General features: G+C 38.7%; 2 protein-coding genes across 4 annotated transcripts in view; one reads left to right on the forward strand and one right to left on the reverse strand.

The window, feature by feature from the left end:
• Positions 1-5448: 5448 nt before the first annotated feature.
• On the reverse strand, positions 5449-51837 carry Hepacam2 (HEPACAM family member 2). 3 transcript variants are annotated; one of them, XM_045160856.1, is made up of 10 exons: positions 51746-51837; positions 43991-44341; positions 39263-39547; positions 28538-28834; positions 15542-15667; positions 15412-15436; positions 15285-15322; positions 13699-13772; positions 10142-10251; positions 5449-5839 (listed from the first exon to the last, which is right to left on the reverse strand). In XM_045160856.1, exons 1-10 carry the CDS (start codon positions 51822-51824, stop codon positions 5836-5838), a joined length of 1389 nt encoding a protein of 462 aa, XP_045016791.1. In that variant the 5' UTR covers positions 51825-51837; the 3' UTR covers positions 5449-5835. The 3 variants fall into 3 exon arrangements, 2 of the variants coding, with proteins under 2 accessions (XP_045016791.1, XP_045016793.1); XR_006639351.1 differs by lacking the exon at positions 13699-13772; XM_045160858.1 differs by lacking the exon at positions 5449-5839 and having other exon boundaries at positions 10138-10251.
• Positions 51838-63627: 11790 nt separating this feature from the next.
• The window catches only part of Vps50 (VPS50 subunit of EARP/GARPII complex), a 159690-nt gene continuing 151228 nt past the window's right edge, over positions 63628-72089 (forward strand). The window contains exons 1-2 of the mRNA XM_004656224.3: positions 63628-63762; positions 70293-70361. Of these exons, the coding sequence (XP_004656281.1) occupies positions 63730-63762; positions 70293-70361 (102 nt within the window). The 5' untranslated portion in view covers positions 63628-63729. The remainder of the gene's footprint in view (positions 63763-70292; positions 70362-72089) is intronic.

Consider the following 72089-nt stretch of genomic DNA (forward strand, 5'->3'; position numbering starts at 1 on the left):
AATAGATTATTAACATAAATGAGCTTAAAGTTCTCTCCAGACTTATTTTCCAAGTACTATATATATTTGCATAATTTTACTAAGCATCCCCTCCACATGAGCGTTGCTTTGTATATTTACCTCTATACTAGCTTGACTTAGATTACAAGTTTTACTTCATGTTACCTGCTTGAACACCCTGTCCTGTAGAAGACATGAACTCTTCTTCACTTCCATTTATGCTGTAGGCAATACTGGCTTTTGCATTAACATTTTCGCATGCATCTACTTCAGTGTTTATAGTACAGGATTATAATTATCTCTTTATGTGGTTGGCCCACAGCATAATTAGAGCAGTTGGACAAGAGCTGTGATAAAGGTATAATGAGAGCACTGACCTGCCTGAAGCACTCTGTTTGTAGGAGTCACACGGAGCTAAAATTAAATGTGTATGTGTGTGTTACTAGGAATAGAACCTTGGGTTTTGCATATACTAGGCAAGTACTCTGACATTGAGCCATATCACAGTTGGCCCATGTGGTGTGAATTAAAACAGGGTGGATATAACCTCCTCTAGTATCTTCATTTTTTAAAAAAAGAAATTTTATTTTTATTTTTTAGAGAGAGAGAGAGAGGGAGAGAGAGAGAGAGAGAGAGAATTGGTGTGCCAGGCCCTCAGCCACTGCAATCAACTCTAGATGCTTGCACCACCTAGTGGGCATGTGTGTCTTCAAGCTTACCTCACCTATGTGCATCTGGCTTATGTGGAATCTGGAGAGTTGAACATGGGTCCTTATGCTTCACAAGCAACTGCCTTAACCACTAAGCCATCTCTCCACCCCATCTTCATGTTTTTTAAAAAATATTTTTATTTTTATTTATTTATTTATTTGATAGAGAAAGAGGGATAGAGATAGAATGGGCACGCCAGGGCTTCCACTGCAAACTCCAGATGTGTGTGCCCCCTTCTGCATCTGGCTAACGTGGTTCCTGGGGAATTGTACCTGGGTCTTTTGGCTTTGCAGGCAACTGCCTTAACCACTAAGCAATCCCTCCAGCCCATCTTCATGTTTTGAAAGGGAAATTGGGAACTCTTACATCTGAGTCAGTTTTTCTGTTTATGAAATGCTTGGTGACAGTAATAAAGTATAAATTATTTTATAAATAATCAGTATAAAATTTTATAGATACAATCACATTCTTCGGACTATATGCTTGTTGAAGAACAAAACACTTTGACAGGATCTTAGTGAACTGCAAAGAAAAATAGCTTCCAAAATTATTAAGTGACCCTGAGAGTCACAGTCAAATAAACTTGGTTATTGGAAACATGCTAATTTATTTGCATTTTTATTAAATATACCAAAGGCGTCAATTCAACTCAGTGCAATTTTAGAAGACAATTATTGTCTGGGTTCTAAGGTGCCTATACTAGGCTAGAGATGGCCTTCTTTGGGGTCTCTGACGTCCTAGCACCTGTCACAACTGTTTACCTTGGGGTTAAGGTGCTTCTTGAAAGCTTCAGAGCTGTCACAAACCTAAGGTACAATGCTGGGAATTTTCATAGGTATGAAAACAATCTATCAGTTTATAACTTATTGAATCCAAGTCATTGAGCTGCCATCTTTCTCATGATCATATACAAATGTAAAGGCACTTAGACATAAAAAAGTAAGTAAACTATTGCTGGAAGCCCAATAGCATTTTAAACTAGTAAAGTTGCCAAGGAAGACTGACAGAAGACATTACTGCAGGTTCTTCTCTTGGGTACCATGTCCAGAGAACTCACGTTGTGACTTGGGGTGGACCCTTAAGCTTGGAACCAAAGGGGTTGTTTAAAGGTCAGCTTGAACACATCCACTTGCCATCTTTACTAAATTCATTTAAGTTCCAGAGTCTTGCTTTCTCTATTTGTAAAGTGAGCACACTTGTTCCAGCCCACAGGACTTCTGTGATCTCTGTGAAGATCAAAGGAGGTCATGTACGTGAAAGTGTTTATGAAATTCAAGGTTAAGGGGTTGGGGATGTAGCCTCGTGGCACAGTATTTGCCTGGAGTGTCAAAGATCCTAGGTTTGATTCCTAGCACTGAAAAGAAAATTTCATGGTGAATATGGCAATCATCATATAGTGTGCTTATAAGACAAGAAGAAAGAAAAATAACAGAACAAAATCCAAGTATGTGTCTATGGGAAAAACTTTGCTTTCTATTGTCTCATAAAGATAAAACATATATTTATGCATATTTGAACATAGATTTTAGATGAATAAAAAAGAATGGTATATGAATACACATGGCTATATACAGCAATGTGAATGCAGACAACAGCTTTCTGAAAACAAAACTTTCATAAAACATAGTAAAATAGCTACCAATGTAGCAAGTACATCCTGTGTTATCATACAATTTTTATTATTGTAGAAAAGCTTTTGAGGGGGTATCATCTAGCAGAAATGAAGGATAATGTGACCCTGTTCTCTGAGTCTATGTGTCAATTTAACTTAGATTTTCTTATTTACATGGATACACAAATATCAGGAAAACTGAATTTTATTCATAAATGCTCTAAGTTTTTGCTTAAAATCTATCCATAGGACATGCTGTTTGAAAATAGCACTGACTATGATTCTCTTCGAAGTGAGAAACAACCATGTAAAGTTGAAATCCAGTAAGAGCTGGGACTGTGCTTAGTAAAGGGGAGTGAACTTGAGGCTGGTTTTTAAAGATTAATTTGTTAATTAGGTGAACATCTGGGCTTTGGTTCATCACTTCCCTTGGAAACCTTGATTAATTTATGAGATTTTCATCCCCATTTACTAAAAAAGCAGCGAGTCATCCAGCGTTACACATCAATGACGGCAAAAGTTAATTGGATTCTAGATCTTTTCACATTTCTCCCTTCAGCAATTCTTTGCTGCTGTGAGTGGAACCAAGTGTTAAGGGACTCTGTCTATTTTTGTGTGTGGGAGAGAGATACAGAAATGAGAAGAATTACAAGTAACTGAAAAGTAGTTTGAAAAAATAAGAGTATTATTCTTGCCCTTCCTTCAGTTTGTGGTGAGAATCTCTGAGGTTGCATAAAAACAGCTAAACCAGAACTAATAAAAACATTGTTTTAGTGCATACTTCTAAAAATAGGATTCTAATTTGGGAAACATATGAATGCATTATTACCTTTCAAGAAAGGGCTTCCTTTTGGGGTTGGGTTTGGGAAGAGGACGTCAGAGATGAGGCTGTTGCTCATTGCAGTTCAGCTCTACCATTCGGTGAGAGGTGCACAGCTGAGAACAGCCCCAGACAGATGAGCCACGAGACTGAGAAGGAGGGTAGAGGCACAAGGGGCTGGGGTGACTGCATGAAGGCCAATATTGCCTTGTTCTCCCTGGCCTTGCAGTGGAATTACAATTGCTTCTGACATTCCTAAATGACATTCAGCTTAGATGGTCCTCCTCAGACACACACCTGAATATGTCTCTTGGTGTTAATGGTGGGTATAAAATAATACTCACAGATGAAGAGGAATTCATCACATTAACTGTATTTCTGCTTTTATGTTGCCTCTCATTGTTTCTTCATCTGTTTTTGTTAACACATTTATTTTTTATTTATTTATCTTTTGGCTTTTTGCGATAGGGTCTCACTCTGGCCCAGGCTGACCTGGAATTCACTGTGTAGTCTCAGGATGACCTCGAACTCATGGCGATCCTCCTACCTCTGCCTCCTGAGTGAAGGAATTAAAGGTGTGTGCCACCACGTCCAGTGAATTTATTTTTTAAAAATTAATGTTTTAAGTTTTTAAAAACATTTTATTGATTTATTTATTTGACAGAGAGAAAGAGGGAGAGAGAGACAGAGAGAGAGGGAGATAGGGAAGGAGGGAGGGAGAGAATGGGTGTGCTAGGGCCTCCAGCTGCTGCAAATGAACTCCAGACACATGTGCCACCTTGTGCATCTGGCTTATGTGGGTCCTGGGGAATCAAACCAGGGTCCTTTGGCTTTGCAGGTAAGTACCTTAACCACTAAGCCATCCCTCCAGCCTAATGTTTTAATTTTAATTTATTTGAGAGAGATCAAGACACAGAGAGATAGAGGAGACAGAGTATTGGAGAGGGAGAATGAAAGAGAAAGAGAGGAAAAGAGAGAATGAGAGAGATTGAGTGAAAGTGAGTATGGGTGCATCAGGGCCTCCTTCCACTGCAAGTGAACTCCAAATGCTTGTACCACTTTGTGCATTTGGCTTTACATGGTATGGTAATTTGAATGGATGTCCCCCAATAGATTTAGGAGTTTTATTCAAGCTTGCAATTGATGTCACTGTGGATAGATCCTAGGGTCCACACCTAAGGTGTGGGGGTGGATCTGGAATTCCATATTAAAGATATGCAGAGTGCTTGAGCTTTGCCTGGGGGCCCTGGTGTGTGCTTACTTATGGTGCACAAATATATCTATATGGAGAGAGAGAGAAAGAGAGAGAGAAAGCGAGAGTGAGCGAATATGCCAGGGCCTCCAGCCAGTGCAAATGAACTCCAGACGCATGCACCCCCTTGTGCATCTGGCTTACATGGGTCTTGTGGAATAAAACTGAAATCCTTTGGCTTTGCAGGCAAATGGCTTAACCACTAAGCCATCTTTCCAGCCCTTCAGGTTATATTTTATCTTGTTTAATTTTCCATTTATATTTGTGACTAGAAACCCTTTCTGGAACTGGAAAGAGTATGAATACATGCATAAATAATTTAGGATTTCTGAGAGATAAGATTATTTCTTTTTAAAATGTATTTACACTGTCTTTCTTTCATAGAGGCATATGGTAAAAAGAAAATTAAGACTGTCTTACAACTTCTTTCTGGTTTTCAATTTTTACCATAATTATGTATCTTTCTGTTGAAAAAATTATCAATTCTTGCAACCACAAATATTTTGTTCTATATTTAGTAAAATCATAAACTACTTCATCTGGTTAGAAAAAAAATAATTCATGGTCATCTTAAACATATACAAAAGACTGGTTCTAACACAATAAAATCATTTTGCTGCACAATGGAAAATAAGAATAAAAGCAAAACAGTAATATATTTTTTCCTTGCTTTTTTTTGAGGTAGGGTCTCACTCTAGCCCAGGCTGACCTGGAATTCATTCTGTATTCTCAGGGTGGCCTTGAACTCACAGTGACCCTCCTACCTCTGCCTCCTGAGTGTTGGGATTAAAGGCATGCGCCACCATGACTGGCTTGAATTTATTTTTTCTTTGAACAAGAATAAAAAAGACTTTAACAAGTCATTTCTTCAAGCATTTGCAATATTTTTCAAATACATCACTGAAAGCTATGTTTACTGACAACCAGGGAGATGGCACCCTCTTACTTTTGTGACAACCATCCTTAATATTTTGGGAAACAAATAAAAGAAATAAACAAATTTATTTAGCCATCTTAGTAGTAATTAAAATTTAATAAAACAACAAGCCTATTGAAAAAATTTACAAATTTCCATATTTTCAGGAAAAACAGGACAGTGGCAATATAATGAAAATGAAAGTACAGGTCAGCATAAGTTTAGCCTTGGGGAAGTTTTTCATATACAGAGTGAATGGGAAACTTCACTGTTTTTTTCCTGCTGGGGCACATGATAAACAGTATCCACTGAGGAATATTTCCCCATCACTCTCCTCTGTCACACAACACCTTGTGCATATGCCAAAAAACCCTGTTCAATTTATATAAATTCCTCTATTGTGCACATAAAAGAAGTAACGAGTAAGTGGTGTTGGGTCTTGTCTTCTTCACTGGTCTCAGATGTTTTTCCTCAAAATGTTTCTTCATTATTTCACTTCAGTGCACTACTTTGCCCATAAGATTTCACCTAGTGAAAAAGATACAAGAAATATATAAACCGTTATGAAGATTTCCAGCTCTACAGGTAACTTATTTTATATCTCTCCATTGCTTCAAACAGCTGAAATGTTTTGAGCTGCTTCAAGAAATAACTATATTATTAATTAGTAATATGAAGAGTAAACAATCATTAAGTTCAAGATGTGCTCATAAAAATTCCCTGTTTGCAAGATACTAACAACCAACGTTGGGTTTAGAACAACCTGTGCCAAACACATTCATTCAGTGGTGCCAACAGACAGCAATAACACAACTCAGCATTCAAAAAGCAAATACTTGGGTTGAATGGTAGACTATAAACAGGCCAATTTTCTGATTTGTTAAGTATGAGTTCAATGAGCTAACAGTCACATGTACTCAAGAAGACCATCAAAGAATTAAACACAAAAATGAAGTTGCTTAACCACCCCTCTTGCTTTGAAAGTAACCCGACAGAGGTAAGAGAAAGAAGGAAAAATTCTTTGTCCAAAGCTAGCTCATTCACATTGGAAACGGGGGGTGGGGAGAGTCACTAACCACCTGTAATAGTCCATTACTCATGAAATTGATCTTCAAATTTAATTGGACCTAGAAAAAACATGGGCAATCGGGAGAGAAAAATCGTCTCTGCACCTATAGGTGACATTTATTTTATGGAGGAATATTTATTTTATGAAGGATCATTAGTCTTTTTAAACTAAAAAGGAGCCTACAAAATTAAGAAATCTTTAAAAGACTGAGTTTTACTTAATCCTTGTCCCTGGCACATAGTAAATGTTCTGGAAATGTTTGTGAATTTATTGTAAATAAGTATAAAACAATTTCTGATAAACACCGAAACATCCTTTTTTGTGGCTTTTAGAGTTTAGAGTAGATATCATAAATCTGTGTAGAAAGAAAATAATACTTTCTGAAGTGTTAGCTCCCCAATAGCATTATTTGAAAAACAGAAAGAATTTTTTTTTTGTTTTTGTTTTTTCGAGGTAGGGACTCACTCTAGCCCAGGCTGACCTGGAATTCACTATGTAGTCTCAGGTGGCCTCGAACTCATGGCAATCCTTCTACCTCTGCCTCCCAAGTGCTGGGATTAAAGGTATGCGCCACCACACCTGGCTCAAAAAGAAAATTTTAAAAGGGATTATTTATTTAGTCCAGAAGAGATGCTATTTATTCATCTATTTATATGTGTGTGAGAGGCTGTGGGGTGGGGGAGGCATGGGCATGCCAGGGCCTCTTGCCACTACAAATGAACTACAGACACATGAGTTACTTTGTGCATCTGGCTTTAAATGAATGCTAGGGAATTGAACCCAGGCCATTACATGCTTTGTAAGCAAGAGCCTTTAACCATTGAACTATCTCTTTAGCTCATATTTTATTTATTTTTATGAAGGATTTTAGAGAGACAGTTATAAATTCTTACAGTGAAAGAGAGAGGAAAAGAGAAGGGTTAAATTAAGGAAGGTCAAAGAATGGAGGCCAGGGAGAAAGAAAGCCATCCTGTAAGGTACACACAGAAAAACAAAACAACAAACTGAAACAAAACAAAACAAAAAGCAAGTCTTGGAGGACAGAGGAAAGGGTGAGAAAAGAGCCAAAGGAGTCTGGGAAGGGGGTCCAGAGGGAGATCGTCACTAGAGTTGGGAATGACTGCCTTTTCAAGGAGTATATCCTCAATAGCAATTGTTAAAAGTAGTTTATTTTATTTTTGCTTGTAAAGCATTTCTTCTTCCCTTTTTTTTTTTTTTTTTTTTTTGAGGCAAGCCCAATAGACTGCCCTTTTTTCTTTAGTGAGAGAGAGAGAGGGAGTGAGAATTGGTCTGCCAGGACATCCAGCCAGGACATCCAGCCTCTGCAATCGAGCTCCAGATGTGTGTGCCCTTTGTCCCCATGTGCAACCTTATGCGCTTGCATCACTGTGCGTCTGGCTTACATGGGACTTGGAGAGTGGAATATGAGTCCTTAGACTTCGTGGGCAAGGACCTTAACTGCTAAACCATCTCTCCAGCCCTTCTTCATTTTTAATCTTCAAAATTTATTTTTGGAATCAAATTTTGTATTATCAAGAAATTATGAAGATTTTGTGCTTGTCTGGTAGGTATCTAGTTGTGGAGAATCATTTTTTTAAAATATGTTTTCAGAGTCCATTTTTTTCTTCATATTTGATATTCATTATAACAATTCTGCGACTGGGATTCAGTGACTTTTCCATTCATAAATAAGTCATACATTGATCATGTTAACCCACCCTTATAACCTCTCTCTGCTCCTCCAGCTCTTTTGTACTTCCTAATAGTGCTTCTACTTTGAAATCATCCTTTGTTTCCATTTATGAAAAATACCCACTTATAATTATTTCCCTTAATGCTGCATCCTCTACCTTCCTGCAAATGGCAGAACTTCAGTCATAATAGCTGGAAACTCTGGCTTATGTACCATATTCTCTATTCACTCATTTATTGACTGACACCTAGGCTGATTCCACATCTTGTGATGTGCCATAGTAAACAGATGTGTACATATCTCTCTTGTATGCTGAATTCATTCCTGATATTCTCAGGAATGGGAGAAATGGATCACATAGTTGGTTCTTGAGATTGCATATAATCGGTTTTTTGACACACAAAACCAAATCAATCACGTCATTTGTATTCTGAACTTGTAGCTGCCATAGTAACAATTTCACATTTATTTCATTCTTAGGAGCCTTAAAATATAAACTTTAAGTTTTCATTTGGTTTGACTCAATTGTAGTGGGAAAAGCAGATATTCAGAGCACAGGATATATGGAAAGTAAATTTAAATAGATTAATTAAAAAAATTGCAAGTGTGTGTATATATATGTACACACCAGGATCTTTTACACTGCCAACAAATGCCCATCTGGCTTTATGTTAGTGGCCAGGGAATTGAACCTGGTCTGGCTGATGTTGCAAGAAAGCACCTTTAACCACTGAGACATCTCCCTAGGTCATAAGTAGGATAATTTTTTTTTTTGCTGAATTTAATCTTAGAAAGCAGTCTTAAGAATTCTCATGATGAATATGCTAATGAACATGATTTAAACTTTACACAGTATTTACATATACCAAAATATTTACATGGTGCCACATAAATTTGTACTATTATGTGTCAGTCAAAAAAGTAAAACATTCTCTGACTTTCTACTCCAGAATGTAAAGAGAAATAGGTGTCCTTCTAGAGTTTTTATTTTCAAACTATCGTGGGATAGTATCTCATTCTTGTAGTGTTTTATTAGGTTAATCATATATTGCTTCATACCAAGTCTTTTCAAATCAGAAGTTCCTCAGTCCATGAAGAGATTTTTAGAGTTTGCCTGACCACAGATAAATTTTCCCTGATGGGATACTGGGAAGTGTCTTGTCACGTATTTAGCTCCTGATTGACTGCATATTCCCCAGTGGGTAGTTCTTCCCCATCCCACGATTTCTTGAGTATTCTTACTCCTAGCTATTGTTTTTGGTGTCACCCAGAGGCATGCATGATTTACTTTGTTCGAACTGTTCCTTTGGCTAGAGGGAAAGTTCCTGTGTGTGGTTGTTGTTGTTCTTTTCAAAGTCAATAAATGACAAAGAAAAGATGGGAGATGATCTGTGGCGGTTGGGCCTACAGGTAGCTGGAGTCCATCCATATGCACCAACAGAAGTTGATTTTATTATTTCAGAAGTCTGTGGGCTTAGTTTATTCATGGCAAAGAGGGGACAATTCTTTTAGGGACAGCCTTGAGCTTAACTGGGTAAGTGGCTTCAACACAGGTTTTGTCCTGTGAGAGGCCAATCCCAGAGGAGGTTCTTTTCCCCTGGAAATAGTCAGCTCTGAATCATAAGATGTGCGGTATACCCTCTCTGTCCTCCTTTTGCTGGTTAAAATGACCACGACCACTGGGAAATCATAAAGAGAACCAGGATGGCTTGAGAAGGTGAGAACTGGTCTGAACATGTCTTTCATATGCAGATGTGAGTTCCTCAGTGAAACACTGACAGAGAGATGGGTATGCAATAGAAGATTTAGGTCTTCCATCTATCTGCTCAAATGCATGGCTCGAGACAATATTTCCATGTTTGCCTGTTTTATTTTGCAAAATTATTTTCAGATAGTGAAGTATTTCTAACATTTTTTCAAGAGTATCCAAGTTATATACAGTTAATATTTTATTATATATATTATAATATATATATATATATTTTATGTGTTAATATTTTCTTCTGAGGCTAATGAATTTTGAAGAAAGCACAAGCAAAATGCATCACAAATGCAGATTCATACTTACTCTGGGTCATCTTGCTGTTGGGCTGGGATGTGCTGTATAACTTCATAGATTGTACAGTGCAAATCTTGCCCTGATACCCCATCAGAAGCCGGAGCAGTCCTACTTGACATCTAGAAAGGGTAGTACATTAAAAAAAATCAAGCCCAGATTAGTTAATATCATATGCATTGTGTGGCACAGCTGAAAACAACCAGCAGAGTGATGATTAAAGACTTTAACTCAGAAAGCCTCGTTTCCACTTACTACACATTCCTGCACTTGTTCTGTGTTGGCTATAAGGTTAGATGAAGAATAGCTTGACAAACATCACATTTTTCATCATTTAGAATAAAGCTAATAATAAAATAATAATAACAAAATAAAATAATAATAAAATGAAATATAATAGGAATACATATGGGGTGGTATTAAGACAGCTTAGAGCCAGATAGTATATATAACTTTTAGTTTATATCATATCCACCCTTTTGACAATATTTTCCAATTACATGTGCAACAGTGAAACAGTGGCCTAACAGAAAGAGTAATGAACAGCCCAATGTACTTATCACATTGCTTGTGAGCAGAGATAGTAACATGACATATAGGACAGACAAAAATGATGGTGTGGTTTTAATATAGTAATGGGCTCTAAAAACTAAAGCCTTGGAAGAACATGGAAAGAATGTAAAACATTTGTCTGATATATACCATCATATATTTAACTGAAACTGATATTTATGTTTTTTAAACTTTATTTATTTATTGAGAGAGAAAGAGGCAAATATATATCAAATATATATCATGAAAGAGAGAGAATATGGGTGTTCCGGGGCCTCCAACCACGACAAATGAACTCCCGATGCATGCTCTACTTCAAGCATCTGGCTTATGTCGGTCCTGGGGAATTGAATCTGGGTCCTTAGGCTTCACAGGTAAGTGCCTTAACTACTAAGCTATCTCTCCAGTCCAATGTTTATGTTTTATTCAGGTTTGTTTTTATTTCAGAATTTTCTTCTTCCTATAAACATTATTTTCCAATTATTTCTTCAAAGCCTGGTCTTTCTCTTGGGTCACTCCCTATTTTCCTCACACTTCAGCCTTCCTTCAGTCCTTCATATTTACATAGATCCACCTAGTGGACTCTGCCCTGGATAGGACTGAGGCATGTTTTCATTTCATCTCAATCTGACCTTCCTGGTCATGTTGGGGTGTCTCACTTTTACATGGTTCCAGAAACTGTCTCTGCTTCCTGTTCTACTTACCAAAGTTTTCAAGAGAAACCCTATATTCTATGACTTATGTAGTCATTTTATGTGGAGATTTTGATTTATAATTTGTAATTGAGATGGACTTTCCATTTTCTTTGCTATGGAAAATTTCAGAGGCTATTGTAAAAGCAATGTATAGATGTTCATTTACATAATGTACATAACCTATATTAGAACTATTAAATAAGAAATTTGTTCGTGTCATACAGGTACCTTCTGTTAAACTTTTGAAAGAGGTGCTAAATGAATAGTGAGAAAGAATCCATTTTTACATGTGCTACAATAATCAAAGATCTTATTTTGATTTTAAGAACTAAATCAATTAATACTTCAACTTATTTCTCCAAACTTGCCAATTTTGAGATTTTGGTTTTATTAGCACTCCTCCCATTCTTCTCAGTACCATTGCAATTGTCTGCTTATCTTCCCACACAAATGCCAACCTGGCTACTTCTCACTCAGCTCCTCCTCCTCATGTCCTTATCCTTACCCTCCTCCATTAGTTGTTGGTTATTTCTCACTTCTTCCCTAAAGCACCTGGAATAGCCAATTAGAGGTCTCAGCAGAATACTCAGAAGTTCTCAGCATTGAAAATGGGCGTGGGTCCAAATCAGTTTCTCTGTTTATGACAGAAATAAGTGGGGCTTCTGAGATGTAGCTGAAGGACACATTTCTCTGCTTCAAGCTCTCCAGGCCTGTAGCACTTGGAGGCAACTACTATCTTAAACTGTAATAACTAATTTCAAGGCTACATTGAAAATTCCTTATATATTCTTATTTTTTCTAATGATTTTTTTAGGAATCATACATTATTTAAAATTTTTTTTAAAATTTATTTGAGAGCGACAGACACAGAGAGAAAGACAGATAGAGGGAGAGAGAGAATGGGCGCGCCAGGGCTTCCAGCCTCTGCAAATGAACTCCAGACGCGTGTGCCCCCTTGTGCATCTGGCTAACGTGGGACCTGGGGAACCGAGCCTCGAACCGGGGTCCTTAGGCTTCACAGGCAAGCGCTTAACCGCTAAGCCATCTCTCCAGCCCAGAATCATACATTATTTTAAATGCAGAAACTTCTTTAAAAATTCAGTTAAATGTTCTCTTAGCCTTCAGTTCCCTGCTCTGCAATTTCAAGACATACCCTAGACAGGTGCTTTCTTCCACTGTGAGAACTTGCTTTAAACAACTTAGCCAATGATCATCTATCTTGTCTTGGTTGTGGAAGTGAAGGGTGAGATCATCCTGCCTGAGACTGAATAAGGGCATTGCATGGCCTTTGTCCAACAGGTCTCCTCTTCATCTTTGACACTATGGGTGCTGCTGCTACTGACTCAGCCTTAGGGAGGAAGAAATCCAATCAACTGCTCTCCATTACTCAGAGGGAATTTCTGAAATAAAGTCTGTAGTCAGGAAAGGTACTGGATGATGCTTACACACTGATAGGACACTTAGAACAAACAAAGTAACCATTTTCTGACAACAAATAGTTCTTTTAAGAAAATAGAAGTAAGAATATCCAGAAGCAATCCATTTGTGGTCCCTTCCATAGGTGGACTATCAGAGGGAAAAAAAGGAGGCAGAGAAAAAAACTGGTCCTATACAAATCCATGAGTGTTCATGATCTAACTACCTCAGGGCATATTGTTCAAGCCTGTTAAATAAAAACACAAGTTGTTTCAAAAGGTTTTTTTTTTTTTCCAGACTGAAAAAAATATAACTTCAGCTTGTAGAAGTCCCTTCCTCCTTTACTAGTGGACCTTGGTGATAATAATAAATATGGAAACACATATACTTTAGGTCTTTAGTATATATTAACTCTCTGATGTAGAGCCTGGAAGAGTTTGAAAGCTGTGTTTAATTATCTCTGAAAATCCCTCCAGAGTTATGAGGAGGAAATGAAGGGAAACTGAGGTACAGAGTAAATTCATTAAAGTGAGGACTGCAGTAAATAAAGTCATGCAGAGTACTTTCAACCAGGGATCCCTGATCCTTTATTTATTCAGTTCTCTTGACCTTCAACCTAATTAATTTTGTATTTACTTAACTCAGCAGGTTAAGAATGTTTATTATTTAGCATAACTTCCTTACTCATATTAGCTTTCCTTATCTCTATATAAGAAGACAGGAGAACAATGTCTTAGTTTCCCTAATCCAAAATACCACTCATTATAGAGGAAGTCAACACCATGAAATGCAGTGAGGGTTAGTGCATCATTGGACCACCTGCCCAAGTGCTTAAACGAATGCTGCTTACACCTCTAGGAAAGCAGAATTCTACTTCTTGGATAATCAGCCACTAGGAAAACCAACCCTGGGAACACTGGGAACATCTGGAAAAGCAACAAATTCATATATTCCGAAGTCATCGAGAGCGTCTTCATGCCCTGCAATGGGAAATGGTACTACTTACAAATTCAGTGCCTTCATTTAATATGCAAATGTTTTTATTTATCTTTGTTTCTTTAAAATATTTATTTATTTATTTATTGAATCATGAGAGAGAAAGAGGCAGAGAGAGAGAGGGAGAGAGAGAGAATGGGTGTTCCAGGGCCTCCAGCCATTGCAAAGAACTCCAGACACATGTGCCACCTTGTGCATCTGGCTTACATGGGTCCTGGGGAATCGAACCAAGGTCCTTTGGCTTTGTGGGCAAACACTTTAATCGCTAAGCCATCTCTCCAGATCCTTTGTTTCTTGAAAAACAAAAAAGCTTTGTAGAAGTTATCTTTATTGTCTACTTTAAGTCATATGGGCACAAGACAAGTTGGACATTTCTTTTTTTACAATTTTTATTTATTCATTTACTTGAGAGAGAGAAAGAGGCAAAGAAAGGGAGAGAGAGAGAGAGAGAGAGAGAGAAAGAGAGAATGGGCACACCAGGGCCTCCAGCCACTGCAGAAGAACTTCTTTGTGCATCTGGCTTAAGTGGGTCCTGGGAAATTGAGTCAGGGTCCTTTGGCTTTGCAGGCAAATGCCTTAACCACTAAAACATCTCTCCAGCCCCAATCGGACATTTCTTAATCTCCTAGGGTTACTATATATCTATGTAGCATAGTTGTACAATACAATAGAAGCATCTCTAAGCTTTATCTGGAAATGATGAGGATGGAAGTGGATGGGAGGAGCCATATTTTTGGGGGGCCCTTCCCCTCTGTGACATTCAGTCATTTGTAAGGGTAAGGGCTAGATTAGAGGAAGAAGTGGCATACTTACTAATCCTTCAGGAATCACACTAGGCTTTCCACCTACATTTTATTTAATTCTCATTGTAACTCTAGGAGGAAGTTTTTTAAAAATTATATTTCTGTTACGTGGATGAGGAAGTTGAGATCAAGAAAAATAATTTTCTCAAGGGTAACGTGGCAGATACAGGACTCTAACCCACCTCTTTGCGCAAAAAAGTTCCATTGTTAATTTACAACTTAGTACAAAGCCAACAATGAAGGCAAGAAGTAAGAGTCCGCTGGGGATGGTCTCTGTTAAACCTCCCTTTCCTCCCTGCGCTGGGCGGGGGCTGCCTGCGTTCTACCTCTCCTACAACTCACTGTGGAAAGAAAGCCCCTTAGCTTTTTCAGACTGAGAAAAGATTTAAGAAGGGAGGATTGAGTAGAACTTTGTGACTGTGGGCAAGTGACTTAATCTCTCTCTGTTCCTTAGTTGTCTTGTGAGATGGAGTTGAAAGTCCCTTTCTGGCTCATTTTTTAGATTTGCATGTCTTACATAAAACCAGCACAGAAACAGCACTTAGTAAAGTGTTAGAAGATAACAGATAGTTAGTGTATGGTACTATCAGCTTATATTAATTCCATTATATTGATAGTAATATCTATTAACATTAGTCATATTAATTAAAATACATTAATATTGATAATAACTTTTCCCAGTCTGGCCATTACCTGAAAATGTTTGAGTTTTCCTGTATTCTGTTTCTGGCCTGAAAAGACAAATAGGTATTCTTATCAGGAACTATTATTGAGAGAGAAAAGTATCAAAATTTTTTTTTCATAGAAACATATGTATTACCTGCCCTCTAGCTTCTGTTTTATAACTAAAAGCAGGAGAAAATGAAAAGGAAAAAAAAAAAAAAACATTGTCAGGTGCTTTTAAAGACTATATCTAAAATGTATTTTATTTTTTTATAATTTTAACCTACCTTTGTGAGGTTGGTATTTTTTCCATAGGAAGAGTAGACACATGGATAGAATCAAGAATAGTGATATTCCTGTTATACTTGCTAATGGAGACAGTGATTTCCCTTTTTGTGCAAGCTTCTCCAGTCCTAAAACACATGTATTTACTAATGTTACTATATAATCTGAAGTGTTTGATTATTCTTTTAAAAATATTTCATTATTTTATTTGCAAGGAGAGAGAGAGAGAGAGAGAGAGAGAGAGAGAGAGAGAGAGAGAGAGAGAGAATGAATAAATATATGGATGCACCAGGGCCTCTAGCCACTACAAACCAACTCCAGATGCATTAACCACTTTGTGCATCTAGCTATATATGGGTACTGGGGAATCAAACCCAAGTTGTTAGGCTTTTGCAGGCAAGTGCTTTAGCCTCTGAGCTAAGCCTTTCATGATTATTCTTTTTCTTAAATAAGACACCATTGCCTCTGTCTCTCACATTCTCTCTTTTCCTCTCCCTCTCTCATCACCAAGTAGAAAGGACACACTTAGTTTTGAACTTACACCCAAAACTTCCCTAGGGATATTTGTGATTGTAAATGTGGAACTGTCTGGGATAATACTCATCCTTGTAGTAGGTCTATTAACTTGCTCCTGTCATACATTCAATTATGTTTGCAAACTTAACTTCAACCTGTTTCAGTTCATTGTCTTTACAACCTTTGGAGCTAGATGCTCTCTGTTCTTCATTCTCTTGGTTTCAGTGTGATTAAAGGGCATGAGCTTTCCAGGGAGGTGATGGCATATAGTTAAAGAGGGAGGATGCTTATTTCCAATATACTTTATTAATTTTTCATCCATAAAGTAATCTCCAAAATAATATGTGTGATTTTTAATAAATACTTAAACCCAATGTTATGATTAAAATTCACTTTGTTCTGAACGTCATTCTCTTTATTACTTTCATCATACAAAGTATGGTGCTAGTAGCTATATATGCTGAGTGCTTGCATTTAAAGCTCTGTTCTAAGGTGTATGATGCAAATTAGCTTGTTGGATCTCCATGATAATCCACACAGGAACACCATCCCACTTGCCACCACCCCCCACCTTAGTGTGCTGACCCAGGGCAGCAGGCTAGTGTTCCCCCAGGGGTCCTCCACACAGGAACACCAACCACTCACCACCACTGCCCCCCACCCCAATGCACCAACCTAGGCCAGCAGGCTAGTGTTTCCCTAGGGGACCTCCAGCATGAACACAGTCTCACTTGCTGCCATCCCCCACCTCCCTGTGTGGACCCAGGTCAGCAGGCTAGTGCTTCCCTGCCACTACTGGGGACCTCGACATGCCACTGCCCCTCCATGTGTGGACCCTGGCCAGCAGGCCAGGGTTCTCCCTCTCTAGGCTTTCCTACCAGAGGGGATTTCCATGCCCCACCATGTGTCACCTGACCCACAGAAGTCCCATATACCTATCCTGCCCTGTCACAGGACTTGGAAGTCCCATCTACCCCTGCTACAGGGTCCCAAGGGACCAGCTGTCCCATCCCTTCACCTTCAGCATCACAGAACCACCACACATTCTCATACTCTCCCTTCCACAGCCCAGCTGCAACACCAGTCTGCTTTGTCCCATTTCCCCCTACCCCCTGTCCCCTTGGGCCACTTGACCACACAATCCCAAACCATGAATCATGAACAACAAGATCCTACATCAGGTTCCTAGGCCTCTACCAGAGGCTCACAGGCTCCTTCCCTCTGAGCAGGCAGGCCCAATTGCAATCAGAAGCCTAGTGGAAACAAACATAAAAGGAAATAATTACTGAAGACGCCTCAAGGGTAGACTACAGCTTCCTCCTAAATTAAATAAGACTCCTACACCATGATGGGCAGACCACAGCACAAAAGGAATAACATAAGAAATCAAGTGCAAGTAAATCCAATAAGATTGCCCAGTCTCACAATCGATGTCTCTAATCAAAACATAGAAGAGACATTAGGATCAGTACCCCAAAATGAAGGTACAAGCTATGCAACCCTGACCAAGGAAATAGCAGAACTTTCAGAAAAGCAGCAAAGGGCCAATAATTGTATGAATGCTGTCCTCACTAGGTTAGTTCTAATAGATAAGAACCAGGAAGGGATCCAAAGACATTTAAATGATCTGATGGAGAGCGGGGAAAGAAAAAGGACCTTAACAGCCAGCTGGCTAAGCTCAATAAAGTCATAAAGAAATGTAAGGATGAATTCCAAGAAGTATTAAGAAAAATCTGGAAATGATGTGCAAAGGGAACTCAACAGAGAGATGGAAACTATATGTAAAAATGTAATAGAAAATACAAATCAAATTGAACAAGCCCAAAAGTCTATAGAAGCTCTCAAGAATAGAGTCAGCCATGTGGAGAATAGAAAGTCAGAACTGGAAGACAAAACAGAAGAAACAGTTCATGAGTCTAAAAGTTTCAATAAGTTCAAAATTTTTTGTGAAGAGAACATGAGGGAACTGTGAGATACCATTAAATGTCCCAAAATTTGGATCATGGGAATACCAGAAGGGGAAAAAATAAAGACCAAAGGCATGGAAAACTTATTCAACAAAATTATTGATGAAAACTTTCCCGCTCTCTCAAAATTAAGTCCCATCAAGATAAAAGAAGCTAACAGAACTCCAAACAGACTGGACCAAAGGAGAAATTCTCCAAGACATATTATCATTAAGACTCTAAACATCTGTACTAAAGAGAAAGTCCTAAAATTAGCTAGGGAGAAACAACACATTACATACAAAGGAAACCCCATCAGAATTACTTCAGACTTCTCAATGGAAACCCTGAAATCCAGAAGGGCCTGGAATGGAACACTTCAAAGTCTAAGAACCTATGGCTTCCAACACAAACTACTCTACTCAGCAAAAGTATCCCTCATAATAGATGGTGACAGAAATCAATGCACCAAAATCAGTAGCTTTTCCATAGGCAAACTACAAAGATACAGAGAAAGAAATAAGCCTCATTGTCCCATTTTCAATAGCAACAACACACATACCAAAAAAAAAAAAAAAAAAAGCCACCTTGGAATGACATTAACCAAGGATGTGAAAGACCTATACAATGAAAACATAAAAACACACTCAAAAAAGAAATTGAGAACTTGAGAAAAATGGAAAGGCCTCCCATGCTCCTGGATAGGCAGAATTAACATTGTCAAGATGGAAGTCTTATGAAAGGCAACATACAGATTTAATGTAATACCAATAAAAACCCCAGCATTTTTCTTCACAGAGATAGAAAAAATGATCTCAAATTCATATGGAATGGCAGAAGGCCTCGGATATTCAAGCATATCCTCAGCAAAAGAAACACCTCTGGAGACATCACCATACCTGATCTAAAGCTATATTAAAAAGCCATAGTAATAAAAACAGCATGGTGCTGGCATAAAAATAGGATTATAGAACAATGGAGCAGAATTGAGGACCTGGACATTGAGTCAAGTAACTATATCTACTTGATAAAGGCCCTAATGATGTAGACTGGAGAAAAGACAGCATCTTTAACAAATGGTGCTGGACAAACTAGACAACCATATGCAGGAAACTGAAACTAGATCCACACATCTCACCATGCACAATAATCAAGTCCAGATGGATCAAAGACCTCAATATAAGACCAGAAAACCAGCTACTATTGGAAGAAAAATTAGGAGGAACTTTCCATGATATAGGAAATGGGAAAAGAATTCCTGAACAAAACCCCAGTAGCTCAGGAAGTTAAAAAATCACTAAACCACTGTGATCTCATGAAGCTGAAAAGTTTCTTCACAGATAAATATACAATGAGCAGAGCCAATAGGTTACCCAGAGAATGGGAGATAATTTTTTCTGGATATACAATTGACAGAGGCCTAATTTCCAGAATCTACAATGAATTAAAAACGTAAACAATAAAAAGTCAAAAGCCCACTCACAAAATGGGGCAAAGAACTGGACAGGCAGTTCTCAGAGGAAGAAATACAAATGGCAAACACACACTTAAGAAACTGTTCTTCATTCCTAATCATTAAGGAAATGCAAATTAAAACAACTATGATATTCCATCTTACCCCAGTAAGGATAGCAAACATTAAAAAATAAAATGAAAACAAATACTGGTGAGGAAGTGGAGAAATAAGAACCCTCATTCACTGTTGGTGGGAATGTAAGATGGTACAACCACTATGGAAAGCAATATGGAGACTCCTATAAAGGTTGACTATAGAGTTACCAACAGACTCAGTTATTCCCTTATTGGGCATTTACCCTATAAGCTCTGTGCCTCAGTTCAGAGAGATTGACTCAACCATGTTTATAGCTGCTCAATTCATAATAGCTAAGAGCTGGAATCAACCCAGATATCCATCATTAGACAAATGGATAGTCAAGATGTGGTATATCTACACAATGGAATTCTACACAGCAGTAAGGAATAACGACACAATGAAAGTTGAAAAATGATTGAACCTGGAACAAATCATTCTCAGTGAACTCACACAATCACAGAAAGATAAATGTTGCATGGTCTCACTCATCTGTGGCTCCTAACCTGAATCAGCCCGAGATACTGACATACTTAATAAGCATGCCGAGGACAGGGCAATAGGGTGGGTGGGGGTGGAGGACACATAACTGGGCCCAGTGGCAATGGTACCATAAAATTCTACAACCTAAAAGCAGATTAAATTGTTGAACCTTCATCAGGCCTTTAGAGGGAACACGTGAATCACAGAGCCATTGAGAGGTTAAGATGAAGACTAACCTTAGTATTCCCCTGTTTCTCTCTCTCTCTCTCTTCCCCTCCTTCCCTCTTCCCTCTCTTCTTTCTATTTCTTTTATATTACCAATCTTTTTTGTCCTTCTTTTCCTTGGTGCTTGCCTGTAACTCCCAGTACCAGCATGTGGTTAACATCCTCAATGAGATGTTGATCAGAGAGATCCTTTCCCAAAAGAAGACAGATTTCTGTCAGAGTACTTAATGACCCACCAAAGGATAGTGGTTAGACCCTACTGCTGAAGACACCATATGCTAATGGTATGGAACATAGAGTGACATGGCTGAAATCTGGAAGACGGCCAGTCCCCAGACAGCTGTATAGTGCCAGAATATGCTACCTGAGTGACTGGGGGAAAATGACCAACATCTGTCCAAGCAACTTGTGGTTTAACCTATTCAACAGCAAACATTACCTGACATGATGCTCACACAAATGCAATAGTGGCAGATAGCCATGGTGGGTAACCAACTATTCTTGAATTGGCTAATTGATCTGCTTAGTGGAATGGAACCCATAGCTGGAGCTGGGAAACAAGTCAGAACCATAACCAAAAAATGAGCCTGTTCTCTACTATCAAGCTCCCAGCAATTGTGGGCTACAAGAGGGCCTATACCTATTAAGTTCTCTCTAAAATAATAATGGCTATCCTATTTATTTGGTGCTGACTTCACTCTTTGTTGGAGAACTTCCTTCTTTTTTTCAGATGGATGCAAATCCTGAGGAGAGAATCAGCCCACCACACCTCAATAGGGCCCCAGCTGAAACCAAGAGTAACAGAGGAAATGAGCAAGAGTGCTGCTTTCTTGGTGAACCTGGTACCAGCACAAGGATGAGGAGACAGACACAGAGAACACTCAACTCCTACCAAACCAGCTATCCAAAGCCTTAGAGGCTCTCAAGACCTCATCACTGAAGTAGACCCAAAATGAACCCAACATGACTCAGGGAAATTTGCAGAAGAGGGGGTCATTATGCACAAAGACATTGCCTCTTACCCATAACTAACTGATGGCTAGCCCAACTATGTACGACCCACATTCCCCGAAGGGAAGGGTCCCTGCAGAAGGGGGTGGACAGGGAGGAGGCTAATGATGGTATCAACATGACTGTATACACACTGTGTATATAACTAATAAAAATTAAATTAAAAAAAGAATGGCAAGATTCAAGCTACATGATTTGGGGACTGCTTTTAGTAAGTGAATGTTCTGTTTCTTCATTGTAGATCTGTTATCAAAGGAAAATTGTTTAAGGGGACTTTTTAGAACATGCACAATTAAATATATGTCTATAAAGCCATATGTATTTTATTTACCCTTTATTTGGCACTGTTGCATCATCTAAGCATTAATGAAATTAATAAAAAATGTATAGTATCACTTATAGGAATTTTGAAAGCTATAGTTTCAAAGAAACTGAAATATTTGGTAGAGCATCTAGTTCTAGAAGAGAGACTAGAGCATACATTTTGCTTTTTCTGACTGGGAGTTTAATTTTTTCTGTTCATGTGTATTTACAAATGATTTTTTGCATCAAAATATTTTTATTTATTTATTTTCAAACAGAAAGAGATATGGGGTGGTAAGTATGGGCACTTCAGGGCCTCCTGTCTTTGCTAAGAACTGCTAAGGTTCCTTACCCTTTGCATGCAAGTGCCTTAACTGCTAAGCCATATCTCCAGCTCAATAATTTTTTTTAAAAAAAGAACTCCAGATGCATGCACTACTCTGTGTATCTGGCTTTATGTCACTTGGGAATTGAACCGGGGACATTAGGCTTTGCAAGCAAGCTTCTGTAACCAATGAGCCATCTCTCTAGCTCCCTAACAACTGATTTTTGCAATCAGCAAGTAGGATTCTATAAAACAGCTTTTTAAAAAAATATAAATTTAAAAATATTTTATTATTTATTTATTTGAGAAACAGAGAAAGAAGCAGAGAGAAGCAGACAGAGAGAGTTGGGTGCACCAGGGCCTCCAGCCACTGCAAATGAACTCCAGACACAAGTACCACTTTGTACATTTGGTTTATATGCATCCTGGGGAATCAAACCTAGCTCCTTTGGCTTTGCAGGCAAGTGCCTTAACCGCTAAGCCATCTCTCCAGCCCTAAACCAGCTTTTCCCTTACTTTTTCTAACCCCAAACTTCAGATGATTCAAAAGTTCATGATAGACAGATAGACTTGTCAAAATTCAGTAACCCTTGACCCCTAAAAGAGAATCACATGGTAATTTATTAAATCTCCTGTGAGTGCCTTATCATGAATAGAACTGTAGGGAAACATTTCAGTATAGTCTTGGCTGTTTTTGAATATCCTAAAAGTGTTAAAATATGCTAATAAAGATTATGTCAGAGTGCATCTCATTCTCATGGTGAAGTTTCACTCTGGTAGCCATAAGTTCTTTACCAGATCCTTCCATGATTTTAAAATCTGGCGGCAGGTTGAACATACTGGATATCATACTCTTAGACACAATGGACACCTTTCCTTCATTTTGAACTTTTGTTTCTTTTGACATGTATGTATTAAAGTGATCAAATTTACACATTCTCTTCTATGGGGGATTACACTCTTTCCAGTTGCTCCCTTTTTTTCTTATGTCTTTAGACTCCTTCCTTATTGCCTTCTTGATTCTTCCCCTTGGCCTCTGTTTGTCTGTCATCAGAAACCCACACTATAGTGACCAGCATCTGTCAGTATGAAACCTTGGCCATGAAAAGGCCAAGTGTCTTTTCCATGAAGAATGAGAAACGTGGAAGATCCTGTCTCAGAACAAATGATCTTTCCTGGCCCATGCTCCAGAGGATAATCCAGCAATGCTCTTGTGCCTGCTTCTCTATCCCAGACTTCCTATCAAGGGGCACAGTTGGTGTGGTGTCAGCTCTAAGTAAGGGTAGTTTGAATAAATAAACTTACAGAATCAGAACCTGAAAATAAGGTAATAGGAAAACTCTGGCCCTCTTGCCCCAGAAAATATATGGGGATCTCCAGTGCAGTTCTGGGCACTTGCAGGAGTGCCCTTCTTTTTCCTCCCAAAGAGCTCCGGCTATTCATTTGCACATAGCATGCCATCCTCCCTATTATTTAAACACGATGGACTCACTTACCAAAGCCACAGTACAAATGCTATCTGACCCTCCTTAGGCAAACAAATAAAATGAAATAACACGTTAAGTGCAAATATGGGCAAGAGGTGTGGTATCCATGGCATCGCTACCCTGCTGTTTGAGACTGTACCCAAAACAGGTCAGCCATATGCTACCAGACACTGTGTCTATTTCTGAACCAGAATGGAGCTCTGAGAGCTCTTTCATCCAATCTGTTCACTGTTTATGGCACCTGATTCATGTCCCTGTGGAGATGAAGGCACCATATTGAGGGCTGTGCTGTTTCTACACTCCATCATGGCCCCACGTCATGGACGCACTCATTCTGTGGTAGATGCTGAGGGGATGTCAACAGAGGTCTCAGGGTCTGCATGTCCCAGTTGGCATTCTGTATTCATTTTTATCTCCGGTAGCCCAAAGTGAAAAACATTCCTAAGAACTTGGTTTGAGAAGTTTGTAGATAAGTAGAACAACTTAGTAAATTTGTTTTCCTGCTTTGGGTGTTTTTCCTACTTCTTTTTTCGGAACAGATATAGAATATAGTGTTTAAAATGATTGAGTCTTCTAGGTTACATATGGATTGAAAATATTTTTATTATAGTAAAATTCTTATATCCATATGGCCTTAGAGAGTTCTGATGACATACATTTGAACCCCCTCATTAAATTCTTCATTTAAATTCTAATAAAATGATTACATTTCCATAAACATCATTTTACATATATTATGTATCATAGGAGGGATTTACATTCAGTTGAAACTTTAAAGAATGGATATATGTATTCAAGGAAGTCCCCAATTAAGGTAATAAACTCATGGCTTTTCAAATATAAATGTTGACTTATTATTTTAATAGCTATTATTTCCTTTAAAAATCTAGATATTATTTTTAGCTATAGATATTTTATGGCTTCTCATTAATATGAAACATACACATCTTTTTGGACGAAATAGAGCATCTGTATATTTATAACATTAAATTAGTTAAGGCGATAAGAATATATAACATACATAAGTATGAAGGACAATGTGTCATCAGTGTTCTCAGTGACATCAAAGGATAAAGTTTGTAAAGTAGTTAAAAAGAACTGTTTTTAATTAAGTTATTATTTTAACATGTATGGATTGTGTGACCTTGACCACTGCCTCTGTTTTCTTTAGGGTATCTTCACTGAGATACAGAAAGGTCAATTAATAATATCTCAAATTAAATGTGAATCATCGCTCACAGAGGTGAAAATCACCATCTGTTCTAGTTTGACACAGAGTGAAAAACACAGAGCTAATTGTCACATTCTCTAGCCTTCTTCTCCCTAACTGAAAGTGTCCCAATAAAACTTTTGATTATTTCCTAACCTTGTTATTTTCTTTCCATATCTGTGACCTTGGAGTCATCTTTGACTCCATTTTCCTTTTCTCTTCATATCTTATTGCTAAGACATTTAGCTGGCCACATTTCTTTCCTCATTAAAAATAAAGAGATTCATCTATTTCCTATAGCTTGACTCTGGCTATACCAAATACCAACTTGGTTCTGGAAACATCTCAAGGGCAGGAATCCTATCTTTATAGTTGATTTCAATTTCCCTACAGATCTTAATATAGCTCATTCATCAGAATGAAGGATCCATAAGTGCCCAGTTGTTAGTTACAAGTGATGACCATTTATTGTGGTGGATTAATCTGCATTGCACAGATTTATTCATTTGGAAAAGTAAAAATTAAATACTTAACACATCACATCAATGCTATTTGTTTCCTTCCCTATTTTTCTGCTGTTTGAATTAAAGCTCTGTAGACATTTGGGTGATGGAAAATAGTTCTAAAAACCACAGAGGCCACTAATGTTGACAACCCTGAATCCCTCAGAAAAATGAGCACCTGCTCTTATTTACTATAATAACAAATGCAGGTCAGACAGGTTTTTATATTTTGCAAAAGGCAATTATCTGTTATTAAGGCTGACTATCTTTGGACCTTGGTAATAAAATCTTAATCAACTACTGTGGGTTTCTAACATATAGTGGGTGAATTTTAGGTCTTAACTGCAACATATTATATCTATATTTTCACTTGTAATGAACATAAAAAAAAAGTCCAAGATTTGACCAAGACTGCTACCAAAAATATTCTATATATAGTTTGATACATATATAGCTTATGTTAGAACTAAGTTTCAGTTAACTACTTGATGAAAACCTGGCTAAGCCCATGAAAATTAGTAAACTGGGCTGGGGATATGGCTTAGTGGTTAAAGGAGCTTGTTTGCAAAGCCTGATGTCCAGGTTTGATTTCCTAGTATCTATGTACAGCCAGATGGTCAAAGTCATGCATGCATCTGGAGTTTGTTTGCAGTGGCAGGAGGCCCTGACATGTTCATTTTTTTCTTTCTCTCTCTCTCAAATAAATATTTAAAAAATTAGTCAGTTATGAATTAAAGTATATGCCTTATCTTGTATATATCCTGCTACCCACCCAAGATTGTAAGCAAGAATTCTTGTTACCAGGAATTATTTGATTGTTAGTGCTTATCCCAGTATTTAGCTCACAATAAGTGCCAACTAATGAATGAATGCCCAGTTTTAATAACTTTAAACATACATATTTTGGAGGAAATACTAGGAAAATATGTTATTATTTACTGTCCCAGTATTTACTTACCTCATAATTTTGGTAAGAAATCTGTAACTTTATTCTCTAATGTTGTAGGCACTAGAAAGATGCAACCATGTACACTTAAATTAAAATGAATAAAGATGAAATACTTAACATCTCAACCCATCCATTGCAAAGCCATATTTTAATTTCTCAAAGATAAATGAGGCTAATGGACACTGTATTGAAGAGTGAAGATATTGACATCTCCTGCTTTGTAAAAAGTTCCATTAATTAACAATTTTCCAGGAGTATTTCTTCATATAAAAGCCCATAATGACAATACACAAATTCCAGTATACTTAGATGACTTTGTGAATATTAATACTGTGAACCTTCACAAGTTCTAGGAGAACTTTATCTACCACGTTTTTTTCATCAACCTGCAGGTTTTTGACTAACTCTCTCTAAGATCTTTAATAAAATTAAACATTCAGCGGAGGAAATATATTTTAAATAAGTAGTGTAGTTGTGCTAAATATTCAAATGCCAAAATCCTACCTGGAGAATCTTGATCTAATAGGTCTGAGCCATCTTAATACAACCATTTATTTGCTTATACTTGAGATGAGGGGGTTCTTACTATACAGACCAGGCTGGCCCTGAAATCAATACCATCCTGTTTCAGCCTTCTGAAAAACTATATTTTTTCAGTAATGTCTCCAGATGTTTTTGATGACAGTAGCTGAAGGGCATGAACTGAAAGTTGTATCCTAAGGACTACAGAAATTGTTTTTATTTATTATTATTTATATATCTTATGAGTATAAGGTAGTGTCTGTTATATGCATAGACATGTGTATCCTATGTGCATGTGTGCACAGAGGCCAGAATAGAATGTTGAGTTTTCTACTATACTACTTCTACTACTTCTTCACTGAACCGGGAACTTCTGTTTTCCAAGCATGTTGGCTGAACAGCTCACCCCAGTCCTTCTCCTGTCTCCATAACCCTCAGGACTGGGTTATAGGTATGTGCAGCCATGCCCAACTCTTTATATGTGGGGGCTGAGGATCAAACTCAGGGATCATATACATGTGCAACAACTGCTTTTATCTGCTGAGCCATCTCCCCAGCCCCAGGATTGTTTCCTTACTTCATTTCCTCAATACATTACATCGGGCTTCTCTGTGTTATATGCCCCATTCTAGGCACCAGGGCTATATAGATGGAGGTGAGGCATCAATGGAAAAGTACTAATGGCTGTTAGCTTTTGTGCACTTATTCCATTGCCATTCATAGGCACTTTAATTACCGCTTTCTCTTTAAACATTCCCCTGGCTTTTCCTTCAAGTAGAATCTGATTTGACTGTTTCTATATGCAAAGGGCTTGATAGGAATAGAAGTAATGGAGGTAATAATAGAAGAGGAAATAGTAAAAATAAAAGTAAGATGGAAGAGGAGAAGGAAAGAGTGAAGGAACAGAAAAAGAAGGGGGTGAGCAGAGAGAGGGGAAGAGAAGGGAAGATTAGAAAAAAAAATATTAGAGAAAGAAGGAAGGAGAAAAAGAAGGATAGATTTAGTGATAAGAATGGAGAATGGACAGAATGTGGTTCAGGTGCCAGGCAACAGGAAAGGGTGTGGGATGACATTTAGTCTTCTGTTAGGCTGAGAGAATTTAGGGACATTCACTTAAATAGGATAGACTAAGCAGTTTGTGTGGGAGGAGGAGGAAGATGTTTCAGTTTTGATATTTTGGACTTATTTACTGCTTTCGGTATTTCTAACTGTAGGCATCAAGAAGACAGTTGGGTATATAGTTTTAGAGCTTTGAAGATTGAGGATGTACTAATATCATATGAACCTATAGAAATGACTGAAACAATATAGGGAATTATACCAGAGAATGAAAACATGCTAGAGAGAAAGTTCATAAAGATGGTAACTTGCCAGACATCTATATTCCAGGCATTGGTTCTTGACCTTTTGAGTTGGTATTTCTGAAGGTAAAATTTCTAAAGACATACAAAACTTTAATTTTCAAGATTTATATACTCTAGGTGTGCATTTGAACAGATCAGGTGGTTCAAGGTTGAAAAAGGAAGGGGAACCCATGAATGACAATGAGGAATGCAAAATTGAAACACTAAATTTCTAACTCGTGGAGATTTGTTCTTCTAATCTAATCTAACTGTAGGCATAAACCCTTAGGTGGGCATTCTACCTCTTTTACATTCCTGTTTGTAAAATTGGAAAGGAATAATGCACACTTAGAAGTAATTTGTTGGACATTTTCTTCTGAGTTCCACAGAACTAGCATTTGAATTCCTCTCTATTTGCTTTGAATTTCCATTCTTCAAGTCATAGAAACCATGGTTTGATTAATTGACGAGACAGCATATGGATAACAGCACCATGATTTTTGTCTTTTACATAGGTATTAGGGTAAATCAAGGCCAGCGTATGCTTGTTTTACTGGGGTCTCTTCTTGTCATGTAACACTTACCTATGGAAGTGATGATGACTGTGAAGCGAGTTTCATCTCGTCTCCCAGTTATGTTGTTGTAAGCACAGCACATGTAGTCGGCGGTCTTCTGGGCTACTTTCTCAGATGCAACTTCCAAGTGAGGCCCGTGCTTAATGACATATGTTGTATTGTCAGATTTCTGGATCCAAGAGTAGGTGTTGGGGGGATAAGAATCAGCAGAACAGTTGAACAGGACGGCTTCTCCAAGGTCAACAGTAAACACTTCCCCTACTTTTAACCCTTTATCAGAATTAACTTGAAGTCCATAAGGTCCATCTGCATCAATGCATAACAAAAAAGAAGGGAGGAATCACATAAATAACTGTAGCAGCATCCAGGTTTGGAAGAGTTTAGGGGCGTTTTCACTTTCTTTGAAAATAGTTCACGGTAGACTTGAGTATACAGGTCCTTGGTTAGACTCCCACTAAGTGATAAAATTCCAACGTGTTTTATTCTGATATTTATGATAATGGAAATTATTTTTAAAATATCCTTTTTTTTTTTTTTTGAGGCAGAGTCTCACTCTAGCTCAGGCTGACCTGGAATTCACTATGAAGTCTCAGGGTGGCCTCAAACTCACAGCAATCCTCCTACCTCTGCCTCCTGAGTGCTGGGATTAAAGGCATGCATCACCATGCCTGGCTAACATATACATTTAAATTTTCATTTATTTATTTGAGAGAGAGAGAGAGAGAGAGAGAGAGAGAGAGAGAGAGAGGAGGGAGAGAAGCAGATGAGAAAGAGAGAGACAGAGAGAGACAGAGAAAGAGAGAGAGAGTAAAAACAGATGAGAGAGAAAAAGAGAGAGAGAGAGAGAATGGGCATGCCAGGGCTTTTGGCTACTGCAAACTAATTCCAGATGCATGTACCACCTTGTGCATCTGGCTTACATGGGACCTGAGGAATTGAACCTGGGTTCTTTGGCTTTCCAAGCAAGCTCCTTAACTACTAATACATCTCTTCAACACAATGGAAGATATTTGATTGAACATGTTTGTAATAGTTGAAGTCTGAACTTGTACAAATTCACAAGCACTGTCATCAATATCATGATGATATTAAACTTTCCAGTAATATAAACATTGCAATCTTGTTAGGTAAACTTAATCTCTCTGGAATGGGAATTGTATTTCATATGCTTACATGTTGGGCACAGTGGCTCACATCTATAATCTCAGCACTTGGGAGACTGAGGTAGGAGGATCACTCTGAGTTTGAGGCTATCCTGGACTTCATAGTGAGTTCCAGATCAGTCTGGGCTAGAGTAAGATCTTGTCTTAAGAAAAGTTTATTTTTCAATGTATATAGCTACTATTTTCTTTTGGATAGCTATCCTTTGAGTGTTTTTATTTTTTCTCAGTGCTAGGACAGATCATGTAAATATTTATCAAAGATGCAGTTTCACAAGGAGTACAGACTCATGCAAGTATAGAGTGTTACATAGTTTCAAAAGCTTTTAACAGTAAAAGAATTAAAAAACCTCCTTCTAAGAAAAGCTTAGGATTTCATTTGATATAAATATATATAATGAATTATGTAGTAATTAACAATATTCATTGGAAACCAATAAACTAGTTAAACAGGGCTGTTTGGTAGCAGGTATTTTTCTACACAACTATATTCTTGTAGAGCTTTTTCCTACTCCTATGGCATCAAATATCAGATGAAGGCTTATGCCACATTGGTTTTTACTTCAGAGTAAGCAGAAAGATCACATATATTTCCCAATTATGCAAATTTTCTCCTTTTGCTTAAATCCTGGATTATATCTGAAAACATTCTCATTCCAGGCATAATTATGACCATTTTTCAGCTGGCCATAACTGATACTTAATAGATATTTGACATGTGAAGACACTGGGAGTAAATTATACCTAGAGCCACATTTGATATTTAAAGAAGCCACATTAAGTATAGCTATTATTCCCATTATAAGATTTTAAAAAATTATTTGATCTTGGTTACATAGCTATTTTTAAAAAATTTTAAGTTGGGGGGGGGGAAGGAGAGATTGGTGTGCCAGGGCGCAGTGACTGTATTTGAATGCCAGACACTTGTACCACCGAGTGGGCATGGGAGGCCTTGCACTTGCCTCACCTTTGGCCTTTGGCTAATGGGGGATCTGAATAGAGATACAACATGGGTCTTTAGGCTTTGCAGGCAAGCACTTTAATGGCTAAGTCATCACTCCAGTCCTACATAGCTATTTAATAGCAGAGCTCAGATTCCTAAATCTATTTGCTTAGTCATTCACATTACTTCTCCAAAACAGAAATCAAGTTCAAGTGGTACAATTTTCTATGGCATAATATTGTTACATAACTATATTATTAGTTTTACAATGTTGTTGTCAAATTACATTATTGGCTAATTGACTAATATGTGTTTAAAAGATGCTACATATCAGATAATTTCTTTATTGTATGAGAAGCAGAAAAAATTTGCATTCTCCAGGAACATACAAGTTGCATAAACCTATGGACGTCTGCTCTGTAATAACCTATTTTTTTTATTTTCTTAAAAAATGTGGAAACTAATCATCTCCAAATGTGTAATCATGATGTAGTGGCTAGACTAATTTTTGCCAGTCATTAGCTAAAATATTTTTAGAAGTTACTTAAACTTTTGCAGTCCAACTTTCCTCACCTTTTAATATAACAGGTTGGATTGGTTGACTGGTTGTCAAAAATCTTTCTACCTTTGCAACACCATGATTTATGGCATGCTCTAACATTTTAGGATATTGGCAAGCCAATCTTAAAACTGCAGATTCCCAGAGAGATTCTCAACTGTGTTAGAACTTTCTGACAAATCCATCATCAGGAAAATGAATTTCTTAAACTATAAGAGAAGCTGAAGATAACAAGCAATAGATCATATTTATCTAGAGAATGTATACACATTTGCTTTTTATAGACATGGGACAAATGTGAAGGGTCCCTACAGATTTGCGTTCTGTTTAGATTAGGTAACTCTACTATCAGAAGGTAAACCTAGAAGCTAGGTTAGTCATTCCTAAATATCCTGGGCAATTAGTACCAGGACCCCTTTGGATACACAGATATGTAGATGTACAAGTCCCTAATAGAAACCGATTAGTATTTATATATTACCTATGTACATCCACCTGTACATAAGAACCTTCTGTCCCTGCAAACAAGTTCCAGAGACATGCACAACTCTGTGCATCTGGGTTTATGTGAGTACTAGGGGATCAAATCCAAGCCTTTAGGCTTTGCAAACAAACGCCTAAATCACTGAGCCATCTATCCAGCCCCTCCTGTACATTTTAAATCATGTGCAGATTATTTATAACATGAAATACAATGCAAGTTTTCTGCAAATAGTTGTTACACATTATTCTTAGGAAACAATGATATGTGAAAGTATGGACATGTTAAGCATACACGCAATTTCTTGAATATTTTCACTTTGCAGTTGGTTGAATCTGATGATGGCGTATGGCTTGTAGTTTCATTTTTATTTTATTTATTTGACAGAGAGAGGAAAAGGTAGAGAGGGAGAGAGAATGGGCACACCAGGGCCTCTAGCCACTGCAAACCAACTCCAGGTACATGCGCATCTGGCTTTAGGTTGGGTACTGGAAAACTGAACCTGGGTCCATTGGCTTTGTTGGCAAGCACCTTAGCCACTAACCAATGTCTCCAGCCCTGGCTTGTACTTTTAAAGTAAAGTAATCAGGAGCTGGAGGCAGAGAGAATGGTAATAAGGAAGAAGCTATGGCCATTTTTTATGACTGAACAGCGTCTTGTTATAGGATCCTCCCATTTCAATCAGGGAAGCAGTCTCAAATTAAACTGCTCTAACAAAGTGAAAAACAGTGAATGTAAAGTCCAATCCTCTTATTCTGGATTCTGCGAAGTGTTAAGCAGTGTAAGAGGAGTAAAAATTTCATTTTATTCAACTGTAATCAGTAGTGAGACATAATTGTGCATGATACTTTCTAGGTATTATAGAAGAAATGGAGATGTTGAAGCAGGGCTTCTTGCCCTTTGCAGAAGTAGTGACCTTTCAGCACTGATCAGACAAAGGCCAGCAGAGCTTCCTACCAGGAGCCACTGGTTATGGTGATGGTCCACATAGAAGGGGCCCAATGGAGGGACTGGTCTGTGCTTCTGACCGCAGGAAATTTGGGTCCATGTACACAAAGTCAAGTCTGAGAGCCAGTTGCCTGCAAAGCCTAACTACCTGGGTTTGATTCTCTAGTACCCATGTAAAACCAGATTCACAAAGTGGCACATATATCTGGAGTTTGTTTGTAGTGGTTGGAGGCCCTGGTGTGCCCTTTTTCTTTCTGTCCTATCTCTCTCTGCTTGCAAATAAATAAATACAAGTTTTAAACAAAGAAGAGAAGGATGATCATATAATTCAGCCTTTCTATTTAAATCTCTGTGTTCCCACTGACTTTCAGGGTTTACAGAATATGACTGTAAAACAAATTGTTATACAACTGATATCACATAAGAATGAGTATTACTTCTTTCAAAGTGGGTTGGCATTCTTCAAAATGTTTTTGTGGGGGGAAATCCTAGTAAGTAATTGAGAATAAGGTAACATACTAAATTATTCCCATAGGTAATAATTATTTAATTCAGGAGTACAAGTTCACTTTGTAGAGGAAGTCTTCATATCGAGCCAAGTTAGATGAGTAAAGTCAGTAACTTAATTTAATAAAATAGCTTGTGTGATGACTTGGTGGGTAAAGTGCTTCCTGCACCAGCATGAGGACCCGAGTGTGGACTCCAACATCCATATAAAAGACAAGCATAGCAGTGTGTGCCTGTCATCCCAGCACTGGGAGTGGGGGTGGAGACAAGAGGATGCCCAGTGATTGCTGGCTAGCTAGTCTAGCTGAACTGATGAACTCTAGGCTCAGTGAGAGACTGTATCTCAAAACAATGTGGAGAATGACTGGAAAACAACAGCCAATGTTACTTTTGGCTTTCACATGTACCAGTATCCACATGTGCACACACACACACACACACACACACACACACACACACGCATGCACACACACATGTGTGAATAACTCTAGCTTAAAATAAAATGTACTTTTGTAGAAAAGAATCTGATTATCTTTTTTTCTCTACTCACATGTTTATTTTGATTGTGCTACTTCTTTACTTGTTAGGTCTCATGGTTGGCACAATGCTTTCTTTTTGTTTTTCTTTTTCGAGGTAGGGTCTCATTGTAGCTCAGGCTGACCTAGAATTCACTATGTAGTCTCAGGATGGCCTGGAACTCATAGCGGTCCTCCTACCTCTGCCTCCCAAGTGCTGGGATTAAAGGCATGCGTCACCACGCCCGGCTTCCTTTTGTTTTATATATACTACACTGTGCTTTTCAGGGCTGGTTGCAAATCTCTCAAACTCTCAGACCCCCACACACCCCAGGAAGCATTCATCTAGTTCCCGGAAACTAATATTTTGAGGTAGTTAAAGCCCTTACTTTTAAAAAATATTTTTAAAACATTTATAAACAGAGAGAGATAGAGAAAAGAGAAACAGAGAGAATGGGGGTGCCAAGGCCTGTAGCCACTGCAAATGAACTCCTGATGCACGTACCACTTTGTGCATCTGGATTTATGTGGGTCTTGGAGGATCAAACCGGGGTCATTAGTATTTGCAGGCAAGTGCTTTAACCACTGAGACATCCCAATTCCTTACTTTTAGTATTATTTCTTTTAAAAATTATTTTTATTTATTTGAGAGAGAGAGAAAGAGAAATAATATGTGAACCAGGGCTTCCAGCCACTGGAAACAAACTCTAGATACATGCACCATGATGTGATTCTGGCTTATGTAGGTGCTGGGAGTTAAACCTGGGTCCTTAGGCTTTGTAGGCAAGCACCTTAACCTCTAAGCCATCTCTCCAGCCCTTGATATTATTTCTTAATATGTGCCACATTTTATCTGATTATAAGTAGAATATGTTTACTGAAACCATCCTAAAATTCAGAGATATCACCAATGCAAAGTTGTCTGTCATTTTTTTAGAGAACCAAAATCCACGTCTTTCCCCTCCCTCCTTATCTTCTTATTTTACTTCTTCCTCCATCTGTCTGTGTTTCTCTCTCACACACACAAATATAAATATATATCACACTGTACACATTGCTTATACTCTATTTTTTCCAGATACATGATGTTGCTATTTTCTTTATTATGAATCAGCACTTTAGGCTGACTATCTCTCTACCCTGAGGCAGAGCCTAGCTCATTATCCTAGTGAATGGGCTATCCAGTTGGAGACATTTGGAGTGACACACCAACAGTGGCCTCTAATACAGAAGATGAAAACAAAAGGATAATTCCATTTGGCTTTGGATTATGGTTCACTTTCTTGCCTTTGGCAGAATGCTCCCAAATAGAAACGAACTCTTTGCCTCAGGCCTAGCTGTTTTCTAAATGACTTGTAAAATCATATATCATCTGTTCTCTTTAACTATTTATGACTGGGTGGGAATGGTACCTAGATTTCCATCGTGATGCTGCTTGCTACCCTGCTTCAGAGCAGATGGTAAGTATTTACTGTGAATGACCTGTTTTTTTCCTTTAATTTTTATCACTTAGTATATACCCCTGCACCAGGACCATATGTTGAACACAAAATACAGTGATTACTGGGTTACAGCTGAAGCTAGAAGACATACATATCTTGTAAACTTCAAGTAGATATCTGAATTTTGACTTGAGATGATATTTGACCAAGGCCAGTACCAGGTATGACACCATAATCTAACACATATATGATCAATTTTGTTTCATTTTTTTCTACCAAAAAATAATTCCTGCTTTCAATAAGAGAACTCAAGGAAACAGAATGGACAATTCATACTGGAATCTTGAATTATGATGTGGACGTCTGTATGGGATTATTGGAATATAACAGTGATTGAGTGATTAAGGATTTTCTTTAAAGGTCAGCTATCATCTTATAATGGGAATTTAGTCTTTCCACGAGGTCATCAATTAACAGTGGGATCTGAAAAGGATTTGAAGACCTACTCCATTTTAGTAAAGTTCAAGAACCTTTATTGAATTCTTAATCAGCATGAAATGTTGCCCTACAAATACCAGGATAAATGATGAGGAGCTCCTGAAAGGGGCTGAGTGCTTATGCATGGAGAAGAGTCAAGGGAAACTTAATGCACTGAGGACCAGGGAAGACACATGTTTATCACCTTATGGGAGCACAGTGAATTTCTTTTTTTTTTTTTTTTAATTTTATTTATTTATTTATTTGAGAGCGACAGACACAGAGAGAAAGAGAGAGAATGGGCGTGCCAGGGCTTCCAGCCTCTGCAAACGAACTCCAGACACATGCGCCCCCTTGTGCATCTGGCTAACGTGGGACCTGGGGAACCGAGCCTCGAACCGGGGTCCTTAGGCTTCACAGGCAAGCGCTTAACCGCTACGCCATCTCTCCAGCCCACAGTGAATTTCTTAATGACACTGAGGAGCTGAGACCAACTGAGCCTTTCAGGAGAAGATGGTGTTAGATGAGGAGGATAGTAACCAGATGAAGACAGAGCCATGGGATCAACATCAAGCAAGACATTCCTGGTGCATGTGGAAGAGGCTGTTGCCACACCAGTGGATAGAATAAGTAGCCTATTTTCATTTGACAGAATTTGTTTAAATTTGTTACCTAAAACCAAGAAAATACAGCAAAATAAAAACAAATAATAAGACAAGAATGAAGCAGTAAAATCTTTTAGTAAGCTTAGGTTGTATTTTTATGTCATGTGATAGATAGTGATGGCTTAGTATAAAGAAGATCCTGAAGTCTGATATTAAAACCAAATAAAATTATGAATTAGTAAATAAATAATGGAGTAAACTGAATAAGTATCAGTAAAATGAGATGTTTCTTAGTGAATATCTTTGTATTTAAATATGAAAGTGATCAAAAGAAGATTTAATACTGTATTCACAATTTCTAATTAATAGAAGTCAGTCTTTGTTAAATATGTAGACAATTAATTTTTAAATGTTTTTTAAAATTTATTTTTATTACATATTATATAAATATTTAGTATGTAAACAGCACATATTGGTACCATCATTTCCCTCCTCCCTGCCCCTTTTCTGAAGAGGCCTTTCTTGTTGGGTATGCAGGTTAAACCCCATGGGGATTATGGGTCATGCATTATGGGGGCAGCAGTCAGTTATGAGGGAGATGCAATATCTCTGTGCAAAATGTCCCAACTTGTGACTCTAATAATCTTTTCACCAATTCATTTTTAATTAATCAATTTTGTGAGTTGTGTGTGTATGCATGCAAGTGTGGGTGTGCATGTGCCACGGCGCATACGTAAATGTCAGAAGATAACTTTTGGGTCATCTGCCTCATTTTGAGGTAGGGTCTTTTGCTGTTCACTTGAGAGCTTCTAGGAAATTCTTTTGTCTCCATTTCTCTTCTCACAGTAGGTTCACATAAGAATGCCATGGCTTATAGCTTTTTAAATTTTTATTTATTTATTTGAAAGTGACAGACAGACAGAGAGAGAAAGAGGCAGATAGAGAGAGAGAGAGAGAGAGAGAGAGAATGGGTGTGCCAGAGCCTCCAGCCACTGCAAACGAACTCCAGACGCGTGCGCCCCCTTGGGCATCTGGCTAACGTGGGTCCTGGGGAATCGAGCCTTGAACCGGGGTCCTTAGGCTTCACAGGCAGGTGCTTAACCGCTAAGCCATCTCTCCAGTCCTTAATTACTCTTTTATCAATCAACCAGGTGCCACCTGTACCCTCATGCGCCATAAGTGACAAGTTTTCGTTTGCCATGCCTCCCTTTTCTTATTAAGATGCGGTTGCGGGCATGATCAACAATAACTTCTCAAAGTGTCATGCCAGTGGTTTTCAACTGGAGGAATAGTTTGCTCCCCACTGGACCAGGGCACACATGACAATGTCCAGAGACATTTTTAATCATTATAATCAGATATTTTTAGTTGCTACTGGTATGCAAGGACAGGACAGAGACCGAAGTATCTAGCCCAAAATATCACTATAGTAGAAACTGACTAACTCTGAGGGAAGCTAAATTTGAATATAATATGAAGTGACTTAGAGGTGGTGCAGTGGCTGGGAAAATAATGGAATAAAGGAAGGGAAGGACCTTCCTTGACTTTATGATGGTAATATGAAATGAACTGAGTTTGATAAACTTAATTAATACATGAGAGTTAATGACAACAGAAAAATGAATCAATGGGAATTTAAATTTAAAAATTATTGCTGATTACTTTGAGAAACTGAAAGCCACATTATAGAATAGTTTAGTTTCCTTTAATTCTGATTCTCTCTGCATCCCTTTTTTTTTTTTTTTTTTTTTTTTTTTTTAAGAAATGACAAGGAGAAATGTGCATAGAGAATAGATGTGTTTTGGGGTGACTTCCCATGTATAACCCAGGAAAGTTTTTTCCCTGTTGGTCAGTGAAAAGTACATCCCTCTCACCTTTTATCAGTTTTCTTCTTGGCAACAAATTGGTGCTTCTGCATGGGTCTGGATTCTTTATTTTATTTTTAAATTTTTATTTATTCATTTTTAATGGAGAAAGAGAAGAGAGATAGCTAGAGAGAATGGGCATGCCAGGGCCTCCAGCCACTATAAAGAAACTCCAGATGCATTTACCACTTTGTGCATCTGGCATTATGTAGGTATTGGGAAAATCAGTCCCAGACTGTCAGACTTTGTAAGTAAATGCCTTTAACTGCTGAGCCATCTCGCCCAGTCCCTTTTTTTTTTTTTTTTCTTAACAGACTGGCCTTTTTTTTTTTTTTAATATGAGAGTGAGAGTGAGAGTAGAATGAGAGAGAGAGGGAGAGAGAGAGTTAGCAAGCAAGAAAGAATTGGTGTGCCAGGGCCTCCAGCCACTGTAATCAAACTCCAGATGTATGAGCTGCCTTGTGTGCGTGCGTGACCCTCATGCTTGTATCACCTTGTGCATCTGGCTCACATGGGATCTGAAGAATTGAACATGGGTCCTTATGCTTCACAGCCTTAACCACTAAGCCATCTCTCCAGCCCCTCTGAATTCTTTAAAAAAATACAATTTATTTATTTGAAAGGGAGTTGGGGAGGGAGAAAGAATGGACATGCCAGGACATCCTGACACTGCAAACAAACTCCAAATGCACATACTACTTAATGTATCTGGTTTTATACAGGTACTAGGGAATCAAACCCAGGGCAGAAGGCTTTGCAAGCAGACAAGTTTGACCAACAATCCATCTCCCCAGCCCAAGGTTCTGTATTTATTTATTTATTTATTTTTGGTTTTTCATGGTAGGGTCTCATTCTAGTCCAGGCTGACCTGGAACTCACTATGTAGTCTCAGGTGGCCTCAAACTCATGGTGATCCACCTACCTCTGCCTCTCAAGCGCTGGGATTAAAGGCATGTGCCACCATGTCCAGTGGTTCTGCATTCTTGAATTCAAGTAGTGAATCACAAGTTCTACCCTGAATGGCCTATGATCAGTATTTCAAGTTTACCTCAAGAAAACAGGGTTGTATTAGGAGATCAATTTCATGACAAGTCAATGACAAGGTGATGTGATTTTAACCAGCTTGGAGCAATAATACTGGCAAAGATCAAATGATAACTGCTGCTGATATTCTCTAGGCCTTTCCATTTGACCTTCCCAGAAAAATTATTCATAAGCAAAAAAAAACTTACAATATATAGTGGGCATAATGATGTCACTTTCCATCTCACTGACAGGGTTCTTTGCCAGGCAGCTGTAATTCCCAATGTCTTCCTTTGTCACTGGAGCAATCCAAAGGGTGTTGTTTAGGGGAGAAAAGGAATATGTGGAGCTGATGTGAACAGGCTTTCCATTTTTTAGCCATTGGTAAACCAGCCTGGTGCCCCCTTCCACCTGGCACGTCAAGGTCATGTTGCCCACATACTCCACAGCCCCAGAAGCAGGATGAGCCTGCACCACTGGCTTTGTGACAGGATCTGCAATATCAAGAGAAGTAGAAATGATTTTTGCCATCCATGGCATGATAATAGAACATAGAACTCTAAAATGTCTTCCCTATATTGAGTCACAGTGAAATGATTCCAATGTTTTATTATACACACACACACACACACACACACACACACACACACACACACGAAATCAGGCAACAACTATAAATGACAATACGGCGATAAAAATTACTTATATTCAGAGCTAACAGAATTCTATATATACTCTTGAAGTTTTGCCAATGAAGCTATTTCCTTTTTTCTGTTTTTGTTGTTATTGCTGTTGTTTTCAAAGAAGGGTCTTGCTCTAGCCCAGGCTGACCTGGAATTCATTATATAGTCTCAGGGTGGCCTTGATCTCAAGGTGATCCTCCTACCTCTGCCTTCCAAGTGCTGAGATTAAAGGCATCCATCACCGTGCCCGACTACTTTTTGTGTATTTTTTTTTTTTCATTTTTTGAGGTAGGGTCTCACTCTAGCCCAGGCTGACCTGGAATTCACTATGTAGACTCAGGGTGGTCTTGAACTCATGGCAGTCCCTTCTACCTCTGCCTTTTGAGTGCTGGGATTAAAGGCGTGTGCCACCATGCCCAGATTCCGGCTACTTTTTTATATTGTGTAATTGGTGGTTGAGAACTCAGTCATCCTTATTTCCTGTTCATTGTGCTTTCTGCATACTCTGAACGTTACACATGTTAGGCAAGTGCTCTACTATATGTCACACAAAAATATATTCTTTTAGCCCAAATGCCTGTAGCTATTCCCCTGTATTGACTTGTTCTAATGTTAATAATAGCTGTTTGAAGTAGATGTAGTAACCATAAATTTGCAACTAACTAACATGAAAACTCATGTATAGTATACTATTGGAGATTTGAATGAGAGTTTTTGGAACTCCCATGGGCAAAATTTCTTAGTTTTTTGCATGCATATGTGTTTGCATGTATGTGGGTACATGCATATGTGTATGTATGTGTGTGTGCACATGTGGAGGCTAGAGGTTGGCATTGGGTGTCTTCCTCTATCACTCTCCATTTTACTGAGGCAGGGTTTCTCAGTGAAGCCCATGGCTGGTTGATTTGGCTAGTTAACTAACCACCTTGTTCTGGGGAGTCCCTTGTCTCTGCCTCCTGAGTGCTGGGATACAAGCATGCCCTCATGTCTACCTGATGTACATGGGAGTACTACTGACCCAACCTGAGGTCCTCAGGCTTGTGCAGCAAGTACTTTATGAACTCACTGAGCCATCTCCCCCACCCTACAATTTCTTTTTCTATGTCAAAACCTTAGCTAGTTAAATTAAAACATTTTAACCAGGTTTTAGTTACCTTGCATTTATGTTGAAACAGCTTTGTTAGTTACTTTAACAAACCAAAGCCTACATTTCAACACTGACTCAATTTGTTAATATCAGATGTATTAATGGTGGTTTGTCAAGTCTGAGCTATAGAAGGCATATCCCAGAAGTTCCTATATGAAGTCAAGTGTTAAGAAAGTAGTTTTATCTTAAGAATGTTGTATGCAGGAGGCACCTAATATTTATCAAATGGATACATATAAGGAAAAGTAAATATTTCCTCTCTGTTTTTAAATTCTATATTTATGGATAAAAGTGTTAATTACATAAAACTTCACAAACATTCATCAATCATTTGGGTTTTTTTTTTTTTTTTTTGTTTTTTCGAGGTAGGGTCTCACTGTAGTTCAGGATGACCTGGAATTCATTATGTAGTTTCAGCATTGCCTTGAACTCACAGCAATCCTCCTACCTCTGCCTCCCTCCTGAGTGCTGGGATTAAAGGCTCTACCACTCCTGGCTTCATTGAAGTTTTTGATGAAAACAGTGGCTTGCAAAGAATTACAGTGCATTCAGTGACAAATAGGAAAGGGATTTACATTTGGCAATGCTTTTCTCAGTTAATACGTGTGATACGTATTAAATATTCTCCGTCTATGCAGGATCACAGAACACAAAATTAGATGCCACGCAGGTGACATAACTCGCACCAGTACTGAAGTTCTGATTTCCTGTCAGCTTTTAGTTGAGGTTACTGAATCTTCCTTAGGCAGATTTACCATGCATTCGGCTTCCATTTTTCTCCAGTGGAGCCCATACAGCATGGCACACCCAGATCTAGTTCTCTAGCCCAGCGGAGATGGAAGCAAATGAGAGATAAGGGGAAATGAGGCTGAAAACAACTTGTAGGGCAGCTGAAAAGCTTGGGAGCCTCCAGCAGTTTTCCAGGAGAATGTCATCACGTAGCTTGTCCATTTAATTCAATCTTTTGTCTTCCTTGGCAAGAGCAAAGGTTGCAGAATAGCATTTTGGTTATGTTTTTATGATTTAAAGAAGAAAACCGAATCATATACTTTTTATATCCAAACACTTGTATTCCTTATGCTTTTCTCTGTGAAATATGTGAGGCATGACATAGTTAGGTAATATGGTAGTATGAGGAAAGCCAACCAATAGAATTGTCATTGGTATTGTGATCATACACTTCCCTAGAACAGTTTAACTCACATGTGAAACTTTCCTTTCTGAGATTTTTTTTCCCTCTTAGGCCCTAAGAACCTGTTAAGGCTTTACTAAAATTTTGGTCTCATTTCTTTAAACAAGTCCAAATTCACAACTCATTACCATGCAAGGCAAGTTCTAGTAAGTTTTAAGGGAAACTTTTGCAGGAAAACTGTGAAAATTAAAGTTTCTGTCAGGTGTTTCTTCTCTTTCTTCATAATTGTTTTCTGGGCATTTGCTTCCAGAGCCTGCGTCCCCAGCAGCCTACCCTGTGTTCTCTGCTGCCACCCATTACCCCAAAGACGAGCCGGTAGCCAGGCAGCAAGGGCTTAGGCTCCAAGGACAAAGCAGCAAGCAGCACAGATAATGCCCCTTCTTCCACGACCGCATACTCCAGTCAGGAAAATAAAACAAGAATACGTACCGTGTCCAGGTGATACTAAGTTCTGTGAAAAAGAGATACACAGAGTTGAAGATAGGTAGTTACTATGATGCATGTGGTGTGTGTGTGGGTGTGTATGTGTGTGTGTGTGTGTGTGTGTGTGTGTGTGTGTGTGTATAAGATGATATTTTTATAGAGAGTGACCAGAAAAGGTTTCACAGACACTGTAATATTTGAGCTGAGACCTAAAGGAAATAAGGAAAGTAACATCTAGGAGAAAATTGTTTCTCCTAGTGAGCGAGAACAAAGGCCCCAAAATGTGTCTGTCCTATTAAAGAAAGAGCAAGGAGACCAGTGAGACTAGAACAAGATAATAGGTGGATAGAGGTAGAAAATAGAGTTAGATATGTGTTGAAGGTGTTGGGCCCTGCAGGGCCCTGTCAGTACTTTGGTTCCACTTAAAGTGAGATGGAAAGCTATGAGAGTTCCAGGAGCACAGGCAGAGGCTGGAAGGCAAGCTTTATAATTGTTTAGGCTCTATAGCTACTAGTGTTGAGCAAGGCAGTAAAGGGTAGAGAGTGAAAATGGTTGGACTCTATTTTAAAGGTAAAGTCACTAGGGTTTTCATGCAGATTGGATGTAAGGTATAAGATTTGCAAGATTTTGGCATGAGTAACTAATAGAACCAACTTGATATATACTAAATGAACATTGTCAAACAAACAGATATAGAGAGAAAAAGAAGAATTTGTTCTTTGTACCTGTATATTTGAGGTGTGCCATTTATATCTTAACAGGCTGAAAACAAATGTCTGAAAGTTAGCTGACTCTATACCTCAGAGAAACTTTCCAGAAACTTCTATTGTCATTACATAAAACCCTTGGTTCATCCTCCCCCAAATGTATCAAATAAAAATCTGCATGTGGGACTGGAGAGATGGCTTAGCGTTTAAGCGCTTGCCAATGAAGCCTAAGGACCACAGTTCAAGGCTTGATTCCCCAGGTCCCATGTTAGCCAGATGCACAAGGGGGCACACACTTCGTTTGCAGTGGATGGAGGCCCTGGCATGCCCATTCTCTCTCTCTCTCTGTATCTGCCTCTTTCTCTCTCTGTCTGTTGCTCTCAAATAAATAAGTAAAAATGAAGAGGAACAACAACAAAAAAACTAAAAAAAAAAATCTGCATGTGATTAACAACAAGGGGTTTTCCAACTGTGTAGCGTACTAGTGAGAAAATAAAATTTTCTTCATCTCGTTCTATGAGCAACTTTATATTTGGTAGTTCTCAGAGAAACAATAAGTTTTACCCAATGCTTGATCATCTACTGCTCTGCACCAGGCACAACCCTGGCATGCATGTCTCAATCTTCAGAAAGCCTCTTGAGGTCGGGAATGTAACTAGTGAGGTTTTGAGGATTAGTTAATTTAGCCAGAGTTGCAGAGCCAGGAGGTTGAAGTCCAGGAAGCTGGTGTCCTGAGCCTCTGCTAGCCCCACTCAGCCTGCTCCAGACTGTCATAAGAGACTCACCATCAACAGTGACTTGTATCTTCTGACTTGAGGAAAGAGTTCCATTTCCCTGGATGTTGACCTTCACGATGTAATTACCCTCGTCTGTGAACTGCAGTGGGTTGATGAGCAGAGAAGCATTGGGTGGCATCATGGTGAACTTGTGCTGGTATTCCAAGTCCGGAACCACAGACTCATTCACAGAGCCCAGCAAGTATTTGGGCATCGTGTGAGGTCTTTCAAAGAGCCATATGATCTGGATGTCAGATGCTGGAGTGTGGAAGCCATAGTTCACGGGAAGGTAGAGGGCCTGTCCTCTGACACCATGAACAGTGTGTGATGGCACTGTAACCTTCAACCCCAAACCAGCACCTACCACAAAAGGAAGAAAGACAGTGAAGACCCGGAGCCACATCTCATAATCCAACCAGGCATCTGTAGAGAGAACTCGATCAGATGATAATCCTTTTCAAAGAAGGAGGCTTCTAAGTACAAACTATTCCAGTAGACGTTACAGGTAGAAGTAAATATTTGTCTCAGAAACCTGCATTTGAGAGACTCCACCCAAAGACATCCCTGGTTGCATGCATTCTCTAAAGGCAAGGCCAAAGGAAAAGCAGAAGTTATTATCTACCACTGTTAAAGAGTAATAGGAAAAGGAGAACTGAGATATTATTAGTTCTAAAGTCCAATAAAACCCTTAAAACATTTGAAATTATGACTATGTTAATATTTATATCATTATATACTGGGGAATTTAAGTCCACAAATGCTAAGGAATTACTTCCTTTCAAGAAATTTCCCCTAAGCCCTCTGAAATGACACTCCTTTTTCTGGAAGATTTTCCCTTTGGTTTGAAACCTTGTCAAATGCAAATAACCCATCAAGAGTTACGTTAAACTTTTATGAAGCAAGTACAGTCACTCCTGTCCAGAGAGGATTCTGATTGGTGTATTGGAGGAATAGCAACAGGCAGGGTCAGATGAAGCACAGTGGAGGAGCACAGTGAAGTCAATGAGGTGTTCAGGACAAATTGAGGAGGATCTTAGGATTATAGATACCATAGTGGTGAGGCAGAAAACAATGTTTTGGAGAAGGGGAAGACCAGAAGTCAGTTTTGGCCACACTCATTTTGAGATGCTCATGAGACACCCAAGAGCCAATGTTGAATGTATGCAGTAGACATAAAAGGCTGATTAATGTAGTTCAGGAGAGAACTAGAGGCAGGAATAGCCAGGGAGCACGGAGGAGTGTTTGAACCCATGAACTTATTGGTATGTCTTATGTTTGCATGTATTTCTTAGCTTCCAGGACCTGAACATATCCCCATCTTATATCAAACTATTATGTATTAGTTTATTTATTTATTCTTTTGAGAGAGAGACAGAGAGCAAGAAAGAAGAAGAGAGAGAGAGGGAGAGAATGGGCATGCCAGGGCTTTTCAGCTGCTGTGAATGAACTCCAGATGCATGTGACCTTTTGTGTGCATATTTGATATTGCATGCTTACATCACTGTGTGTCTGGCTACATGGGACCTAGAAATTCGAACAGGAGATTTTAGTCTTCACAGACATGATCCTTAACCACTATGCCATCTCTCCAACCTTGTATTAGTTCTAAGATGATCATTTCTAAGCATTTTCAGTGGGAAAAGAATCCATTTTAGCTCAGTCTACTATGTTTTAGGAACTCTAACTCAATATTTCAAGCCTAAGTTTTGTAAGGGGGTCAGAATGAGATCTCCATCAGAGGGACATTTGAGATAGTGGGAAGGGGTGAGAAATGTGAAAAATTTAAATGTGGACTATTTTGATCAGGAAAGGAAATAGAACATAAATTTAAAATAGTGAGGTAAGTATTGATGCCTTGAGGAGTTTTTCTATGAAGGGGATAAAAGAAATAGGGTGGAAAGCCAGGTGTGGTGGTGCATGCCTTTAATCCCATTACTCAGGAGGCAGAGGTAGGAGGATTGTTGTGAGTTTGAGGCCATCCTGAGACTACATAGTAAATTCCAGGTCATCCTGAGCTGGAGTGAGACCCTAACTCACTCCCCCACAAAAAAAATAAGTGGAAGGTGAGCAGGAATGGAAAATGTGAAATCAAGGTTTTAGCTACTGGGCATGATATGGAAAGAAAAATGTTAGTGAAGCAGAACAGTGATGAACAGAGCTGGGATAGAATCCTTTAGCATGTGGGAAGAGATAGAAATATAGAATAATTGGAGGATTTAAATTTCAATTTTCATATATAAATGCATATATATATGTATATATATATATATATATATATATACACACACACATATGTGCATACATGCATACAGAGTGCTTATCCTGTTTGATTACTTCTCATTTCCATTATTTTTGAGTTTGTCATCCTTTGTCTAAGTCATGTTATGGTGGCTATGGATACGAAGAAGGAAAAGGGAGAATAGCCTGTTTGTCTTTTGTGATAAGTTTTATGAAGAAACTCAAACATGTCACTCAGCTCCCATGAGGAATCAAGTTCTGCCAATGTGAAGTTTTTCTCTTTCCTCCCCAGGGTGGAGAATGAGACTCTCGGGTTGGCAAGGAAGTTAAAGCAAAGATTCACAAGGAAAGAACAGAGGGGAACAGAAGATGAGGTGAAAGGGCAAACAGACTTGCCAACGCCTGACTGCATGTGACCATATGGCCTAAGATGTATGTAACTATGAGGAGAACAGAAACATAAGGACTCATCTTACGGTCTCTGGGGAAGTATTTTTCTGAGAACAGTGTGTAGTTTCACATCCACTGTGGTGGGCCCATATCCAAAGGATCCCAGGGGTGTGATGAATTGCTTCCATACTAACCAGTGAAAGAACATGAAATTTGGGGTTTTCCTAATCTGAATAATTAGAACTTGAGGGAACCGGGTTTTAGGAAATTTAAAGATTCAGTATATCACAGTAAAGGAATAGTGTCTTTTGGGGAGGAGAGGGAGAAATAATAGGAGAGAGAAAGGAAAAGAGTGAGTGAATCCATGTCTTACAACTAGTGAGTTCTAAGAGATGTGAAGCCGAGGCTGAGAGATGGACAGGGAATGTTAACAGTCACCCATTTAGAAAATACTGGGCTTTCAGGATGGATGCCCAGAGCAGGAACTGATTGTTCCTACAATACATGTGTTCTGCACAAATAAATGCGCTTGCATACCTTCTGCCAAAATTGGTGATAGAGAATTTCTGATAACATTTTTGATAAGCAATGAATAAAAACTAGTTTTTTAGTAGTCATTATTACTATCTGAAAATATGTGAAACATAATTTTCACTGCATCTGTTAAGTGTTTTACTTCCTTTTTACTAGAATGCATTGAAAATATTTATTAACCATGTCTCAAGGTTCATTCCTGACCTTAGACTCCCTTGGACTATGTTTCCCTGCAAGTCTTAAAATCATCACTTGCAAAATGGCTTTGAAATGAGAACATTTAGGAACCCATTTTTCTATACTTGCAGAAAAAATACTGTATATGATACTCTAATAAAGGTAAAAATCCACCAAAATATTAAGTCTTAGTACAGGATACACACGTGGGATAAACCTGATTTTGGTCATCTATGTGAACTTAAATAAGCCATTTTAAAGCTCAGTCAATTTTTCATGTATGAAAATATGGTGATATTAGATGAAGTCTAAAGCCTTTCTCAATTTTCAAATTGTTCATGTTACTGATATCATGAGGGTCCCCCCCTCCCCCGCTCTCAGGGCAGCAGCCACCTACATTTCATGATGAAAGCCTTAAAAGAATTTTGAAATATTGAGTCTCCATTTTAGTCCACTTATTTATTGCCAAGTTCTGGATATTTAATGAAGTGCAATTCTGTGTAAAGTGGGCATGGGAGGAATTGCATCATTGCCTTGACAATGAACTGGGAAGAGCTGTGTGGCTGAAGTAAAATGAAGTGGCTGCTTGATTTATTGGTGCATTTAGGCATTTCACAGTCACCCTAAGAACCTGGGAAAGAGTGAGATATTGGGATATAAGTATATAAAGCCTGCATGCAATAATGGTCAGACTGGGGGCCAGAGAGATGGTTTAGTGGTTCAGGCTCTTGCCTTCAAGGCTTAATGACCTGGAATTGATTCTTGAGTACCCACATAAAGCCAGATCTGGAGTTCTTTGCAATGGCTGGAGGTCCTGGCATGCCCATTCTCTCCATGTATTTATCTCTAACTCTCCCTGATTGCAAATACATACATAAATAGATAATAAAATAATGGTCAATTCTTATCTTCTCACTTTAGGAGTTATTGCAAAAGTTCTTGTGTTTTATTCTTTTCATTTTTTTTTTTTTGGCACAGAGAAGAAGCCCTTTAATCTATTTTCTGTAATTGCAATGGAAAAATATTGGTTGAGATTCAGTTAATATTCTGGAAATGGTTGGCAGGTACTGCAGTACCATGAGGTGACAATATCATCTGACTATAAATGTTATTAACTTTTGGATCTTTGTCCACATGTTGGATCTTAAGTATGGATATAGACTGACTTAGAGAATATGACTACAGTTATGAAGAGAAAGCTTTCTTTCGTAAAATATTAAATACATTTACAAATCTTGTAGCCCAGAAAAAAATAAAACCATTTTAGTACACAATAATTTTATTTTATTTTTTTTTCTGAGACAAAGCCTCACTGTATGGAAATGGGACTAGTCAAGCCTGGGCCTCCTGCTTTAGTCTCTTGAATGCTGGGATCACAGGTATGTACCATCATGCTAAATATAAACAAGAATTTATATGGCATTTACATACATTGTACAAGGGAGAAAAGCTAGTTCCTTGGGCTCATTTAGAGACTGAATGATGTAATAGTACACCTTCAATAATGCATTGTTATCAAAATTTCTGGCTATATTCAATGCTTTTGTATGAAATTAAATAAAAACTTATTTTCCAAATATGTATATATACTTCCTGTTTCAAACGTGTATGACAGTGAGAGATAATACATCTGTTACAATAGATATTGGCTTGGAGACTGCCTACACTATCTTTATGAAACAAATTAAGTAACCAATTGTAAGAATATCAGTAAGAAATTAGCTTTTTTAATATCAACTATCTAAAACCTTTTCTTCACAAAAGACATGAACCAATTGATATGATACAATTAAGGGAATAATCAGGTCATTGGATGTTTCCTGTATATTTTAGAAATATATAGGCTTTCTTCCGATGCATTTCCTACTACAGATGCAATGCATTCATGCTGTGGTTTACTAATTTTAGAAAAATAAGCTTTACTGTGAGAAATCAAATGTTCTTTTCTAGTTTCATGAGAAACTTCAAGGATTAAAATGATTATTCATAGCAATCCTCTGAAAAAATAAGCTTTAAGAAAATAAATGTTATAAAACTGATGAAATTTTATTTTTCTTTTGATATTTCAAATATTTGGATTTAAAGGAAAATTTAATTTTACTAGAGTCACTAATATCTTCTGAGTATAGAAAAAGAACTGCTGAGTTTTTTTTTGTATATAAGGCATTAACACTAACTTGGAGAAACATTGATAATATGTACAACCTAGCATATAGAATTACAAAAGTAACTTCACTTTTAGAGAATAATTTTCCTTTAAGATGTATAACAAAAGTATGTTTTAAAGGTATATTGTGTTAAGGAATACATGAAAGTATACTGCAAATGTTATTCATATTCCAGCAACTAAGAACTCCCCAGACCTGTTCCCTTGTCTTGAATATAAACATTAGGCTTCACAAAGTGACCTCTGCTGTAGCTCAAAATAGTTGACATTTATTTCCACATTACCATGCATGATAGAGCAAGCATAACACAACTATTGTTGACTAATAATAAACTCTCACATTTTTAGAAAAAATAGAAATTAGGAATTTGTGTTTTGAGTAGATTGTAAAATCGGACATTGGAACTTCAGTATTTTTAGATTTTGTTGTAAAAGGTACAAGAAAGCTGGGCATGGTGGCACATGCCTTTAATCCCAGAATTTAGGAGGTAGAGGTAGGAGGATCTCTGGGAGTTCAAGACCACCCTGAGAACACATAGTGAATTCCAGGTCAGCCTGAGCTAGAGTGAAACCCTATTTTGAAAAGGAAAAAAAAAAAAAGATACAAGAAAAATTTAATACAGTTAGAAGAAATAAGATTTGCATATTGCTTGTCACCTTTGCAACACACTGTCTACAGGGGAAGGTGAATTTGAATGAGAAAGAAAATCTTGAGATATAATATCAACTTTATTAGTGAACATGTGATCTCTCCCAAGTTTATCCTAATGTTATTTTAGTCAAATTTTTCAGCTGAATCACCCAAAATTCTGTTTTTTAAAATTTATTTGAGAGAGAGAGAGAGAGAGAGAGACAGACAGACAGACAGACAGACAGACAGACAGAGACAGAGAGAATGGGTACATCATGGCCTCCAGCTACTGCAAATGAATTCCAGATGCATGTGCCACCTTGTGCATCTGGCTTACATGGGTCTTAGGGAATCAAACCTGGCTTTGGCTTTGCAGGCAAGCACCTTAACTTCTAAGCCATCCCTCCAGCCCTGTCCCAAGTTCTTAAGGCCAATTATAAAAACATTACTTATGAAAAGAGCAGTCTTACTGTTTTGAAATTAAAAACAAATGGGATACCAAAATAGGTTAATTAAAAAGCCAAGGAAGATATCAAAGTTATGACAATTGTTCAATTTTTCAAAAAAAATTTCAAAACATGAACATGAAGTTGATAACATGGCCATTGTAACTGGTACAATTACAGCTATGAGAAGCAAAGGAGTTGTTCATATCAGTGAGAGATGTACTTTTAGTACGTGTAACTTTGAATCATCACATTTATAAAGAAAACTGCAACAAAATAAGGTAAAGCTCTCAGTACCTAAAAGAAGTCCAAACTCTAACTGCTAATGAATCTAAGTTGTCTTTAAAATCAAAGGGATAAATCCCCTTTTAAGTTTCTATCTATCGAATGGAAACAAAGCAAAAACTAACTTGACTTTTAAGACATAGTAGGAAGAGTGGAAAATAGGAACCCTGAATGAAAAGAATCTCTGCAGATAAGAGTGAAATGGTGGAGAGAGATTTCTAAAGTCTAAAGATAATGAGAACAACAGAAAAATATTGAGATACAAAAATTTTTTAATAGACTGAACATGAACAAAGGGAAAGGCTAAAAGCATCTTGGAGAAATCATGTGTGTATTTTTTTTTTAACACAGTTGTCCCTTTTGTTAATTTAAATAGAATGTCACCTTTCCCCACTTTTCACAAGATAGGTAACTTATAATAAAATAGAATCAACAGCTTGTATTAGTGTCTTGAGCACAAGCAGTATCCTTATAAGAAAACCATTGATATAAATTGTTTTAAGTTTCGTTCTACATGTCTTGATTTCATGCATTATTAGAATATTTTCCAAAAGATACTCACTAAAGATTATTGAGCCTATATGTAAAACCTGTAAAGAGAACATCAGGTTTTTCCAATGACTTCACTTTCTTAGTGAGCTACTGATGATGGTTGTTCCAAGAAAACAGTAACAATGATTTACTGAACCCTATTTCTCCTACATGTTCCTGTCTCCCTGCTGGAACAGTGTGTTATTGTTAAAAGGTTTTGACCTGTTCTTCCATTAACTGAGAAAATCTACAGCCTAAAGCAAATATTTATCTTATGCCCACAAAAAGAAAGCCACACACACACACACATAAATCTCACAACCAAAACTCTAACCACCTAAAAGACATGTCATGCAGGGCCTTACCTAGGAATAGGAGACATATTTTGCACTGAAAGATTCCGACTCTGCTGCTAAAGGACTCCATGGAAGCATCCTGTCCCATGCATACGGTGCCCTGTTCTCAGTGGCAAGTTGGTTCATAGACCAGCAGCTGCTGGTTTATTTGCTAGGGAAATTAGCAGGGAGGTAACAGACCCTATCCTGCCTCTTGCTTCTGTGATTTGAATACAAAATGAATGTGTATACAAAGTACACAGGGAGTGGGAACACCTGTTATATGTTTTGCAGAAGACAGGGCTGTGCCTTTTAGAACAGTTTCTCGGTGATATTTTGTAACCGTCAAAAGGAGGAAAACATCCTTCTTGGAGACTTCATAAGAAATAAAAACAAAATCTAGTTTACTTCCATGAAAAATTATGCCATTATTTTGAAATTTGAAAAGTTTTAAAAAATAAGTTTGTGTACCTTCACGAAGTTATTGATTAACCTGTAACAAATGTAAAAAAGAACCAAAACAAATCACTGAAGTATTTAAAAAAATATTTTTCTGCCATATTTAGAACTGGCTGGGAAATCTATGGATGCATCTTAGTTTTGTAAAAAAAATGTATTTTTATTTATTTGAGAGAGAGAAAGAGAGAGAGAGAATGGGCACAGCTGGGTCTCCAGCCACTGCAAATGAACTACAGATACATGTGCCCCCTTGTGCATCTGGCTTACATGGGTCTTGGGGAATCAAACCCGGGTCCTTTGGCTTTGCAGGCAAGTGCCTTAACAGCTAAACCATCTCTCCAGCCCCAGTTTTTTGAGAGAGGGTCTCGCTCTAGCCCAGGCTGACCTGGAATTCCCTATGTAGTCTCAGGGTGGTCTTGAACACAAGACAATCCTCCTACCTCTGCCTTCCGGGTGCTGGGATTAAAGGCGTGTGCCACCATACCTGGCTGCATCTTCGTTTTATGAGCAAGGCACAGGTGTGTTTCCAAGTGGGGCTGAAACACCGGGTATGCACAATTACAATGAAAAGCATAAGCCAACAGATAATATCTTAAGTCATATTTTTAAAGCTGAAGCTTAGAGGAAGTGAACCGTCATCCAGAAAAGCTCTTACCTCTGTTGTGATAGACTGGCTACATCTGCCCCTAGACTAAATTTCTTCTAATCCAGTAAGATATTAGTCGTCTTTCATTTGTAAGGAAGCTCTGATCTAAGCCCTGTGTACAAAAGAACACACATAACCAATTCTGACTTAAGAAGAATTCCTAGCATAAGTCAGTTTTAACAGTGAAGGCTCACTGATGTTCGCTGATAATTGAAGGGAGACTTGGCTCAAATGAAATGAAGAATGAAAAAAGAATAGGTATCTTGGAACTCAAATTTGTCTTTGCATCAAAGTTTCCAACTTGTCTAGAAAGGGGGAAAGAGAGCACTGTTGCTAACTGGAGTCCTTGTCATTGTCACTTCATGATTTCTTTCAGGAATATGGAAAGAGCTCTCCTAACCCAGAGTAATAACGATACCACAAGTTTCTCTGCACAATCTCTGAGTGCCATACATATGTCTGTTTTAGCACTTACGTTATTCCCTCAATTTATTAGATGACATGTATATTTTCCCTCTGAGCTCCTTGAAGAGAATGAATGGTGTATTTATAATAGTTAGCATCTGAACACAGTGATCACAAAGTCCATGCACTCCTTAACTTAAGCCTTCTGCTTTTCAGTCGATGCTTAAGAATGCACATATATTTTAATGATTGCACAGAAGCCAATTGAGAAACTAAAAAGGAAATTCCATAGATATCACATAAGCTCCTGCAACCCCATGGGGCTCAGTCTTAATCTTAGTGTCCCCCTTTTTTGCAACACTTATTTTTTTCTTATAATTCATTCTGTTATGTACACAGTGTGTATACAGCCATGTTGGCACCATCATTAGCCTCCTCCCTGTCCTCCTCCCTCTGCAGGGACCCTCATCATTGGGGATTGTGGGTTTTGCCCTGTGGGGTTAGCCATAAGTTATGGTAAAGAGGCAATGTCTCTGTTAATAATATCCCAACATGTGGCTCTAATAATCTTTCTGCTCCCCCTTCTGCAAGTTTCCCTGAGCCATGTTGGGTTCATTTTAGGTCTACTTCCATCCTGAGGTCTTGGGAGCATCTGTGTCTCTGGATATCTGGTTTGGTAGGAGGTGAGTGTTCTGTGCGTCTATCTCCTTCACCATTGTGCTGGTACCAGGTTCACCAAGAAAGCAGCACTCTTGCTCATTTCCTCAAATACTCTATGGTTTCAGCTGGGGCCCTGGTGAGGTGCAATGGCTGGTTCTTTCCTCAGGATCTGAGTCCATCTGAAAAAGAGAAGTAAGTTCTCCAATGGAGAGTGAAGTCAGCACCAGATAAATGGGATAACCATTATTATTTTACAGATAATTTATTAGGTGTAGGCCCTCTTGTAGCCCACGATTGGTGGGAGGTTGATAATGGAGAGCAGGCTTTTTAAAAGATATCGTTCTGACTTGTTTCCCAGAACCAGCTATGGGTTCTGTTCCAATGAGCAGATCTGTTAGCCAGTTCAAGACCATCTGGTTACCCACCATGGCAGTGTGCCACTATTGCCTCAGTGTCCTTATAAATAACCTCTTTACAGTGTTCTCAAAGTGATGGCCACTATGATGATTCCTTAGTTCTTGGCAAACATGAAAAACAAAGATAATGCAGTTTTTTTTCTAATGTCAAATCTAATCTATTTTAAAGGGCTTAAAATTTCTCGATATTTCTACCCATTCCTTTCGTTGTATTAAGATATCCATTCTATTATGATATAGGTGATGCTAGTTGTGATGATAATAATTTAACACAAGATCTTTTCCTGTCAGCATACACATTAAAAAAATGTGCCATTACCCATGTAGCAGGCAGAACCAAAAAAACCAAACGCCCTCTAGTGGTAGTTGTTAGGTACACTCACCTGTGGGAGTGATTTCTGAATTTGGGATATTTTCACACAGATGTCATACCAGCAAATTTAACTTCAACTATTGCCAGTTTTCTCTTTTTGCATGACTCTTAAGAATAGTTAAGCCGGGCGTGGTGGCGCACGCCTTTAATCCCAGCACTCGGGAGGCAGAGGTAGGAGGATTACCGTGAGTTCGAGGCCACCCTGAGACTCCATAGTGAATTTCAGGTCAGCCTGTGCTACAGTGAGACCTTACCTCAAAAAACCAAAAAAAAAAAAAAAAAAAAAAAAGAAAAGTTAAAAGTTTGGCTTTGTGGCCAAACTTGAGGAAAAAAATGAGGTTCTAAAATGGTGGTATGAAGCCCTGATCGTTCTCTGTAGAATATGATAACTGACTTTATAGCTTTTGAGCTAACATTGCTTTCATAAAGATTAAGCTCATTTAGATACTTTAAAAATATTTTTATTTATTTGAGAGAGGAAGGAGAGAGAGCGAGAGTGAGCATGGGCACACCAAGGCCTCTTGTCCCTGCAAATGAACTCCAGACTTGTGTGCCACTTTGTTCATCTGGCTTTGCCTGGGTACTGGGGAATCACACCTAGGTTTCTAGGCCATCTCTCCAGCTCTAAATTTAGGTTCTTTAGAGCATTTCAGAAGGAAGCCCTTTTAAAGTGTATTTTGTTATTTTAAAATATTATGTATTTATTTGCAAGGAACGAGAGGGGGGGGGCACGCAAGCATGCCAGGGTCTTCACCTGCTACAAACAAAACTCCAGACATACTATTTTGTGCATCTGTCTTTATGTGGGTACTGGGGAATTGAACCTGGGTCATTAGGCTTTGCAGTCATGTGTCTTAACTGCTGAGCCATCACTCCAGCTTCAATTTTCATTGTTTTTTCTTTGTCTGTTTGTGTGTTTTGATGTGGAGTCTCACTCTAGTCTTCACTGACCTGGAACTCACTCTGTATCCCAGGCTGGCATTGAACTCACTTTGGTCCTCCTATCTCTGCCTCCTAAGTGCTAGGATTAAAGGCGTATACCACCATGCCCAGCTTTACTTACTAATTTAAAAATATTATTATTTGTTCATTTGAGAGAGAGAGAGACAGGCAAAAAGAGTGATTATAAGCACACCAGACCCTTCTACCACTGCAAATGAAATCCAGATGAATGCTCCACCCTGCTCATCTGGCTTTTTTTAGGTACTAGGGAATTGCAGCTGGGCCATAAGGCTTTGCAAGCAAGTGACTTCAACCACTGGGCTATTTCCCCAGCCCTTTCTGCTTCTTTTTAAAGTTAACTGTTTCAAGCACTGAATACTTCAGGCTTTGGAGGGAGGATCCAGTTTTCAACTATGTTGGCTTTTTATAATGCTTGTGATGTGTAAGATTTAAATAAAAATGCTACCAGAGATAGTTCAAAGTATTTTATCATTATAAGACAGTTCTCACCACAATATCTCATACCATGGTTGCTACTCTACCCCACTGTTCAGGAAAAAGGGCTTATAGCCTTATTGTTTACTGGTCACAGTTATATTTACATTTAAAATGAGAAAGCTAATTAACTTAAAAACAATCTAAGTCCACAATGATTAAATCTACAGTGATAGAGAGACACTGGGACTGTTTCTCCCTCTCTCTGTGCAATCACATAAGAATACATACACAACCAGGTGTGGTGGAGCACGCCTTTAATCCCAGCACTCAGGAGGCAGAGATAGGAGGATCGCCATGAGTTCAAGGCCACTCTGAGACTACATAGTGAATTCCAGGTCAGCCTGGGCCAGAGTGAGACCTTACCTCAAAAAACAAAAAACAAACAAACAAAAAAGAAGAAGAAGAAGAATACATACACAGTCTTGTACAGGTAGGTGTGTGCTTGTGTGTGTATATATATGTGCGAATGGCCAGGGATTTTTTATTATTTTTAAAGTTATGGTGCAAAGCTTACAGTTTAGTTTATCTAAATTGTAAGACTGATCTTATTTTATACAACAAATATCTACTATATGACTTTAAACATCTGTACATATATTTTAATACTTCAAATATATTTATTATCCTGTTGCTCTTTTTAAGGTTTTTTTTGGTGTTATTTTATTTATTTTAGAGAGACAGAGAGAAAGAGGCAGAGATAGAGAGAATGGGCACGCCAGGGCCTCCAGCCACTGCAAACGAACTCCAGACGCGTGCGCCCACTTGTGCATCTGGCTAACGTGGGTCCTGGGGAATCAAGCCTCGAACAGGGGTCCTTAGGCTTCACAGGCAAGCGCTTAACCGCTAAGCCATCTCTCCAGCCCTCTTTTTAAGTTTTATACACCAGGGAGGTTGTTCCCTTTTGAATAGTTCAAAAGAAGAAAATAACTTGGGAAATTTTAGTTTGAACAGTAACTTCCATCAGAAGAAAATATCTTGGCTATCTGGATACATGATTTATTATCGTCACCTACCTACTACCTACACATAACTACTGTGTTATTTTCCATTTCTGTGTAATGAACTATCATGGACTTAAAATTTTAACAACTCTTTTCTCAGATTTCATGAGCTGGAAACCCAGGGATGGTATTTCTGGATCTGCTATTTAGGTTGTTATCTGGTTGAAATGGAGATGTTAACCTAGTTACACTTTCATCTGGAGGATAGACTGGGAAGAATAAGTTTCCAAGCCCATCTAAAGTGCTGAAAAATTCCATTGCTTGTCTTGTGATTGAGGATCTGACCTGTTCACTTTTGTAGGAAGATACACCCAGGCCTTGGGAACCAGCAATTGTTTCTTGCATGAGCACTCACAAAGACCCAGGTATCAAAAACCATGATAGGTTTCTTCTTAAAGCCAATATGTTTCTTAGTAGAAAAGGATGCAGTTTTTGATTTATTATTATTATTAACAGCATATTTTTTATGAATACCTTGTGTGTTGGTACCCTCTTTTCCCTCGTCCCTGACCCCACTCCATTGGGGATGCACCTCAGTGGGGTTGCAGGTATTCTCCATGGGGTAGTCGGTTATGCATTGTGGGAGCAGCAGTCAGTTATTTTTAGGGGGAGGGAATGCCTATGAGCATGATGTCTCAACCTGTGGCTCTTATAATATTTCCACCCCCTCTTCCACAAAATTCCCTGAGCCATGGTGGGTGAATTTTAAGTCTATGTCAGTGATGAACTCTTAGGAGCCTCTGGATCTCTGTTTTGGTAGGTGTTGAGTGTCTTCTGGGTCTGTCTCCTTCAACCTGGTGCTGATTATCAGGTATAGCAAGGAAGCAGCGCTCTTGCTTGTTTCTCCAGTTCCTCTGTGGATCCAGCTGTGGCTTGGCTGAAGAATGAGGGGTGGTTTATCTCCTCTAATCTTGCTACCTTCTGAAACAGAAGAACAGATTCTTCAAGAGAGAGTGAAGTCAGCATAGTTTAAATGGGATAAACGTTATTAAATTAGGGAGAATTTGATGTATGGAACTCCTCTTTTAGCCAAAGGCTAGTGAGAGCTTGACACTGGAGAACATAATCTTTGTCTCCATAGGATTCTGATCTGGTTCCCACTTCCAGATATGGGTTCCTTTACTCTGAGTGGAACTCTTAGCCAGTCAGAGGGCTATTGGTTACCCACTGAGGCTGTGTGCCACTATTGCACTGGTGTGTACATCTTGTCAGGGTGTTTGCTTCTGAGTAGCTTAGACCTCTGGTTGCTCAGACTGTTATTGGCCACTTTTCCCCAGTAGCTCATGTAGTACTTTCCAGCACTAGACAGGCTAACTGTCTGGGGACTGGATTTCTTCTGAATTCCAGCTAGGTCTGTCCATGCTCTGTGTCAGCAGCATATGCAATAGGGTCTTAGCTTTTGCCTCAGGCAGATAATCAAGTGCTCTGACAGAAAGCTGTCTTGATTTGGGGAGTTACAGGTCAGAGACAGAAAAAAAAATTCTTTGAAGCTTAGGCTTCATTCCACCCTCACCAGGTGCTCCCTCCTTACTCCTTTGGAGGGTTATGTCTTTTAGGCTATCTCCAAGGATAAAGGTTTCTATGGTATCAGCTCATTTTGGATTTAATCTTGTGTTTGTTTTCCCCTCCTCCTCTTCCCCTCCCTCCAAACCCTTCTATCCCTATGGTCTGGGCCTTGAGTTGCCTATCAAATATGTCAGCAACTGGAGCAGGTCCAAATGGAACTGCAGATAAGTGACTCGTGTGGCCTTTGTCTTTCTGTGATTGTATGAGTTTGCTGAGTATGATCTGTTTCAAGTTTGTCCATTTTCTACAAATTTCATTGTATTGTTTTTTTATTGCTGCCGAGTAGAATTCCATTGTACCACTAACACCCCCAGGCACAGGGTGGATACAGTTTTTTAAGCCATATTATTTTCTTTTATTAAGTAGAAATTTTGTATGGACATATATGTACAACTGTTTCCCTCCTCCCTGGTCCCATTTCACTGGGGGTCCTCCTTAGTGGGATTTCTGGTATTCACCATGAAGTTGTGGATTACTAGTTGTGAAAGTAGCAATTAATCATTGTGGGGGGTGTTGGCAAAGTCCCTAGATATTCCTTCCCACCCTGTGGTTCTTGCATTCTTTCCACTCCTTCTTCTACAAAACTCCCTGAGCCTTGGTGGGTATGATTTAAGTCTACTTTAGTGTTGAGCTCTCAGCAGCTTCTGAATTTCTGATTTGATAGGTTTTGAGTGTCCTCAGTGTCTGTCTCCATCACCTTGGTGCAGGTTGTCAGGCTCTGTGTGATAGCAGCCCTGTTGCTTAACTCACCAATTTCTTTGTGGTTTCACCTGGACTCTGGCTGATGCGCAAGAGATGATTTACTTTATATTAGGAGATCATCTATCTTTTATTGTCATGTTAATAGATTTTGGTTGTCCCCAGTTTTTTTTTTTTTTTTTGAGGTAGCATCTCTCTCTAGCCCAGGCTGACCTTGACTTCACTATGTAGTCTCAGGGTGGCCTCAAACTTATGGAGATCCTCCTACCTCTGCCTCCCAAGTGCTGGGATTAAAGGCATGCGCCACCATGCCCAGCTGTCCCCAGATTTTGCTGCCTTCTTATTTCAACCCCAGAGTTGTAGTGTGGTTTTTAATCTACCATCTTGACTGGAAGTCATGTCACCACTTTAGTCTATATTCTTTTATTGATTTTTTTGCAATGGAAAAAACAACAGGAGAAGTGGAGAAATGCACATGACTAGTGGTGCCTAAGACAAAGTGGAGAAAGAAAGGATTTTCTTTTTGTTCTAATTACATAGATACAGGGAAGGAGCACAGTTTGCATGTAGAGCTGGCCTGCAGAGAAGGTCATCTCATATGCTGATGCCTGGGAAAGTGTCTTTGTCTAGATAGTCAGATTTACTGTGCTGCCCCCCAGAGACCTACATCTATCATTGAGGACTGATAATTGACCATGCAACAGCATCTTCCTTTCTGGGCATTTCTTCCTACCACTGTTTTACCTTCAACAAATGCTCTGTTTTCTGTTATTGCCTACTCAAAGAGTTTAGACTTTCATCCTGGACCAGCCAAACCTGCTCCCTGCTGTGGTATTATAGGATGATCATAAATTTATTTCCTCAATCATGTCAGGATTTCATCTTTTGTTTGAGTTTCTCAAGTCCCTTTCTCTTTGGTTGCTCTTCCAGCTAATACCTTTGTCTAAAATGAATCAGTTTAGTTAACTCTGAGTGCAATGTTACAATTTGTAAATCAGTATTGGCTCTTCTTCATGATAGTACTATTATTATGCAGTAAATTTTAAAGACTTGCTGGCAGGCCATCTGCACTTCCAACCACTTAACACTGGCAGCAAGCCTCTCATATAAATACTTCTGTTCCAGTCCAGGCAAACCTCATAAGCCAAACCTCATAGTCCATAGTTCTTTTTGCACTTACGTCATTCAACTCTGACCAGAATGGTCCATCAAGCTGTACCTACAGCACTGCAAGGTGTCTCTTAAGCCAAGCTTTCAAACACTTCCACATTTCTCTCAAAAATCAGCTGCAAAGGTCCAAAAGCCACAAGTCAGGTTTCTAGCAGCAATGATACCACATCTTGCTGCTACTTTTACTGTTGCAGTCAGGTTCACTTTGCTAGCACCCGACAAAGAGCAGCTTGTGGGAAAAGAAGGGTTTATTTTGACTTACAGACTCTAGGGGAAGCTCCATGATGGCAGGGGAAAATGATGGCATGAGCAGAGGGTGGACATCACTTCCTGGTCAACATCAGATGGACAGCAGTAACAGCAGAATGTGCCCAATTTGAATTTTATTATATATGCTAATATGGTTGTAAAATGTCTGGTTTTAAAATATTTTTATTTATATATTTGCATGCAGAGAGAAGAGGAAAGAAGAGAGAGAGAGAGAAATAGAATGGGTATGTCATGGTCTGTAGCCACTGCAAACAAACTCCAGATGTGTGTGCCATTTTGTGCATCTAGGTTTACATGGATACTGAGGATTTGAACTGGGTCATTAGGTTTTGTAGGCAAGTGTGTTAACCACTGAACAATCTTCTTAGCCCAAATGTCTGTTTTTTAAAATATTTTATTGTTATTTATTTAGCTATTTGACAGAGAAAGAAGGAGAGAGGGGGATGGGCGTGCCAGGGCCTCCAGCCATTGCATACCAAGTCCAGATGTGTGCACCCCCTTGTGCATCTGGCTAACACGGGTCCTGGGGAATCAAACTTGGGTCCTTTGACTTTGCAGGTAAACGTCTTAACTGCTAAGCCATCACTCCAGCCCCTAAATGTCTGTTTGTTTTTTTTTTTTTTTGGTCATTTTTAATTTATTTATTTGAGAGTGACAGACACAGAGAGAAAGACAGATAGAGGGAGAGAGAGAGAATGGGCGCGCCAGGGCTTCCAGCCTCTGCAAACGAACTCCAGACGCATGTGTCCCCTTGTGCATCTGGCTAACATGGGACCTGGGGAACTGAGCCTCGAACCGGGGTCCTTAGGCTTCACAGGCAAGCGCTTAACCGCTAAGCCATCTCTCCAGCCCTAAATGTCTGTTTTTTAAAATACATCAAGTTCTTCTAAATATTGAAGAAGAGTACCAATTAAGGTCCATTCTGGAAAAAGATGAATTAAAGTAAATTTGCCTTAAAGTCACCTGGGGAATAAGGGGATAAAAATAACTGGCAGAGAAGCTTATGGGTAAGCACCATCCCTCAGCAGAATGATAGTAATGGATGTGTGTATCCACAAGGTGTTTCTGCAGGAGCACAGAACTGGGGCAGTGTCATGAGCAACAATTCCTCATGATGAAGTAATGCGTTACAATTTGGAAACTGGATTCCTTTAAATCATCTCATTTAACCTATAACACTAGAACATGAAGAATTTGAATGTTGCATACTCAGATCCCAAAATATCTTGGAGAGTCTTTAGTCCCCTTAATTATCATTTAGTGCCCAATTTCTGTACTCATCTAACGTACTCTGGATGATCAGGTTTTCTAAGGATAAATGGCATGATGTAAGTGAAGACAATGTGCTAAGAAATTATGAGGTATTTTCAGTCATAAGTCTGCCAAGATTTTCTAAGAAATAAGTTCCACTTATGTTGAATTGATTAGAACTTTGTGATTGTGCCCGAATTTCAGTCACTTATAAAACATCTCTTTTAGTTTTACATTCTTTGACTGCCACCCATACTATTGTTTATCTAATATAGTTCATAAGATTGAGATACTTAAACATTCTGTAGTTATCCAAGGTAATGTTTCTGAAGTCATGGGTCTGTGCTGGATGAAACTAGTGTAGCTAAAAGGCCTCTGGGAGCCTGGTGTGGTGGTGCATGCCTTTAATCCCAGCACTTGGGAGGCAGAACTAGGAGGATCACTGTAAGTTCCAATCCACCCTGAGAATACATAGTGAGTTCCAGGTCAGACTGGGATAGAGTGAAACCTTCAAAAAAGAAAAAAAAAAAAGCTAGGACTCGTCCTTCTACATAGTACAGGAAGCTTTTATTTAAGGCATCTGAATTATTGATTCTTCACTTGCTTCTTGCATATGTGCAGTAATCTAATTTCTTCATAACTTGTTCCATCATTTAAAAAATGGAGACAATACAGTCTCCATAAGAGGACCATGTAGATAATGAGACCATAGTGTAAAACGATTAGCACAGCTCCTTATAACTGGTAATCTTCCAGAAAAAGTTAGCTATTACGGTTTGGTCTAGGTTCATTCATTCTCCTCACCCACACCAGTGTCTCATAATGTGAAGTCCTTGTACAACTGAGTCTCTAAAGCTCAGCTGTAAAAAATTCTAGTTTAACTAATTGGTAAATGTTGAGAAAGGACTTTAAAGCGATATGTGTTCTCATTATTACCGTTATATTTATGTCTCAACTTGCCTTTGCTTAAGTAATAGAAAAATAATAGGTGTGTGTGTGTGTGTGTGTGTGTGTGTTGAAATACTTTGATTTTGGGGTCTTTGTGGAAGATGCTAGGGTTGAGGAACCCACCTTTGACCACCAACATTCTAGGCAACCTGAACCACACCCTTCCTCAAGGAGTTCCAGGTTTTTAAGTCACCTCTTGGAGAGTGCCATTTGGCATTTGTGGAGTTCTGCGTCTTTTGTCAGTTGCACTTTCTCACTCCGAAACCCTCTAGACCAGTTGTGGTTTCTTCTCTCACTCCAAAAGGGGAGATCATATCAGTTTGGATTATCAACTGTCTTCTCAGCGTTTGTTATTTAGTTTGATAGCAGGGTCACTTGGGGGCTGCCTAAGCAGGGCTTCCTAGGGCAAGCGCTAGCGCCAGAGTAAAGACAATCCCGCTGTCAACTAGACCAATAGGATTTGCTGAATTAATTGGAGCTCTGCCTTTTGGGAAATGTAGTGTTGAGGCTGGCCTCCATATTTAATTATGGTCGCCAGTGGCCTCCGGAATACTACACTTCCCAGCATGCCCAGGAAAAGGAAGGCTGACCCAGGTGGGCGCGTCACGTGACCACCCACTATGGCTTCCCAGTGTTGGGGGCCGGTTCTCTGGTGGTCCGGTGTGATTTGTTATCTTTTTGCGGCAGGGTAATCTTCTCACGACTTCGACATGCAAAAAATCAAGTCTCTCATGACCCGACAGGTAAGTGATGCTGGCTAAAGTAAAGGCTTCCTTCACACGGCTGGTAGAGGAGCCCAGACGCTTAGTCCCCGGGCGGCGGCAGGCAGAGACCTGAGTTCTAGGCGGTGGCTGGTGTCAGGGGTGTTGGGCAGCTAGGGTGCGCCCAGGTAAGCTTATCCGAGTCAACCGTACCCCATTTCTGCTCTGGAGTGTATCCTGTACCTAGAAATATTTATTTAGAGAAGGCAAACAAGGGGGTCAGGCTGTCGTTGTCTCACCTCTTAGCCTTTTGGTCATCTTCCCAGGTCGGTCCCCAGTGCCCTCCCCACATTCTGGTTGTCTGTGGTTTCGAGCAAGTGGCCTGGGACCGGAGGAGAGGTCTGTGAATAGAGAGATCTAAAAAAAGGGGTGAGGGAGAAGAAGGTGATTTGTAGACAGAATTGGTAGCTTTGGAATTTGGGGCATGTTTCCAAAACTTGTAGCCGTTTTCTGCATATGACAATGAGAATAACAATTGCTTTTTCGTTCGTCCTGTCTCACAGTCTGCCGCGAGAGCGATTAGTAATCTAATATATGTGAACGTTCTTTGTTTAATGCTACTTTAAGAATTATCCTTGTCACGACAAAACAAAGTTTATTTTATTTTTCCAGAATGAGAATTGATGAATAAGAGTTTGGCTGTCTTGGATATGCTAGAGGATTTCCACAGCACCTCAGCGTCCTTTTAGCAAGAAGTAGCAAGATTTTCTTTTTTGCACTTATTGATCTGATTTGATTTCAGAAACTTTTCAACTGTAATGCTTAACTAGGATTGGCTGCTTGTCATTATTTTTTATTTTTATATATTTTATTTATTTATTTGAGAGAGAGAAAGAGGGAGAGAGAGAAAGGGAGGGAGGGAATGGGTACACCATGGCCTCTAGCCACTGCAAACATACTCCAGATGCATGCACCCCCTTGTGTCTGGCTTACATGGGTGCTGGAGAGTTGAGCCGGGATCCTTTGGTTTTGCAGAAAAACACCTTAACTGCTAAGCTGTCTCTCCAGCCCTTATTATTTTATACAAAATAAAATAAGCACCATTCATTTTACCGTTTTAAGTCAGTGTGGCTTAGAGAAGTTTGGAGAATGTGGAAAATAATCCTTTAATCAAAGTTTCACTTGTGTTTTTTTCTTGATGAAAGAGGTCACAAATTTCAAATCAAATTTATTTATTTGAGAATACAGAATTTTAGAACTATCAGGACAGACTACAGATTATTTGTGGAGTTACACAAATGATCCTTGCAGGATGATTTTGTTTTTGTCAGGTTTTGTTGTTGGTGTCATGAAAATAGAAAAATGTTTGGAGTAATAAAGAGAATCAACTAATCAAGTAAGTGAGTTGTTACATTTAGCAGACCTTCACATTTGCTAGACTCTGGTGCCATGCTTCCTGCTACTTCTCACTTGAGAGTTTGGATTGTTGCTCCATCCTGAGATAAGAGGAGAGGAAGGAAGACTGAAAGCTGACTGCTGCAGAAATCCAAGAACTAATTTAATGCTGGTTTTGTTATTTGCTTGTTTGACTTTTAAAACAATCTGCACTTTTGGACATTATACCACCAATAAACTGCCTGGACTCCTACATTTGGATTTGTGTTCATCAGCTATGTTTCCTGCTTGTTGCCTACATTGCTATAGATGTACAGCAGCTTTGGTGGTGTGATTTTGTGTCTCTATGAACCACAAAGCTACAGAGACTGCTGGTAATAAGTTTGTAATGTTTGGAAATGTAATGCAAGTGTGCTGAAAACGCTGAGATCTTTAGCTTCAGTCAGATGCTTCTTGATCTTGAATGGGTCCTATCTGGGTGTAATTGGAATGGGAAAAATATCTTAACACGTATGAGAAGCTGGAAATATATTGTGTAAAAGAGTAAGTTATGATTAGAAGTTTTATACAGTTTTTTAGTCATCCTCATTGTATATGCTTAATATTTGATTATTATGCCAATAAGTATCATAAAGAGATATTAAATTTTGGCCTGTGAAATATAGATTTTATTTCTTCATTTTGGCCATCTTTGATATTTCTTTGCAAAAGATGAGAAGGGTAGGATGAGCTTTCTTAGTTCATTTCACTTAGATGAGGTCTGCTGTTCATCTGCTCAGCATTCTCGATTATACTAGCCCTGTTCTTTCAGATCACTCAACAAATTGAATTGACCACTGCGTGCCAGGCACTGTTCTAAGTCTGGGAGATGAAGCAGTGCCTAGAATAAACAAGTGCCAAGGCAGACCTAGTGATGAACGTCTATTGAGGATGCAGATCCCTCTGTAGTTTGGCATTATGGGGTCATTTATATCTTAAGGTAGGGTGGTCATGAAAAATCTCAGTGGTGATAGGGGGAGTCAGGTGGGTACCAGTGGGCCGAAAAGTGAATGCTGGTGCTCTGAAGCAGACACACACACATTTAACATCAGGGGACCAGTATAGGTGGGATGTAATGAGGAAAAAAGTCTCAGGAGATGAGGTAAAGGTGAGACATAGAGCTGAGGACAGGAAGCTGGATCACATAGAAGGAATCTTATAGGTCATAGCAGTGTGTGACTTTTATTCTGAGTGAAATGGCAAGCAGAGAAGTGATATATTCTGACATAACAGCCCAGAAAGACCATTTTGCTCTGTTTTAGGAATAAACTGAAGAGGAAAAAAAAGAGCAAAAATAGATCCTAAAGGGTTTTGCCGTAATGCAGATGAGAAAGAGTGTGGTGTTATCTAGAGGTTGGATTGTGGCTATGTTGTGTGGAGCTGAGAGGATTTCCTGGATGATTAGATTGGGACTGTGAGGAAAAGTGAAGTATGATGAATGGTTTTATCCCATAATTGGGAAAATAGAATTGGCATTTTTTGAGATAGAGGAAGAATGCTTTGAGGGGAAAGAGCTTTTAGATTTGTTAATTTGAAGACTGCTTAGACATTTGAGTAGAGGGGGAAAAAAAAGTAGGGACTTAGTTTAATGTGTTTGACTTTATGGGCAGGATCCAAGTCGCTAATAAAACTTAATGGCATATAGATGGTGAAAACAATGAAGTGCTAATAATGAAAGGGCTAAGGATCTGTCATTCTAAACTACAGTTTAGTGTCAGATGTATTTTGAGATATTTGTGTATTTCTTCATTCCTATTTTGACCAAGAAACACATTTCTCTGTGATCAAATAATGCTAAGAATAATGGTTAAGATGTAGATAATATTTGCGGTGTAGCTGATACTATTTTGACTCTTCACCTGTATATGTGTATATGTATGTATATGTATATGTGTGTATGTGTATGTGTGCATAGTCTATATGCGATACATGTATATGTATATGTGTGTGCATAGTGTATATGTAATACATGTATATGTTTGTGTTGCAGTCAGGTTTGCATTGCTGGCAGAAATCACCTGGCCAAGAGCAGCTTGTGGTAAAAGAGGTTTATTTTGGCTTACAGACTCGAGAGGGAAGCTCCATGAAGGCAGGGGATAATGATTGCAAGAGGGTAGACATCACCCCCTGGCCAACATCAGGTGAACAGGAGAGTGTGCCAAATATTGGCAAGGGGCAACTGGCTATGATACCCATAAGCCTGCCCTGAACAATGCACTGCCTCCACGAAGTGTTAGTTCCCAAATCTCCATCAGCTGGGAACCTAGTATTCAGAACACCTAAGTTTATGGGAGAATACCTGAATCAAGCCACCACAGTATGTGGGTGCATAGTGTGTATGTAATACATGTATATGTATGTATGTGTGCATAGTGTATATGTGTGTGCAGAGTGTATATGTAATACATGTGTATGTATGTGTATGCACATAGTGTATATGTATGTGTGTGCATAGTGTGTAAGTAATACAAGTATATGTATGTATGTGTGTGTAGTGTATATGTGTGTGCACAGTGTGTATGTAATACATGTAATGTATATATGTGTGCATAGTGAATATGAATATGTGTGCATAGTGAGTGTATATGTAATACATGTATGTGTGTGTACATAGTGTATATGTATTGGTGTGCATAGTGTGTATGTAATACATGTATATGTATGTGTATGTACATGTTTGTGCACATAGTGTATATATATGTGTATGTGTGCATCGTGCACATGTATTTGTATGTGTGTGCATAGTATATATGTAATAGATGTATGTGGAATTTTTTGCTGCTGTGCCTTCATATTGACTATTGGGCAGAACCAGACTAGGAAGAACAAACAGCCCAAGATTTGTAACAGGATTCCCCTCCCCACTCTCATTGTATGACACATTAGACTGTAGTAAACTTTTTTTTTTTCTTATAGCAAGCTTTCCTGGAAACCTCACTCTGCAGTTAGTTGTGTGTTCCCATGAGAATTAAGTGCTAATTAGTTGGAGATTGGAGCTTGACTAGCAACTTCTACCCAGTAATTACTTCATTTTTTTGCTGCTTATACTTCATTCCAGGAACTTTGTGAGCCATTGGGCAATAGAGGCAAATTATACTTGGTCTCTCCATTCCCTTGGGATTTACAGTCTCTGTCTGTCTGTCTGTCTGTCTCTCTCTCTCTCTGTCTCACACACACACACACACACTCACTCAGAGAGAGAGAGAGAGAGAGAGAGAGAGAGAGAGAGAGAGAGAGAACTATTTAGAATTTATTGCTTCACTGCTTTGAATTGAAAATGTTTAACTTTGTTCTTGAAGTATTAGTGAACTTGTGAGTCACTGGGTACTAGTTAAAATGCAAAGCCCTGATCCTACTCCAGTAATACCTATTCATTTGGTCTGTGGTAAGGCCCAGGAATCTTTAAAATATTTCTTGTGTAACATTGACAGTTACAATGAGAAATTCTGTGTTTCTTGGAAGAGATCTAGAAAGATGTCATGGAGGATATAATTGGAAAAGTGGTATGTTGGCTTCTAATTTCTTAGTGTGTGTGATGAGGGAAGACCAAGAAAGAAAATAGGAAAAGAAGGGTGGGTAGGAGTGGATTAGGTAATTTGGGATACTGGTAGTAAAAAGTCCTAAACTATAGATTTGACTGTATTTTAAACCATGGGGAAAATAAACATGCTTTATGAGTTTTAGGAAAGCAAGTTCTGAGTTGCAATTATTATCAGCATATCATGTATTTGGTGACTAAGGACCCCAAAGGGTCAATATGAAGCACCAAAAGGACAACCTGACTCGGTCATTGATTTTGTCATCACAGTAATGTGCCACTTTTGCCCAAAGAGTAATATGAATTCTTTGAATAGCTTACTTTTAGGACAAAGCTATTTTTAAATGTTTTTGTTCATTTTTATTTATTTATTTGAGAGTGACACAGAGAGAGAGAGAGAGAGAGTGAGAAAGAGGGAGATAGACAGAGAGAGAGAATGGGCATGCCAGGGCCTCCAGCCGCTGCAAACGAACTCCAGACGCGTGTGCCCCTTGTGCATCTGGCTAACGTGGGTCCTGGGAAATTGAGCCTTGAACTGGGGTCCTTAGGCTTCACCGGCAAGCACTTAATCACTAAGCCATCTCTCCAGCCCAGGACAAGACTTTTCAAGAAAGTTTAAGTAGCTGCCTTCTTTGTGTCTTAGTTTTCACTATAAACACAAGGTTTTCAGAGTCCATCAGTGATGTGTGTATAGAAAGTACAGGGATCACAAAGCTCAAGAACAGGTAGAAAACAGTAAGGCATGGGATAAATCTTAACCTAGATTGTATTAACTGGCTCCATTACTGAGAAGTAACCAGGGAAAATGAAGGATATAATTGGGCTGGAGAGATGGTTTAGTGGTTAAGGTACTCACCTGTGAAGTTTAAGGACCCATGTTTGACTCTCTAGGTCCTATGTAAGCCAGATGCACAAGGTGACGCAAGTGCACAAGGTTGCATGTACGTGCAAGGTTGTATGTGTGCCCAAGGTGGTACAAGCGTTTAGAGTTTGATTACAGTGGCTGGAGGCCCTGGAGTGCCAATTCTCTCTCTCTTGCTCTGGCTCTAGCGCAGCCCCCCCCCCCCCCGGTCTCTCTCTCTCTCTCTCTCTCTCTCTCACATACACACACACACACACAAAGGCCAGTCTGTTGGGCTTGCCTCAAAAAAAAAAAAAAAAAACAAACTTATGTTTTAATTAAGCAATTAGAATAATCTAAAAATCTTGAGTTATCCCAGTTTCTTAGTAGAGTGTATTGTGAATCAAAATGCTATGACTTGGACCCCTTTTCCAGGTGAATTTGCTAATGATAAAATTTATGGAAAGCTCTATAATCCAAGCTTCCTTTTTGTTGTCTGTAAATTTATGCTTAAATTAGACTTCCACTTTTGATTATGAAAATACCATAGAATCTCTTTCATTTAAAAATACTTAAAGTATGTTCTCACTTGATTTTATAGGTAGTTCTAAGTATATTAAGTAATGAATATTATTAAAATGTATGTTATTTGTATTTTGAAGTAAGAAACCTTTTGATTTAAATGTGTTTCACCAGGTATGTTCTATACTCTCATAGTCCTTTAGCACAATTAAAATTCTATATCATTCTTTTTTGAAGGGTCTGAAAAGTCCTCCAGAGAGCCTCAGTGATCTTGGTGCCATTGAGAGTCTTCGGGTCCCTGGAAAGGTATTGATTTACATGTGTGGTGTGACTTTTCATCACCTTAGGGAAATCTTACTGCCTCTGGATGATAATTGATTTATAGAAGCTCTGCTTTCCCATAGCAGGTGGCTGTTATGATAAGCTGGGTAAATTTATATAGTATGCTAGGTAGTGAGTATAGTTTTGCTTGTGTTACTAAACTAGGATGCATTATGTCTCAGTAGAGTAAAGGAAGGCATGAAAAATTGATAAATTTCAAGTATATTATTATTAAATTCTTATTCTGAAGACAAATATATGTGTATATAATTTATTTGCTGAAATTTGAAGACGTGAGGTAAAATAATTTACAACTATTTAAGTTGTAACATTCTGAGCCCCAAAGCATTAATTATGTTTTCATTTTGAGCAGAGATTTTAAACAGGCAGCTAGAACAACTTATACTAAATTGGATATATTTCAACTTTTAATCCCATATTAGTCAGGTGAATGTCTCATTTTACAAGTTTAATAATACTACTTGAAAGCTAGCTGGCTTCCCCCAGGAGCATTATTAACCAGTGCTAACCCCTGCTGTCTCTCTGAAGTGCTGCTGCTCAGAGCTGTGGTGTGAATGGCAGCTCCACCATAAAGGCTGGCACTTCTCAGTGTCTGCTCTTAGCAGTTTTAATTTGAGGAATATATCTGAAAGTACTAGCTGTGTTTTATGCCTGGCATCATAATACATATGTCCTTTCATGCTTCAGAGTACAAGGTCCCTCTTTATACCTCAGTGTCATTTGCTCAGGGGGATGATTCGCATTTCTTTGGGACACCTTCTTTCTTGAAGTGAACATTGCATTTACTGGTTATCTTATTCTCTTAGACCAGACCAAAATATTCTAAGTACAATAAAAACTAAACATTCCTTTTGTATGAAGTGGTTCAGACAAAAACTTGCTGAGGCATTTCAAACCTGGTGGTTTTTTACAGTATTGAATGTATACAGCCGAGAATTATGGATCATGTACTGTGGGGTTTGATTGTGTTATTTGTTCCAGAATCCGTGTCTACTGATGAATGAGTCTGATTAGAAAACACAGGAGTACCTCAAGAAGAGCTTTCTGTTGTCTTTAAGTCCAGGGCCTTGATGTTTTTCCAGTGAAATGGCAGTGGACTTATTACAGTCTTTTTATGGTCCTTCTGTGTTCTTTTGAGATTACTGGCCCTGACTAGAGTTCACTGTCTAGGATCACAAAGTCAGCAAATGCAAATGGCTTGGGTGAAGATTGTGTCTGGACGCTGGTATTTGTGGCACATACTGAGAAGTCAAGATACATAGGTTGTGGAGTGTCTGGAAGAGAAGTGGTGTTAGTGCTGTAGCTGTGCCTGGCTTGCGAGCCCCTCAGGCCGTGTTCTCCTTGGTGACACCACAAGCGATAGGAGGACCAGCAGAGCAGCTGCCTTTTCCGTGGGCTTTGAGCCCTGGCGGTTCTTCCTTCCAGAACCTTGTGACAAAAAAAGCTCCAGTCAGGGGTTGAGTTTTCTGGGGACTGGATTTGCAGGCAGCACTGAGGTCAGCAGTAAGAAGGCTCCATTCAGCAGTTCCCCACACAGTGTGGCTTGGTATAACAAATTTACAACTTGGGCTTTTATACTCATCTCACATATATTAAATGACGTATTTTTATAAGTTTGATTTTCAGTGAGTGTGCAGCTTGTTCTGGTCCCCTGAAATTTGATGTCCTCAAAAACATTACCTTCAGTTGTTT

Source organism: Jaculus jaculus, chromosome 10 (genome assembly GCF_020740685.1).
Source record: "Jaculus jaculus isolate mJacJac1 chromosome 10, mJacJac1.mat.Y.cur, whole genome shotgun sequence".
Classification (NCBI taxonomy): Eukaryota; Metazoa; Chordata; class Mammalia; order Rodentia; family Dipodidae; genus Jaculus; species Jaculus jaculus.

Excerpts from the sequence above, each read along its gene's own strand:
- Hepacam2 (XM_045160856.1), bottom strand. The coding sequence starts at position 51,824 with ATGGGACAGGATGCTTCCATGGAGTCCTTTAGCAGCAGAGTCGGAATC. Across the intron at positions 28,835-39,262 it reads CATTATGCCCACTATATATT|ATGGACCTTATGGACTTCAA; the intron begins GTAAGTTTTTTT and ends GCATTGATGCAG. Across the intron at positions 15,437-15,541 it reads AAAATACCAACCTCACAAAG|TTATAAAACAGAAGCTAGAG; the intron begins GTAGGTTAAAAT and ends TCCTGCTTTTAG.